At 38.6% G+C, this 53,815-nt stretch overlaps 1 protein-coding gene across 1 annotated transcript; it reads right to left on the bottom strand.

Annotated features, from left to right (window-relative positions):
* Positions 1–28,093: 28,093 nt before the first annotated feature.
* slc6a11b (solute carrier family 6 member 11b) lies at positions 28,094–51,060 on the bottom strand. Its single transcript, XM_016246294.1, has 15 exons — positions 50,849–51,060; positions 49,944–50,182; positions 49,133–49,267; positions 48,827–48,967; positions 48,633–48,714; positions 47,543–47,675; positions 44,147–44,281; positions 38,247–38,350; positions 37,168–37,292; positions 35,849–35,961; positions 32,136–32,273; positions 31,222–31,324; positions 30,642–30,742; positions 30,382–30,552; positions 28,094–29,192 (listed from the first exon to the last, which is right to left on the bottom strand). Exons 2-15 carry the CDS (start codon positions 50,164–50,166, stop codon positions 29,043–29,045), a joined length of 1,854 nt encoding a protein of 617 aa, XP_016101780.1. The 5' UTR covers positions 50,167–50,182; positions 50,849–51,060; the 3' UTR covers positions 28,094–29,042.
* Positions 51,061–53,815: the final 2,755 nt, after the last annotated feature.

Below are 53,815 nucleotides of genomic sequence, written 5' to 3'. Positions count from 1 at the left end.
TAATAGTTTTCTGAGCAGAAAATCAGAATATTAGAATGATTTCTGAAGGATCATGTGACTGGAGTAATGATGCTAAAAATTCAGCTTTGATCACAGGAATAAATAACATTTTAAAATGTATTCAAATATAAAACAGTTATTTAAAATAGTACTAATATTTCAAAATTGTATTGTTTTTGCTGTACTTTGGATCAAATAAATGCAGGCTTGGTGAGCAGAAGAGACTTCTTTAAGAAACATTAAAAATCTTACTGTTCAATAACGGTTGACTGGCAGTGTAAATAAAATACAGTAAAAATGAGTTTGTGGTGTTGTGTTAAATTTCAGTCATTTTGACAGAAAAAGTTGACAAGCTCTCCGATGAGAAACAGCAGGATGGGATTCAGGCTGCACCCTCTTTCCAAAATTCCACCTGATCTGTGACTTTCAGTGCATTTGGTGCCACAAATGTTGACTGTCTGAATGAACCTGCAAGCACAAGAAAAAAAACATTATTTTTCAAAGCAGTGTTTACAGAATTTGCCTCAACTGTCAAACTTGTTGGTGCTGTATGCACTTTGACGTTAATAAAAACGTTATATAGTACATCTGAATGGACCTACAAGGAAGGTACACACTGCAAAAAATTATTGTGATTTTAACAATAAAAGACTGTAAAAATGCTACAGTAAAATGGACAAAAACTACAGTAGTTTTTTTGTTGAAATAACATGTTTCTTCTTAGTTTTTTTCTTATCAGTTGTGTACAGGGTTTAATCTTAAATCTAATGCTGTTAAATTAATGTGTATTGCATTATTTCAGTATCACGTGTGTCACCGTGATGGGGTTTAGTGTTTGTGTGAATGACACTGTGCTTTTATATATAAGTATTGTCCTCCGCAGCGCGTAGAAAAGCCGTTTGTGATGAGCTTTGGTTCATCACGTGGCTTTCTCATCACCACCAGTTTTTGGTGGTTATCAGTGCATTACAATGATTCAAAACAGATATTAGTACTTCAATATGTTGGTTTATTAACATTACATCAGTTAATGAAATATGGTATTTTATTGTGAATTTAAGTTAAGTCTGTAAAACCTAAAATGTTGCTACCATATTTATTACGGTGAAGTTCTGGAAACCACAGCTGCCGGTATTAAATGTCACAGATTTGTTTTTACAGTGCATAATTAGTTGATAATCCATCATATTCAAATTATTAAAGCTCCATTTTTTACAATGCATTCCCAATCAGTAGAGCAAAGTGCTGAAATAATGGGTTTGATTCCAGGGGCAGTTCTACAGTGAGTGGATATCCGGGGTTTAGCCCAGAAACATTAATGCATGTATCAGAATACACGGGATACACTTCAAATAAAATAGGCTATGCTGAAAAGTTACATTGGCTAAGTGGCAAGTATAATTAATTATAATTTGCACTTACAAGTTGCATTAATAATATTACAGTGTTTCCCACAGACTTGCACTCTATTTGTGGTGGCATATATATGCAAACTCATTCTCTGCCAGCAGGAGGCGCTGTGTGAGTGGTAGAGATAGAGGTTTCCCCGGCAACGCTGTACACAAAGCAGAGCTCCGCTCACAAATGCTGCTTTATCAGACATTACATGCAAGAAGAAATTAAAATGACATCCAAAATTTTCTGAAGACAGTCGGTTTCCTTCAGAAATACAGTGATATAAAAACACCCGCACCGGGTTTCGATTTTGAAACGTGCAGTGCTCATGTTTATTCAACATGTGCTAGCATGTTCCTCTCTTTAAAAAGTCAACCTGTTCTGTGAGTTAGTGGAGAACAGCAGCTAAAGGCTAATTTGGCTAATTTAGTGACATTAAAGTTAGTTAAGCTGATGGAAGCTCACCTGTTGCTAGCACCGCTACGACGGCAATCACAAGACTCCAATACACCTCCGATACAGACGACATGACCACAAACTTGAAAATAAAATACAAAAGATGTTCTTAACAGTGGGGTTTCTTCACTCAGTTTCCCTCAGTAGGTTGTTAGCTCGCTGTTTTATATAACGTTACATCTGTCACTGAATTTAGGGACCGTCTCTAAAGTTACATACAACATTGGTTCACACTTTCTGACTTAAATAACATTTGAAGAGAATTACCTTACTTGCGATAAAGAGGCAGAGTAGAGAAGATAACATACTATGCTTCTCTTTGTTCAACTAAGTTAGTTAACTTCGGCTAACTGACATTATTAACTTACCAGTTGATGTTATGTTAACAGTGGTTTGCCTAACGTACTTTACCTCAGTATTTCACATTAATTCACTGTTAAGGTTAAATAACGACTTGCCAGAGGAGCTAACTTGCATTAAAGGGCAGCAGAATGTACAAACGTGTTTCTCGGTTTAACTAAGGTTTATTTAGACTAATATAGGTGACCGTAACTTACTCAGCAGTCGATGTTATCAGCCTTTTGGCGACATTCCGGCCGTCTGTCAGAAAGGTTCCTGAAAAATGACACGATGAATAATGTTAGTTTGCTGTTAACAAGTGAAAACATCTTAAAATATCGCAGTTTTGCATAAAACAGAAATAATATACTAACCGTTTGTCGAGTTAACGGTGCATTTCTCTTTTGTCCTTTTACAGCCACTTCCACCAAACAGTCAAAAAAGAACTCCCTTGCCATTGGTCAGTTTTTCGCGGGCAAGTTCACTACTGTAAATGGATTTACAGTAGTGAAGAAAAACAATAGTGACCGTATATTTTCCCATAATATCCCTTTGCTGTTTACAGTAAAATACTGTATACACATTTTACAGCATCTTACTGTACATATTACTGTAAAATACTGTTCAAATTACAAAAATCGGTTACAGTGCACCACTAATAAGCTACTACTAAATATATTGTAGAAATGTAATTTTCTGTAACGCTGCTTTGCAACGATTTGTATCGTGAAAAGCGCTATACAAATAAAATTGAATTTAATTTAATTGAGTGATGTAATGCTACATTTCTCCAAATCTGTTCCCATAAAGTAACAAACTCATCTGCATCTTGAATGTCTTGAGGGTGAGTAAGGTTTCCACAAATCACCTGAGGTTAAATGCCTCGCTCAAAGGCTCAGTGGTAACAGAGAACTTCATCTCTACTGGGGACTGAACCTACAACCAATGATTAGCAGTGCAAGCTCTAAACCACTCACCCACTACATCCTTATGCATTCTCACATTCTTACTGTTTTCTCTTAATCTATTACTGCATTCAGCCCTCAAGCTAGTAAAACTCTTTTCTCATTTCTTATAGCAACATTTTATTATTATTGTTCCGCTCATATTAAATGTCATTTGGGAATAGTTTCAATTTAATTATAGATTGTGCTTGTTTCTGTGACAGACACATATTTTGTATTCAAGAATATAATGCTAAAATGCCAAACTGGAATTAATAAAACATACTGTGATGGTTTTCCATTTCATTGTTCTCCACCGCTCCACCATGTTTGTTAGGAAAGTCGTGGTGCAATGGTGTTGTGGGTGTTTGTTTTGCATCTGTTTTACGGTCCATCAGGTGAAAATGGTAACAGATGCTTCCCTTAGAAAGCACCACTGATGACAATAAACCAGTCGTTCACTCTGCAGATTCTGTGCGCACTTAGTGTTTTTGTGTACGGAGCACACTAAAACATTTATCTAAAATGACCATAATATGTTCATTATCATCACCATCATCATCATCATCATCATAAAAAGGCCTAGGTGGACTCCTCTGTTAAAATCCCAACACTCTGAATCTATCTTTTTGTCCTATTTCGTTTCCTGGTTGTAAGGGAGCTATTTGCAAGCCTGCCAGGAGAGATTGTCACAACCCATCATGTTAACCTTTCCCTGATGGAGACATGTGATGACTGCAGCCGCCAGCACTTCCAGCTCTCTATGTCCTCCCCTTCTCCATTCCTCTGCCTCCTCCTTCTTTCCCTTTTGGCAAAGTGGCATTGCTTAAATAGCTTTATCAAGTGGTTGTCCTGATATTCAGATGTTAACAAAGAGAAATAATGATGTGAGCATCGGGGAGGGAGTGAATTATGGGGGAATGATGAAGTCAGGTCAGTAAATGTATCACGCTGCTGTGCGGTACACTGCCGCAAATGAGTCTTTGCCACTGAAAGGATTAATTATTGTCATCAATCACCCGTCTGATAACTAGAGTGGAAAATGCCTCTGTTTAGGGAGTTTGGAGGGAAAATCATGGAAACTTTTGCTGTAAAATGTTTCTCATAATAAATGAAGTTGTGTGAACCTCGGTCAATTGTGCAAACCATACAAAATTAATCACGGCTGTGCCTCCAAAGCAAATCAAATGCCTAAAGGCATATTTTGATATCGGGGACAACATATGCGATAGATCAACCGAAAGCGTTCTTGTTTTACTTTGCTTAAAAATACTACATGTAATTTTGCAATACAGGCCAAATATTCAGCGACAGCATGTGTTTTAAATGAATGATGCCATTAGAGCTGGAAATACTAGAAATGATCCAAAGTGCACATCAGAACTGCTCATGAATAAATCTGATACAGATTTAATTATTATTGAAATATTATATCTTAGAGGCAGACAGTAGTGAAGTATTTTACTCTGCTTTAAAACTACATTTTTCAAGTGTCTGTACTTTATCAGTGTTTTTCTTTTCTTCACAACATTCCAAAGCATTATATTATATGCAACACGTTTCATATTAAATATAATTTAATCCTTGATTACATTAGAAATCTAGTACTATATTTTTAAATGTTCTTAAGTATTAAAAGTACAAAAAAACACAACAACTTTTATTTATGAAATGTAGTGCAGTGAAACGAATGACATTATGCTTTGGAATGAATGACAGATACATTTGAGAAAAGCCTATATATATATATATATTTATATATATATATTTTTTTTACTGACACGAAACAGTTCACAAAGGCAACAAAAACAGAATTTGCGTAAAATGTGGCAATTCCACAGAAAGGATGTGATTTTCCACCATGGCCCTCAGATTATTATTAACATCATCTAATGTTTCCTAGAAATACTCCATATGCATTGTAGTTTTTAGCACTTGTTTCATTCAGTTTCATTGCAATTTAATTCTAATTCCATAACTTCCACGAATTCTGAATCCCATTCAAACTGAATCCTCAAGTCATTCTAAATGAAATTCTGAATGATGCACAACCCTGTTCCATACACCCTACTAAATAACATTGGAATGTATAATTATTTATAAACATATTAATGATTATTAATAATTATATCAAATATCACGTCATTTTCAACACATCGTTCTTATGGTGGCCTTGGTACACAATTGTCATCTTATTCTGTTGAGTGTGCAGCTCTCAGGAGAGTTCTGTGATCTGGGGACAAAATAAATGTCCTTCAGAAAGACATTATTGTCTAGGACCTCAGCGGCCTGACGTCCTCAGGCATGGTGGAATGGATCTACGGCGTCTGTGGCAGCTGCTCTGCCTCTGTTACGTCTCAGCCAGCTCTCTCATTTATCTGCAGATGACATGCTGAATTACAGTGAGATCAGAAACCTGACAGCGGTGTCAAATCAAATCTGTCTCAATAATCAATGCAGTGCCCCCCACCTTGACAACATTATTGAGAAATCATGCTCTCTCTCGCTCTGTTCAGCTCAGCGGACTAATTTACCCATGTAGGCATCTTCAAACCCATCTTAACCTGTTCCTTGTCCGGTGCTGTCTTGTGCAGCAGAGATCTTGGGCTGATGGTGGCTCTTTGTGGGTTGCATGGAGAGTTGCCTTCACTGATCCCCATGAAAAGCCCTTGGAGGCTGTCCTCTTGATCTGCCCCGGATGCATGGAAGATCCTCACCGGGGTCATTTCATTACTGAAGCTGTCATCAGCCTGGGCTCCAGGACCAGAGGGTGTGTGCGGTAGCATGCTTGTTTTAGGGCATCTGACTCATGTTCTTTTCAGTTGCATGTTTTGATTGACCATGGCTTACATTTGACTTTAGTGGAGCAGTCTATTACAGAAACATTCTATTACAGAAATGGAGCATTCTGTTATAGAAATGTATTTTGTTTTATTTCTCTTGTTCATTTCTGTTGTTAAATGGATCATTCCTACTAAGCAGGACGTTTTCAGTCCCACCTCATGTCTTGATGTATTAGATAAAATGTTAAACTGAAATGTCCTCAGGTGCTTTACCAGTCATTTTAAAAAGTGGTTTATTAAGAAACATTCCAAATATTTCTTAATTCTTGATTTGATTTCTTCAGCTTTTATCTGATTTGAATGCTTTTTTTTTGTTTCTTTAATAAACTGTTTGGTAATTTGTAGGTTTTTCTTGTGTCCTCAACATAACTTTAAGTAAAATGAATGTTTTTCAAATACAGTTCTTTTTACAGTTAAGTTCATCTTGAATCTTCAGTGATAGTCAGGATTTGATGAAACAGGTTACAGCAACACACACGTGTCAAAGGGGACAATTAACATCCAAAGGAAATCACTCCCTTAGTTAGACTGAAAGAGAAAATTGATAGACCCTTTTCCCTGCAATTAAGCCATAAATAAGTTACCAAGTAATGCAAAGTGTGCCATTCATGTTTTCATATATAATGTAGTCTCATTAAATGTCTCTATGATGTCTTGATGATGGATTTGTTTATCAGCAAGTGATGTAATTCTAAATTTCTCCAAAACTCCTCTCTTTGATGGCCTGAGGCTGAGTCAATTTTCCTTTTTGGATGAAATAATCCTTTAAGCATTTTGCAAAGTATTGATAAAATAAAATAAAAAAACATTTGAAAAATTTAGGCATTTGAAGACATCATGTCCAAAAAGTAGGTAGCAACATTATGATGCTTTCTAAGATTACCTGCTTTGCCCAAAATCTAGGGCTGCATTGCATGTTTTATTTTATGGATGAGGCAATCGCAGAATGCGTCACAAAGAGCTTGATAAAGAAGAAAAATGATGATGATTATGTCAAGACAAATTAGAAATTAATTTTTCATTCAATACCTATATAAAAACAGTTCAGCCTATACATATTTGTGCAAATATTGGGTACTTTGTATTTTAAACTGATGCAATCACAGTGTCAGCTTAGCAACATGCTTTTTTGACACAGAGTTTGTTGTCTGAACAATCCAAATCAGTCATTTATGAGGTTCTATACGGGTTTTGATGCTGCCTTAGAAGGGAATAGTGTATGTACAGTAGTCACTCTAAAAAAATGTTGGGTTAAATACAACCCAGCGCTGGGTAAAATATGGACAAACCCAGCGATTGGGATGTTTTGACCCAGCGGTTGGGTTACTGCCCAGAAGGTTGGGTTAAACATTTAACCCAATTGTTGGTTGAAAACAACCCAATCACTGGGTTTGTCCATATTTTACCCAGCACTGTGTTGTATTTAACCCAGCATTTTTTAGAATGCAGTAGACGGCAAGGCAGCTAGACTAGGGCTGTGGTCTTTGCAGTCATCCACTGTAAAGCTTCTTTCAAATAATATGCATTGTGATGAGTGCTATGGTAAACTTAAATTCCTGAAGGCTTAGTCTTTGGACTGTTCTGTCGAGTGTACCTCGCCTCACCACACACCCCGTGCTTCCAGCCACAGTCTGTCTCCCATATCATCTGCCCTCCCCCAGTCCTGCTTGTTACACAAGGCTGACCGACCAAGATGATTCACGAGAAGCAGGCTTTTTCGATTAAATCATCTGCCAAGATGCATTTGAACAAAACCATTGTCTTCGCTTCAAGTGCATTCAGCTGGCCTGCAATTGTTTGGCTTTTATTCTTTTGAAGAGTTGCAATTGCAGATGGAGAACAGGCATGTGTTTATGCAGAAATATCATTTATCTAAAGTCTAAAATCTCTAAGATCAAAGTATTGTCAAGAGACTGAATTTGCAGTCCATGCCAGAGGGCATATAGAGGAACAAAAAATATATACATTGACCTGGTTGGGATATGACGGACATGGTTGCTTTATGGACTCTCTGTTAAAGCACAGGTTTGGAGTCTAAATATGTGACTTACAGTGCAGTGAATGTCAAATTGGGGTTTGTTAATACAAGAGACAGCTCACACCTTCAAATAATCCAAAGTTAATCAAACAGCCCTCTTGCCAAACTTAATAACATGCCACAGGCTTTTCTGAGACGCTTTCAGAGAGCGTTTAACTGTGGTGGGGTTGCGTTTGTTACATTATCCTCTTAGTCTAGTGGGATGGAATCTGCAAGAGATTAATAACATTTCACACTTGAGTAGGAGAGGGTGTCAGCCGAGGAAAGAGGCACTTGGAGATTAGAATATACACACAACATATACCATGAGGATTTGGATAAACAAATACAGACCAGTTTAATACTAGATTGACTTGCTTTAAGGGATGAAACTAGGGGCCGGCAGAGATGAGCAAGCGTTCACAATATAACAAACATGTAAAGAATCGATACATTTGACACGTTTTTGTCTAATGAGAGCCAGATGTCATGCTGAAATTTTTACATTACATAACAGAGCATCATCTTATAGGTCACTATCCAAATATGGTAACAATGACAGTCTTAATGTAAATTGTACATATTTTTTATTTAAATAAAATGTAAATTGTTTATCGTTTTATTTTAAGAAGGACTGCTTTAAAGTGCAAATCAAATGTGATCATCGGCATGACATTGTTTAAAATGCATGTGAAAGATTTTAATTGAAGCGTCTTGAAATTATATCGATGCCATCTTTACAAAATACATAAATAAATTTTACTGAAATTCTGCCACTGCTGGTGTTGCAGCCCTTTCTTGATTTGTCAGATTTTCAGATAGTCAGACAGTATTTTATGAGTAGGAGATACTTTTAACATCAGAAGTTGGAAGGGTAAATAATATTATTTTTCATGCTTTTCCTTCAGTGTTTACCTCCTGCTGCACTGTTTGCGGTACTATATATACATGACTGACTGACAAGAGCATAGTAGCATGCTACAACAAGCAGAACATCTCAGCAATCATGTAGCACGGCACTAAAAACTAGATTTTTTAAAAATTCATTGTTCATGTTATTGTTTAAAAAGCAGGACTGTCATGATCCATTAAGTGGTGGATAAGACATGTAGCCTAATAAACCTCTGTCTTGTATTTGTTTTAGATATTTCCACCTGACGGCTGCTGTCGTTTCAATAAAAGCATACAGGACTGCAAACGTCTCGGTATAAATCTCTATACCCCTCAGTGCCTCTGAAAGCGTATCTGTCACCAGAGCACTCTTCCTGTGCTCAGTGTTGTGTGTTCATCGCCATTTGATGGATTTTGCTGTGAAATGGTGTGAGATAACAGACAAGAGACCAGAAATCCATTTCTTGAGGCAGCCAGCTATTGCATTTCCACAACAAAGATGCCACCATTTTCATGACACCTTTATGGATAAGACACAGAAGGGTGCTTAAACATAAAGATTTTAACACGGCTCACCCCTGTATTGTTTCATCATAAAAGAGGCTTGTGCACTGGATGCACTTGGGTATGAACAGCCTTGATGTGGAGCAGCAACACTGTCACGTGTCAAAACACAATGACGACTGTATGATGGCTTTTGCATCCGCATTTGTGAATGGAATGGAAAGTAATTGAGTTCGTATGAGAGACATTTCTCAGACTGTGGTAATTTACACAAGTCACGTCTCATCCCTGGAATAGCAAGGCAGCTGGAGATATTCTCACATGCTACAGGACATCATTTAGAGCATTAATGTGTGCATGTGGCACTGTCAACACCACCCAGTTCAGAGTAATCAAATGTTTTTCATTCTACATCTAATGCTCATTCTTAGGAAATTCTGATTAGTGGTCAACAAAAATGGGCTTTTATCCTCAGATGTAAATGTGGTTTGAACAGCACCTATAGAAATGAATCATTTTGCACAAAGATTAAAAACCACATTACTCAATCCTGTCACAGTATGTTTGGAATTTACAAAAAAAGCCTGATGAACTCTGATAGCATCAATCAATTTTGGTGTGCCTTAATAATAAATTAATTGCATAAGTGAAAATATAAATATTAACAACCCATGACATTTCTCTTTTTAAACATTTAGTCTCAAATATCATTGCACATCAGTCAATATTTTCATTTGCTAACAATCATTTTTATTCAACTAACCTAAAGAAAAAACCTTCCCATAACATTTGAATTATTGAGGTTGATGAGGCATAATGAATAAAGATTGTAAGAGATACTATTTTTTTTTTTACCAAAAAGATATAACCCCCTTTATATATATTACTGTATGCTGTCAGAAAGATAAAACCATTATTTTTAAAAGCGTGAATGTCACAGCATAACAGAGTTGAGACAGATGTGAGGAACAAAAACAAATAAAAAGGGTATTTTTGCACAAAAAGCATAAAACATTTAAACTAAAAAAAGAAAAAGATGTCTTTTTTTACACAACATGTCCTGTTAATTATATCAGTAGTCGATCACAAAGACGTGCACATATGTGTTTTCTGAACATAAGTCATATAGCGAAACACACATGAGTGTGAGCATCAGAGGAGGAAGAACACGACTTTAATAGCATTCACAGAAAATCACTGTGCACATCAGAGAGTGAACTTCCTCATTCCATCTTTTTCATTCCATTTTATCGGAGCTATTCGGGCTTATGTAGCAAATCCCGCTAATCATTAGTGCATAATTCCCTGCTTTGCGTCTGAAGGCACGTGTCTAGTGTGCGTATCTCCCCTCAGCCCTTATCACTTATGACAGCGCGGCCTACAGAGACACAGAGAGGACGGCATTATCATAGGAGGCGGCCGCTGATGTGTCTATCGGACCGAAAATGTGACGCTGCAGACAGAGGTCCACATTCATTTTTTTCCAGATTGGATGTGAAGCAGAACTCGTCATAGGTCAGGAGTAAATCAAAAAGAATTACACAGCTGCCAAAGCCCATTACTTCAGCAGAGCAGAGGTAAATCTACTCGAAATTCAGCACGCAAACACGCACAAACACATACAGTAAACTAAAAAGGTGATAAGGACTGACATTTATGATTTTTGCGTGTGCATATGTGTGTTTTTCAGCCCTCGTCAACAGATACAACAATCTGAATGTCTCTCATTGGGATTTAAAGGTGCTGAGGTCAGAGTGTGTGACCTGTGCTGTGTTATTATTTGCATGATAAGATCCTGAGAGCAGAAACAGAGAGGATTTTCTTTAAATCAGCACAATAAGCCTTCATTCCCCACAGCAAAACCAGTCTAAATTGGATTCCTTTGTTCTTTGTTTTCAAGTATCCTTCCATCCAGCGATTGGGATGTTTTGACCCAGCGGTTGGGTTACTGCCCAGAAGGTTGGGTTAAACATTTAACCCAATTGTTGGTTGAAAACAACCCAATCACTGGGTTTGTCCATATTTTACCCAGCACTGTGTTGTATTTAACCCAGCATTTTTTAGAATGCAGTAGACGGCAAGGCAGCTAGACTAGGGCTGTGGTCTTTGCAGTCATCCACTGTAAAGCTTCTTTCAAATAATATGCATTGTGATGAGTGCTATGGTAAACTTAAATTCCTGAAGGCTTAGTCTTTGGACTGTTCTGTCGAGTGTACCTCGCCTCACCACACACCCCGTGCTTCCAGCCACAGTCTGTCTCCCATATCATCTGCCCTCCCCCAGTCCTGCTTGTTACACAAGGCTGACCGACCAAGATGATTCACGAGAAGCAGGCTTTTTCGATTAAATCATCTGCCAAGATGCATTTGAACAAAACCATTGTCTTCGCTTCAAGTGCATTCAGCTGGCCTGCGGCTTTTATGCTTTTATTCTTTTGAAGAGTTGCAATTGCAGATGGAGAACAGGCATGTGTTTATGCAGAAATATCATTTTCTAAAAGTCTAAAATCTCTAAGATCAAAGTATTGTCAAGAGACTGAATTTGCAGTCCATGCCAGAGGGCATATAGAGGAACAAAAAATATATACATTGACCTGGTTGGGATATGACGGACATGGTTGCTTTATGGACTCTCTGTTAAAGCACAGGTTTGGAGTCTAAATATGTGACTTACAGTGCAGTGAATGTCAAATTGGGGTTTGTTAATACAAGAGACAGCTCACACCTTCAAATAATCCAAAGTTAATCAAACAGCCCTCTTGCCAAACTTAATAACATGCCACAGGCTTTTCTGAGACGCTTTCAGAGAGCGTTTAACTGTGGTGGGGTTGAGTTTGTTACATTATCCTCTTAGTCTAGTGGGATGGAATCTGCAAGAGATTAATAACATTTCACACTTGAGTAGGAGAGGGTGTCAGCCGAGGAAAGAGGCACTTGGAGATTAGAATATACACACAACATATACCATGAGGATTTGGATAAACAAATACAGACCAGTTTAATACTAGATTGACTTGCTTTAAGGGATGAAACTAGGGGCCGGCAGAGATGAGCAAGCGTTCACAATATAACAAACATGTAAAGAATCGATACATTTGACACGTTTTTGTCTAATGAGAGCCAGATGTCATGCTGAAATTTTTACATTACATAACAGAGCATCATCTTATAGGTCACTATCCAAATATGGTAACAATGACAGTCTTAATGTAAATTGTACATATTTTTTATTTAAATAAAATATAAATTGTTTATCGTTTTATTTTAAGAAGGACTGCTTTAAAGTGCAAATCAAATGTGATCATTACAATGACAGTCTTAATGTAAATTGTACATATTTTTTATTTAAATAAAATGTAAATTGTTTATCGTTTTATTTTAAGAAGGACTGCTTTAAAGTGCAAATCAAATGTGATCATCGGCATGACATTGTTTAAAATGCATGTGAAAGATTTTAATTGAAGCGTCTTGAAATTATATCGATGCCATCTTTACAAAATACATAAATAAATTTTACTGAAATTCTGCCACTGCTGGTGTTGCAGCCCTTTCTTGATTTGTCAGATTTTCAGATAGTCAGACAGTATTTTATGAGTAGGAGATACTTTTAACATCAGAAGTTGGAAGGGTAAATAATATTATTTTTCATGCTTTTCCTTCAGTGTTTACCTCCTGCTGCACTGTTTGCGGTACTATATATACATGACTGACTGACAAGAGCATAGTAGCATGCTACAACAAGCAGAACATCTCAGCAATCATGTAGCACGGCACTAAAAACTAGATTTTTTTAAATTCATTGTTCATGTTATTGTTTAAAAAGCAGGACTGTCATGATCCATTAAGTGGTGGATAAGACATGTAGCCTAATAAACCTCTGTCTTGTATTTGTTTTAGATATTTCCACCTGACGGCTGCTGTCGTTTCAATAAAAGCATACAGGACTGCAAACGTCTCGGTATAAATCTCTATACCCCTCAGTGCCTCTGAAAGCGTATCTGTCACCAGAGCACTCTTCCTGTGCTCAGTGTTGTGTGTTCATCGCCATTTGATGGATTTTGCTGTGAAATGGTGTGAGATAACAGACAAGAGACCAGAAATCCATTTCTTGAGGCAGCCAGCTATTGCATTTCCACAACAAAGATGCCACCATTTTCATGACACCTTTATGGATAAGACACAGAAGGGTGCTTAAACATAAAGATTTTAACACGGCTCACCCCTGTATTGTTTCATCATAAAAGAGGCTTGTGCACTGGATGCACTTGGGTATGAACAGCCTTGATGTGGAGCAGCAACACTGTCACGTGTCAAAACACAATGACGACTGTATGATGGCTTTTGCATCCGCATTTGTGAATGGAATGGAAAGTAATTGAGTTCGTATGAGAGACATTTCTCAGACTGTGGTAATTTACACAAGTCACGTCTCATCCCTGGAATAGCAAGGCAGCTGGAGATATTCTCACATGCTACAGGACATCATTTAGAGCATTAATGTGTGCATGTGGCACTGTCAACACCACCCAGTTCAGAGTAATCAAATGTTTTTCATTCTACATCTAATGCTCATTCTTAGGAAATTCTGATTAGTGGTCAACAAAAATGGGCTTTTATCCTCAGATGTAAATGTGGTTTGAACAGCACCTATAGAAATGAATCATTTTGCACAAAGATTAAAAACCACATTACTCAATCCTGTCACAGTATGTTTGGAATTTACAAAAAAAGCCTGATGAACTCTGAAGATAACAGACAAGAGACCAGAAATCCATTTCTTGAGGCAGCCAGCTATTGCATTTCCACAACAAAGATGCCACCATTTTCATGACACCTTTATGGATAAGACACAGAAGGGTGCTTAAACATAAAGATTTTAACACGGCTCACCCCTGTATTGTTTCATCATAAAAGAGGCTTGTGCACTGGATGCACTTGGATATGAACAGCCTTGATGTGGAGCAGCAACACTGTCACGTGTCAAAACACAATGACGACTGTATGATGGCTTTTGCATCCGCATTTGTGAATGGAATGGAAAGTAATTGAGTTCGTATGAGAGACATTTCTCAGACTGTGGTAATTTACACAAGTCACGTCTCATCCCTGGAATAGCAAGGCAGCTGGAGATATTCTCACATGCTACAGGACATCATTTAGAGCATTAATGTGTGCATGTGGCACTGTCAACACCACCCAGTTCAGAGTAATCAAATGTTTTTCATTCTACATCTAATGCTCATTCTTAGGAAATTCTGATTAGTGGTCAACAAAAATGGGCTTTTATCCTCAGATGTAAATGTGGTTTGAACAGCACCTATAGAAATGAATCATTTTGCACAAAGATTAAAAACCACATTACTCAATCCTGTCACAGTATGTTTGGAATTTACAAAAAAAGCCTGATGAACTCTGATAGCATCAATCAATTTTGGTGTGCCTTAATAATAAATTAATTGCACATTATTATCTTCATAAGTGAAAATATAAATATTAACAACCCATGACATTTCTCTTTTTAAACATTTAGTCTCAAATATCATTGCACATCAGTCAATATTTTCATTTGCTAACAATCATTTTTATTCAACTAACCTAAAGAAAAAACCTTCCCATAACATTTGAATTATTGAGGTTGTTGAGGCATAATGAATAAAGATTGTAAGAGATACTATTACTCAATCCTGTCACAGTATGTTTGGAATTTACAAAAAAAGCCTGATGAACTCTGATAGCATCAATCAATTTTGGTGTGCCTTAATAATAAATTAATTGCATAAGTGAAAATATAAATATTAACAACCCATGACATTTCTCTTTTTAAACATTTAGTCTCAAATATCATTGCACATCAGTCAATATTTTCATTTGCTAACAATCATTTTTATTCAACTAACCTAAAGAAAAAACCTTCCCATAACATTTGAATTATTGAGGTTGATGAGGCATAATGAATAAAGATTGTAAGAGATACTATAACCAGTCTAAATTGGATTCCTTTGTTCTTTGTTTTCAAGTATCCTTCCATCCTCAACCACTCATAAACTGTTTATTACCTCAAGGTGAATCAATTTTAACAAAAGAAAAATCAATATGCTCCCCCATACAATCTAAGAAAAATCTTTTTAAGGGCTATTAATGGATCAAGTCCTAAATGAGGGTAATATCCATATTTGCAATCAATAATACATTTTGCCATCAGGTTATGGATTGTTTAGGAGCATGAACAAGCCTGAAAAAAGATGATGACGATGATGATGATGGTGGTGACCATTTTTTATTTATTTATTTTTGTATTGATGATAATGATAGTGGCAATCCATGTTCAAGATCAATTCCATCAGTGGCTGACATTATATCACAAAGGTATTAGGTGAAAATATCACAGGCTGACCTGTTTATTACCTGTCTGAGCTCAGTGAAGAAGATGTTACACTGTTTCTTCAGCATAATGATGGCGTGATTGGGTAAACTCCTAATTTGCTGCTTATTAATAGTATGGTAGTAGTTACGTTTAAGATTTGGGAAGGATTAAGGGATCTAGAATATGGTCATGTAGAATAATGCATTAATATGTGATTTTAGAAACACTAATGAACAGCCAATATGCCAGTAATTGCTAATAAGCAACTAGTTAATAGTGAGAATTGGTCCCTAAACTAAAGTGTTACTCATGTTCATGTTAATTCACAGTGCATTAATGTTAACAGATCCAACTTTAGATTTAAAAAAAATTATTAGTACATGTTTATATTAATATGAACTAAGATTAATAAATGCTGTAGACATATTGCTCATTGTTAGTTCATGTTAACTAATAGCATTGTATTGTAAAGTGTTACCAAAATCTCAAAGCTGAAGTTAGAGCTGGTATGAACAAAAGCACTCATGATGTACATGAAATATCAAAATGACATATGTTGTGATTTATGTAGTTCACAAATGTAAGAATGACTTGATAAATATAAAAATCAGTTCTTTGAAAAATCTGTCTTGAAGTAACTGACTAACCCTCCATAAGAGAGCTGAATTTACACAGCCACTATAACATCTCATTTGTGACCCTGGACCACAAAACCAGTCATAAGGGTCCATTTTTCGAAATTGAGATTTATACATCACCTGAAAGCTGAATAATTAAGCTTTCCAGGTTTGTTAGGATCTGACAATATTTGGCCGAGATACAACTATTTGAAAATCTGGAATCTGAGGGTTAAAAAAAAAATCTAAATATTGAGAAAATCATCTTTAAAGTTGTTCAAATGAAGTTCTTAGCAATGCATATGACTAATCAGAAATTAGGTTTTGATATATTTACGGCAGGAAATTTAGAAAATATCTTAATGGAACATGATCTTTACTTAATATCCTAATGATTTTTGGCATAAAAGAGAAATGTATAATTGTGACCCATACAATGTATTGTTGGCTATTGCTACAAATATCCCCCAGCGACTTAACACTGCTTTTGTGCTCCAGGCTCACATTTTACTGATGCTCCTCACTGTACTTCAGAATGCTTCTACTTTTTAATTATGTCTATCAAAAGCCACCTCCTTGTGCAGTCCTTTGAAGTCTTTTGCTTTCATTCACTTAAAAATAGACCTTCAATAGGAATGGCTAGCAGCCTCAAACCAGAGATTTCTAAGGAAAACTGCAGTGTCCCTCGGGCTGCTCTGCCTATGACCCATGAAGCGGCCCTTCTCTCAGGAGGCGGAGGGAGGTTAGGGGCCTGTAGACATTTCACCCGCCTCTTCAGAAGCACTGCGGGCAACAAGACGCCAGATGACCGATACGTCTCCATCCTGTTATTCTTCTGACCCACGGATCCATAATTCACCTGATCGTGTAATAACTTCTGCGGATTGGCTGTCAATGGACTGCGCTGGACCGCTCAATATGACACAATAAATAAATAACTATACGTATTGAGCAGCATTTGAATGTTCATCATTCTCGCTGGAACAATCGGTCATTCTTCTGCCAGCCAATCTTTGCCTTCAGGACCACATTTTAAATCTCAAGCACATGCACGACGTTTCAGTGTTTTTTCCATTATGTGGTAAATTGTCTTTTTCCCCGTTTTCCCCCACACATTGTTCAGTTACTATAGAAACCAGAGGCGGTGAATTCACTGCAAACTGAGGGCTGATAGACACCCGTGTGAGGACAATCAACCAACCTCAAGTGTCTCAAAATTGTTGATTATGCCAAATAAATTTTGTGCATACTGTACATGTTCTCATTTTAGCAGAAAATGACACTTTTTTTGTCTAAAGACAATGATACCTTTTCTGTCTTTCGTTTTTCTTAACCTTTATGGCCGTGAGTTGGAGCACAGCTAGGAAAGATTATAAATAGCTCTGGATCCTAAATTTGGTAAGCCCCGTCTCCAAATTCAAGTTTGCTTTCTTGTTCATCAGCAATTCATTACCTGACACACTCCATGCCCTGGAGTTACTATAGCAACACTGCACGGACAGTAATGTCCTTCAATTGCATGGCTTTGAAATCCAGGAATAATTTCAGAGTTTCAGATATGTAGAGGTGTTAAGGGAGGCTTTAATGTGAAATAAAATACTTAGGATGTTACTGGAGAAAATAGTATTGCGTTTATGCCTTTGATGTTGCCACTGCAGGCTTGAAGAGATTGTCGCCCCAAAAAATAGCTTTTTAATAACAACATTTCTTGTGTTTGCTGCCCTCTGCTGCCTGATTCTCTGCAGCCTACTGTTTGGAGAATGGAGTCGCAATGAAATGGAATCATTGCATTTGGAACACAAATCCAGTAGTTTAACCATCATGGCTACACACACACCTTAATATTCAGACTAATGCTCAATCGATGTGTGCTTGGTCCGCTCAGTCTTGAGCATTTGGGTAAATCTTGAGCTTTCATTCTGCTTTGTATCAAGTTAAAAAAAAAATCAGTAAAATATCGAATGGCTAGTTTTGCAGAGGTCTTTTCGTCATTAAAATATCACGCTAATTTGGGTTTCCGAGTGGAAAATTAAATCTGAACAATCTTGAAATGTTTATCAGCGACTGTCAGCAAATGTAACAATCAACATCTTCATTATCATAGTTTCTGAAAGATAATAATAATGGTTGGATGATAATCATAGGAATAATAGCCAGTCATCTTTCTGTAAGATATTGCTGCCCAACAAAAAAAGACTGAATCTTATTTTCTCAGTTTGCTGACGTAAGCCCTCCCTTCCTCTCTGTCTTTCTCTCTCTCTATTTCTTTCTCTCTGGACGAGTTGGCCCCATTTCTGAGGTGAGCAGAGACGTTACTGTCAAACCTGCACAGAGGCTTTGGTTTGCCAGCAGACATTAGCGTATGAATGAATCAAACACTGTTAACTCGTGTAATTAATTCAGCTTCAGCATCCTTACAAACTACAGATAATTTCACCCTCCTGAGAATTTAGGTCAAGTCCGGGAATATAAAAAAAAAAGACATATGGATGTATTTGCGATATGGAATATAAAAATTATAGAAATATGGAATATAAAAGCAATATAAAAAGAGAGATCAGAGCAGGGTGAGAGTCATGTTGCCCTGGACAGAAATGACATTTATGATTTAGTGTTACTTTTCCAACAACATAAAAAAAAACACTATTTAATGCAATGATTGACCAAATAGAATTACATAAGCCAAACTGAATTTCAAATGTAATACATTTTCTGTTATGGGTCTGAGGTGGAACAACTGAATGCTATCAGGTGATCATTGACTAACATCAGCATGCATAGGAAATAAGAAGGAAAAGACAGATTTGTTTTGGTTTTGTGACTGAAGCAGGGTGACTCTACATGTCACCCTCATGTTTTTGCAAGTCTTGCTGAGAGCAGGCAGCACAGAATCTTTTCTCACAGTAACAAAAACAGCTGGGACGCAGTGCAATGGGATGGCACAGAAAGCAGGTTTCACATTTTTCAAAGATGAATTTCTTGACACGATAGCTTTAAAATACAACATTCATGGCTTGAGATGCTGAAAAACAGCAAGAGGCAACGCAGTGGCCAAAGACATCTGTCTGCATGTGTGCATAGACCAACATTATCACAGATAAAACACATTCTGTGTGAACGACCCATCAGAATGCATCTTTAATACCAGGAAGTGTTTGTCTATTTCATGTTTTACTCATCTTATTGAATAATGTCTTTGAATTATCTTAATTTGAGGACTTTTCTCAGCAAATATTGATATATGTCATTTATCTTATTAGATATACAGCGTCATGTAATCAATTTGATGAATTTGAACATCGGTTTTAGTCTAATTATTATTATTTGTAATTTATTTCTCTTAATTCTGGAAAACACTTACTCCATTACATTTTCCCTTTTCTGTATGTTTCTGTCTATTCTCTGATTGCCCTGTTCTCCATGAACTTTGCTGAGCTCAGGGCTGTCACACTCTAAAGCGATGTAAGAGGCACTGGGACAGACTCGTCCCGCTGACCCTCTGCCTGCTTATCATCTCTGCTGGATGTCATTTGCATTCCATTAGAGCTCACTCATTCTCCCTTTCTCTGGCTCTTTCTGCAGCCAAAGCCTCATCACTTGCATTATGCAGCAGACTCATTTCATACGCCTCTGCATACGCCAGCCGCTCCAAATACGCAGTGCCAAATCAAGCACATGTTTCCGGAGGAAAAAAGGGAGGAAATGCTCTGATTAGCGATTATGTATGATTAGAGCCCGGATGTGTGGATTTTGATGCTTTCCACTAAAATGTAGACAGAGCACTCTTCCTGCACACAGGCGAAACATTTAAACCAAGAAACACATAAAATATTTGCAAAAGCAGAAAAATATGCTTAGTTAGTCTGGTTAAAATATCGGTATGTTTCATACATTTTAAAGGAATAGTTCACCCAATAATCTTAATTCTGTTATCGTCATAACTGACCCTTATGTCTTTCCAAATAAGCCTTTTATAATCATAAAGGCTAGTCCAAATGACTCATGTGCTATATTCCATGTCCAAGATATGACGATATGAAGATATGATCAGCATCATGTGAAAAACAGACTTAAATTTAAACAGTTATTAGGATGCAAGTTACCAAATAATTGTCTTTTCACAGCATCAATCAATTGGTGAAACAGCATGACAATAAATTATCTGGCAACCCTTTGTTTTAATGTGTCCTTGTTACACGTTACATGGACTTACTATTACAATAGCAATAAATGATGCATAATTACATTCAAGTAACACTAAACCAAACCCTAATCCTAACCCTAACCATGTAGTAAGTACATGTAGTTAATAAATATTACTCAGTACTTAAATGTATAGTTACACTGTAACAAGTACACCTTTAAAGAAGTGTAACCAATTATCTGATTTATGCCTGGTACACACTGACTCATCTAATGGAATAAGAAAAAAAGAACTTTCTGTGATGAAAGTATGCATCTTTCAGTTCGACACACACAAACCAATTCGCCTCTTCCCACAAACTGAATAATGTTGGGTTACACATTATTTTAAGGTGTCCTTGTTGCAGTGTAATTACAGATTTGAGTACTGAGTAAATGTAATTAACTATATGTACTTACTACATGGTTAGGGTTAGGATTGGGGTTTGTCTTAGGGTTACTTGCATGTAATTATGCATAATTAATTGTTATTATAATAGTAAGTACATGTAATATTTGTAACAAGAACACCTTAAAATAAAGTGTTACCGAATGTTGACTGTGCACAACAGGACCTTCAGGAAAAACGATTCAGATACGTCAAATCCAGAACTGAGTCGAAAAAAGTTGAATAAAACGCATCCCTCTTAATAATGAACCTTTCTCTAACAGTAAAATAATTTCCTGAGAGAGACTCTCAGGTCTGAAGAAACTGCATCCCTGACAACTTTAGTTCTGTCAGGACTATTTATGTCCAGGATAATTAGCATACAGTTGGTCTGGTTATGGTCTATATGGCCATACTGATTTGGTTGGTATGGTTCTGTTCTGGGTAAGAACTCCTCACCCATCCATGCAAGAGAAGGGGTTAATTATATATGTAATACATACTGTATGTGACCCTGGACCCCAGAACCAGCCATAAGGGTCATTTTTTCATCTAAAAACTGAATAAATAATCTTTCTATTGATGAATGATTTGTTAGGATAAGATAATATTTGGCCGAGATACAACTATTTGAAAACCTGGAATCTGAGGGTGAAAAAAAAGTCTTTAAAGTTGTCTAAATGAAGTCCTTAGCAATGCATATTACTAATCAAAAAATAAGTTTTGATATATTTACTGTAGGAAATTGACTAAATATTTTCATGGAACATGATATTTACTTAATATCCTAATGATTTTTGGAATTAAAAAAAAGTATAATATAATATAATTTTGACCCATACAATGTATTTTTGGCTATTGCTACAAATATACCAGTGCTACCTATGACTGGTTTTGTGGTCCAGGGTCACATTTATGGAAGCAATTTCAGAGGCCAAATTATGACTGTCAAGAGAAGGAGCTGGGGATTGAGGAAGGGAAATTAGTTTCTGATCAACACAATGAAAGCAGCTGAAGGATAACTGAAAAGATAACTTAAAAAATAATTATGTAAAAGATGTCATATTCCTATAGGTAGACATGGATCATCTGAGCACCAGCTGATATGAGCTTGACTAATGTGGCCTGCCAGAACTGATGCTATACACTTGATGGTAATTATAGAGTACACCCCATGTTCAGAGTTGTCTAAATCCAGACATCTGCTAAGTTGTTCTTTCAGTACCCAACTGTTTGGACCCCTTGATGTGGACCTCCTGGTGAATGTCGATGAGGTTGGAAAAAAGCCTTGATCATCTTTAACAAAACAAGGTCTGTGAGAGGGCTGTGACTGTGGTGTAGTATGCTGCCAGAAATGTTGCTTCTATGTCACATAGCAATGTCGAGCCTGAACTACTTCCATCCTAAAATAAAATGTATGCTATACCTGTGTCAAGTGGCCTTGGCCAGCTTTTCTCTTTTTCAACAGTTTCGGAGCATTAGGCCCAAATAGGTGCCCAAGGTTTTCTTACAGTCCTCCAGCAGTTGTGTTTGGGCAAACCATACTTGGTTGCAGGCTACAAGAAACTTAGTGGTAAGGTTACCCAATTCATGGGTCACATGGCCTATTGCCAGAGTAACCCTGTGCTGGAACTGCGAATGAAGAGATTAATGTTTGCTGGGTTCAACGTACTGGTGATACCAAGAAGTAGTTGACAGATCATATTTTCTGTATGAGTTATGTAGATGACAGAAAAGTATACCTGTTTCAGCAGAAAATCCAAGCAACTGCATTGCACAATAGGGCATCATTCATTACACCACAGAGGTTTGCCAGGGGACACCAGCAAAGCTGCAATGGGCTCTATTTCCAGAGCACAACTGAACCCAATGGAATCAAACCTCTTCAGCCATGGAAGCCAGTGTACAAACAATCTTTGATTGCTGCTTAGGTAAACCAAAACCTATTAAGGCACTTCTGCTACAAAAAAAAATCATAGTGTCGTGGCAGCTGAGGGCTGACTGAAGAAAAAATGGGCTGGGCTTTTCAAGCCCCAGACAAGTCATTACTATTTGAAGCACAGCCAGAATATTGTTTGAGAACTGGTCCTGTCCTGACAACTGAACTGACCCCCATTCGAGTCGTCCGTTGCTAAAATGGCAGTGTAAACATCCTATGGAGAGATGCCTACAGTAAAATCCACTGCTTCCCCATGACCACAGCAGTACCTGAAGAAAGCACATCCAAGTCAAAATCATGTGAAAAACAGCTGGAGTCAAATGTCTCCTCCCAATTGCCCGATTCAGTTCTCAACTTCCTGTTCTCATCCTCCTGTGTTATGTTTTACCGGTGTGGCAAATGTCAAAGTTTTCAAAGGTGTTTGGCTGCCAATTCTTTATTGCAGCCAAACACATTCCAGGGTCCAAGAATAAAACAGCTGACTCCCTGACTCGTTTTTTGTTTCAGAAATTCTAAACATTGGCAACTGAAGTTGACTTAATTCCAACCCGGGTTTCTTCAGGGTTCTAGCAGTAATATCGTTCCATAAATCATGCCCTTAAATCTCTCCATAATGGATCACTTGACTCCATAATGCATGTGACATCCAAGAGAACCCTTTAAACTTATTGGACCACTTGGAAATGCTTTAAACTCTTTCACTAGTTCTACAAATTATTTGTAGGTATTTATCCATGACCTCTGTCTCTCTATTAGGATGGTAGGGGTGATTTAGTTCACTTTTATGTCAGTCACTGCTACTCCATATGGGAACTCTGTCTAGGAGTGACCACTTCTGCAGCCGGAATAAGATCTCTGCAATTTATTGGTAGCTACAGCTTAAATCTCACTTCTCTAGGTGAATGACTCTAGAGTTGCTCTAGGGCAGTGGTTTCCATTTCTGGTCCTCGAGTACCCCCAACTCTGCACATTTTTTATGTCTCTTTAATAAAACACACCTAATTTAACTCATCAGCTCATTAGTACGGAGTTTGAAACCTAAAATGGTTGGGTAAGATGAGAGAGACATTCAATTGTGTGCTGTTGGAGGAACTCCAGGACCAGGTTTGGGAACAGCTGTTCTAGGGTCTCGTTACTCTGCAAGCTGAACTTGATTTCTTTCTTGTAATCTCTGTGCTGTATCTTTTTGAGGCTGGATTTGAAGCATGAATATTTATATGTGTAAATTTCTACCCCCCATAAAATGTTTCTGTGTTTTGAGTCTAGATTCACAGGAGTGGCATACTAGAGTATTTTCTTTCGGTATGTCCTCCTTGCACATGCATGGAGGAGACACTAGATCTGATAAGACTGATCAATGTCTGTGTTAACATCATATAACATTTTTCAGACAAAGTGTCAAGAAAAAAAATATTTTCAATAAATAACTTGTGATGAATGTAGTTTAAGTCAATGTAGATTTGAAAATGCATTCCAAGCCGATCACGCCCCCACCCTGTCAATCATTAGATCAAGGTGAGGCTTGCATTGCGTTGTCTGGGGTATTTTGAGAATTGGCGGCAAATATAGAACATGGAGGAGACGGATTTCTCCAAGAATTGTATTTTTATTTCCATTTTATATTTTATTCCTCTATTATTTCCCATGGCAACTAATCGTCCCGCCTGCCTCTCACTGTTTATTATTGCAAGTAAACAAAGAGACATTGCAAACCTACACTTATTTACCTATTTGCCACCTTACCTCATATGTTATCCCTCTCTTCTAATCCATAATGAAGCACACAGCACCTAAGCATTGTGCCTGTCCCAAGATCACTCACTGATTACGTTCCTATTGATTGTCTGAGACAATGCAAATGCATACAATAGTGCCATGCTATAAGAAAGTGCAGAACCAAGCCACTCTGCGAGCCCAGTCCCAGAGTGCCCGTAATTTAGGTTCCTAAAAACATGAGCCAATTATGAGACCCAAGCCACCAGGCTGGAGTCTACATAGCAATACCTTCTCCACGTATACAAGGTGATTAGGTAAATTAGGTAGACAAAATCTGTGCCTGAAGGGCAAGGATGTCCAAGTTATAAAACCTGGTGAAGGTAGACAGTGAAGACCAGCTAGCAGCCGTACAGATATCATCAAAAGAAACTCCTCTGGACCAAGCCCAGTAGGAGGCCATTCCTTTGGTGGAGTGGGCCTTCACTCCAATAGGACAAATAATTTGGCCAACTGAAGTAACTCAAAGGGAGGGCCTCGTATGGCCCTAAGGACTATGGATAAGTCCCATGTCCACAAGGAATGAGGACGAAGCAAATTCAGTCTCCGAACTCTACTCATGAACTTAATGACAAGATCGTTTTTTCCAATTGACTGGTCAGCCATGAGAATGTAATTCGCCATGATGGTTGCCACATATACTTTGAGCATGGAAGGGTTACAGCCCCCTTATCCAGCAGTTCTTGCAGAAATGTTAGCATGGCTGACACATCACAAGAGGACAGATGTGTCTTTAATCTAGATTTAATTGTAATCATGTACTGCAGTTATAGCTGATCAAATGCACATTATTATTATTCTTTAGTTTGGGTTAAACAAATCAATTTTGCTTGGTTGGAACAGCAGCTACGCTAATTATGTCTCTATTTGTTTCTCTGTTTCTGCTGGGATTGACATCCAGTGGTAACTAGGATTTACACAAGTTTCAGTCTGGATCCAGAACACCTGAGAAGAGATGATGCCAACCCCTCAGATGACCTCAGATGATGCCACCACTGAAACAACATACAGAACTACCACATTTTGCTATAAGTTTGATTGCATCAAATAATAATTGCTGTTAATAGTGTTCATCGTCTGTTTGATTACGTCTTTAATTGATTTTCCGTACATTTCTGCCATATGTACATAAACTGACAGTCACCACTGATAAGTAAACTAAATAGTGTAGAAACTCAATTTGCTGTAAAGTTGCTTTGCAATGATTTGTATCATGAAAAGCACTGTACAAATAAACTTGAATTGAATTGAATTGAAAGAGGACAGGTCCTTGTTCCATGCTGCCCACCAGTCAGAAAAGAATGACCACTTAAGGGTGTAGAGACATCTTGTAGATGGGGCTCTAGCCTCCAAAATGGTGATAGTCACTCTCGCAGAGAGTTGAAAAGACTCCCGTTTAGGGGTTAAACATGAAGGCTCCACATCTTGGGCTGGGGATGCCAGATCATGCTTCTCACTTGAGGGAGAAGGTCCTTCCTCAATTGAATTGGCCAAGGAGCTGCTGATAGCAGCTGGATTAAATCGGGGAACCGTGTCTGATTCCTCTAAAGAGTGGCTACCAAGAGGAATAAGCACCTGACTTCCCTGACCCATCTGATGACCTGAGGGAGCAGGGGAATCAGAGAAGGTATACAGGTGAGCGCTGGGCTATTTGTGGGCCAGAGCATCTCAATTCTTCAAGAAATATGTTGGGCAGTGTAAGTTGTTTTCCGTCTCTGCCCTCCCAAAGACAGACCAAATCATTTGAACCACTTGACCACCGTCATGTTGTCTGAATCGACCAGGGCACGGTGCCCTTTTATGGCTGGCAGGAAGGTTTTTAAGGCTAGAAAAATCGTTATCATCACCAATCTGCCATTGTGCAGTGCTCCCCTACCTTGGAGGCATCTGTCATGACCACCTTCCTTCTGGGGGTCAATACCAGTGGGACCTCTGTCTGAAATAGGCAAGGGGCCTTCCAAGGTACCACAGCTCTGAAGTAGCTGTGTGTCACCTTGAGGCGAATAAGTCCCTGGTGCCAAGCGTGGGAGAGTAATGGGCTTTGAGCCAAAATTGGAGGGGCTGCATGTGAAACAGGCCCAATGGAATCGCTCATGAATCATGAGGCTGAACATCCTCTGGAAAACTCTGAGGGGATGAGATGTCCCCATCTGAATAATGCCACTAGTTGCTGAATTGTCAGTGAGCGCTCTGGCATAAACCAGGCTCACATCTGCAGACGAGGGGTGCTGACCCCCAGGTGTGAAATACACTGGCGAATCGAGGCACTGCATGGGAGAATGAGGCAAGTGGGACCTGTGCTGGTGTGAGTTCACTCGAGCTTGATAAATCAGTCCCGTTGCCCCACTGTATCTTCCTCCGAGGCTCCTGAGAGGGGAGAAATGGGAGAGCAGACGGGGGAGGACAACCTTCGTGAAAGAAGGTGATCCATGAGTGAAGCAGGGTAAGACTCATGCTCTCGCAGTGAGAGCAGTCTGTCCCAGTGAGTGCAGTCTCAGTGTGGGTGCTGCCCAGGCAAGCGATGCACTCACTGTGCCTGTCTTCGGTGTGCAGGGGTTAATTGCACGATCCAGTCTAGTGTTAGAGTTCTTTTTTTTAAGTAAACAAGCTGTTAGAAAATGAGTAGAGAGTGCAACTTTCCTAAAACACTACACTTTCCTAAAATCTGTACACTTACATTTCTACAGAAGTCACATTGTTTACTTTTAAAAGTAGCTAAAATGACTGAGACAACCAAACAGATATGTTCGTTTTTAACTTTTATTTTTAAAAATGAGTAAGCACACAATTCATATGTCCTGTGAATACCAAAATCTGTGTAAACAGCACATATAACAATTCCATCATATACCTAGAACTTGATTGTTGAATGACATATCAAAAGTCCTCAGAGAAACAGTTTTTTTTCATCAAGAAATAGTACACAAAACAACTAAAGAAATGTAAAAATATACATATAGCTGAAAAGTTAACAAGCTATTAAAACAAGTTTACTTGCACAAACTGATTATGTCACGATGGAACAGACCAGACCAAAGATTGCATGCATGTGCACAGGGCTCACAGTGCATCCTGAGTATACTACGAACAAAAAGTGCTCTTAACTGTGATAGTACATTACAGATCCAGCACTGTTTGATCAAAGTACTTATGGCTGTTGAATTGCAAGGGTCATTAGAACACATTTGTACTGCTTCCTAATGGCTTAATGGATATCAATATCTGGGCTACAATCACTTAAAATAGACATGAAAGAAGAACTATTTTGACGCACTTTCTCTTAGGGAATGAGCTAGCATCTGATTAGTGGCCTTTTATATTTTGCATGGTATCAATCGTATTACATCTAATCTATTTATTACTGCATCTATACCATTAAAGGAACAGTTGACCAAATGTCCTCTACTTTGTAGTGGTCATAACACACACACCCTCAGGTCTAGTCTTTGTGTCCGTGTTAAATAACGGTGCATCAGTACATGATTAATGACTCTGACATGCCTTTTTTGTAATCTGAATGTGAACGCAGACTTATCTCTGAATTTACTGAATCAAATAAATTTTACGGTGCAGCTATGAAAAGAACTGTTTAAAATGTGCACTTTTGTGTTCCACTGCATTGCTTTAATGTTGTCCTCACATTCAAACCAAAAGCTTCATCTACACATCTTTCACCATCAGACTGCCCTTTAACATTGTTACACAAAAAATCACACTATTAAGACAGAATCTTTATGAATGTTAATGAGAGGTTCGTGACGAGTGTGTTAGGATGACTCTCTGAACCACCAGCCTGAAATAATAATACAATTTTAAAAAAATGATAAACTGTGTTTGGTCTGTCACCTTCAATTAAACTCAGTTTAATTGGTGTGAAATGACCAAGAATTCGAGCCACGTAAGACGCCGTGGCAAATGGGCTTGCTACGTCATGCTCGCCCCGCGAGTCAATGCTAGCTGAAGGACAGCGAATCACAGCATATCTGTCAACACTGAGCCTCCTCTACAAACATACAGCCAACGTTTGGAGTGGTCATAAACATCTTCTATCCATTAGAATAGTACTCTACAGTAATCTGCACAGAGCCAAGAGCCAATGTGTAAAAACATTTCACAGCACATTGGCTTATCTTGGCTTCATTCTACAAGTACAGTACAGAAATGACTAATGTGACAAAGAGTGAGGCAATACGACATTTTTATCTAGATTTAGATACACTCTGATACAAAACTCAGTTTTTAATCATGACGTTAAATTGTGATGTGTTACCTGCTTGTGCAAAAAAGCAACACTACAAATGTGATAATAGATCTCTCTTTAAAAATAATGGCAAACATATTTTTTTCTTCACTTTTCTGTCTGTTGTGACGGTGATGTCTGTGTCCTGGGTTTAGAAATGTGTCTCCTTCTCTGTGATGGTGGAGATCTTGCCATCCGCCCTCATTTTGGCATCAGCGTCATTGATAGCGCAGGGACCCCTGGAGCTGAGGCGTCCCCTCATTATCAGGTCAGAGCTGGGTGTGGTCAGCTTTTTGATCCTCTGCAATTACATTCGAATGATAATAAACAGTGTGAGTGCGTTTGAGGAACGTTACAAAGCACACAGAAGCTTACAGTACAGAAGCTTACATCTGTGAGAATAATATTTTACTATATAAGCAAGGGTTGAAGGTTCATACGTTCCCATTAGCCCATGCTCTGACGCTTTTTTGAGAGAAAGTGTATTTCTAGGTCTTTGCCATCACAGCTTGGGGCAGTCAGTAGAGAAGGGTTTGAGGGCTCGTGCTGCCGTGCTTCCGCCATTTCATTTTGCCATACCATTTTTCTGCTACTCCAGATGGAACAATCACATGACATTTACGGCTCAGGTGATTGGCTCAAGACAATCTGTGGTCCCACATGCAAAGATGCTGGACTCATGTGCCAGCTGAGCAGCTGCCATTGAAAAGAACTGGAATGCTTATCCAGGTATCAGACCAACTTGATTATTATTCTGTACTTTTGTTCACTGAAAAAAGAGTAGTTTCTAGAGAATACATATACAATTGTTTCTTTTTTTGGATAAATCACTTGTTCCTCCTGGTTTTAAGAATATGACAAACACTTTCCAATGGAGTAAAAAAATTAACTTAAGGTATATTGCTCTGCAAACAAGTCTTATCTTCTTGCTTGCTTTAAAGGTATTTAGATTGTTGGTGGAAATCAATGCAGAATGAGTGATTGAGACAACCTCATCACATGCTTTCTGAAGCAGACACAATCAATAAGACATGGCACAATGGGGTCAGGTCAGGGCAGCGCCCGCGTCACTCCCGCTGCACCACAACAACTTTCATCTTTGAAATCATGTCATTGCACCTCAAGAAATATGATGTTTTTTCTCTCAAGTACATGATGAAAAATGCACTTTCTAGCTTCTATCTAAAATCGTTGGCAGCAGCATGAGAGGTTCAGTCGGGTGAATCAAGGACAGTGAAGGAGGTAGGAAATGATGACTCATGCCTTCAGTGATGTTTATCGGGTACAAAGAGCAATGCAGAAATCTGAATATATGCTAAAAGACTGAATGAATCCAAGAAGGCATGCTCATAACTGACAGTATAGCTTGACTGGAAGCTAATAATAAAAAATTAAAGAAACATTATGTAAAATTAAGAAAACACATATTCATATTGTGCTCTACTATCTACACAATGTCCATGCTCACAGTAAAAAAAAAAGGTCTTTACCTCACGGAAAGTTCCTTCCGTCTTCCAGATCTGAAATAACATTCCCAGAGGGATGCAGACCATAGAGGACATGGCCATCATCCAGCCAATGCCATAACCCCAGTCTGGATATGTGTACACATTATTATACTTCAGCGGTTTGTACTTGATCAAGAAGAACAGAAAGATGCCCTGAAAAGACAATCATACGGCCAATAATTAACATTTATCACTCACAGCCTGTAAACATCTTGACTCTCTGTACATCCAATTCAACTCACAGCACAGATGCCTGGTGTGAAGTACTTCCAACACCATTTGATGAAGAAGATGGGCTTGTATCCAATCATGTCCTCAATGTTCGAATAAAACCTGTCGCTACCTGAGGATAAAGATTACACTTTTCACTTAAAACGTCACATTTTATGTATTTACATACTACAAAAATAACACTTGTATTTAAAGGACACTGGAATTCACTGTATCTCTGCTGCAAACATGTTTCAATGATTCATTACATGCACTGTCTGGCTCTTGCCAGCAGATGGCATAATGGTTATAAAAATGTGATGATACTGTGAACAGCCTCACCATCGACACGAATAATTCAGACAGAAAAGCATCTACTGGCATGGCACAATGTGTTACAAGACCCAATTCAACAGTAAGTTAATGGGCTTATTATCGCAGGCTATCACTTCTTCAGGTGATTAAATGCTCTCATTGTATTTAAATGTTTAACATTTGGCTGTTAAAGGGTAAAAACTGCATTAGAGTGAGGATGTCGATACTACAGATGCTTAGTAATAAAGATGTTAAGTGACGAACATTGTTACACACCAAAACAAAGCGATCTCTTACCATAGATCCAGCCAATGCAGATGGACTCAAAGATGGCCACAAACAACAGACACATGCCACTGGCTGCATACGAGTCAAAGAGCTGGAACACGTACATGCCACCCTAACAGAGCAGAGTCACGCACAGTCAGAGGAATACAGGACAAACACACAAGATGACAGAGTATGTAGCCGTGGCATGAGACATAAACAATATCAGGATGCTCACACACGCTCAATGCATTTTATGGATCTAGGAGAACACTACTGGCATACGGAAAATGGCAAAGCTTTAAGAGCATCCTCATCTCCCTCTCATCCTAGTAACAGAGAATGTCTGACATTCCACACCGGAGAGGCTTCGTTCCACAGTCGGATGGCTTTATTCATGAAACGCAGAGTGAAAGTGTTCACCTGACTGCACATTACTGGCGGAGAGCTTCCTCCTGTCTCAGCCTGAATGCAGGCCTATTTTTACCCTCACTCCAGCCATAAATGCAAAACAGGAAACCACAGTAACATGCCAGGTGCTGACAGCAATATGCCAAGACACCATAGTTACAGGGAAAAATTCACTACAAAGCATGCTTTTTTTACACGTTAAAAACTGTTTACCAGCATCGAGAGGCATGCGTTCCAGGTGAACATTAACTAAATTAATCCAAGCATGTCCATAAGGACAAACCAACATGATCATGTAAACAGCAAATATACTTCTCCTTGACAAATAAGACACCTGGATTTTTCATTGTCGTGTATTATGCTTTTTTTGTGAGATTAATTATTGTGTCGACACGTGCTTACAACAGATCCACCTGGAGAAGAATGGGATGGAAAACTGTGTCGCACTAAACATCAGCACTGAGAAACATAAATCAAGGGTGATAATAATAACACTGGAAGGAACACGTTTGTACACAACAATATGACTTTACCTCTGTCAACATTATTAGACCCACGAAGAACGAAGCCACAGACATTCCCAGGATGAGAAGCTCCCGCCGATAACCCACACGGAAGGTTTTGGGATACATGTCCACGATTGCAGTCACAAGACTCTCCACACACACAAACTACAAAAAGAGGAACGTGACACAGGGTTATCACCGTTACCTACAACTAAAACCATACAAATTATTTGAAATAGAAAAACAATAACTGAAAAAAATATATGCATGTACTGTATACAGTATATATTAGTGCTTTTGAAAACTTTTTTTCTCTCTCCAGAGGTTGACCCAACTCCAAGGTAAGGCTATAGCCTAAGTAATGTTAGTGTAATCTGTTAACAACGCACATCATAAACCCGTCTTTTTTTAGGCAAGTACCAGATAATGGGTGTCATGTCATGGAATGTTTTTATATGATGGAAACTGTATTTAACGTGATCAAAATTCAATAAAACATTCTAAGTCAGGACTATTAATTGTAATAATTTCATTTCCATGGTTATTCAAGCAACTAATAAATTATATAGAGAAAGCAAGCAAAGAACACCGTATCAGCTGAGCTTTTTGAAACTCTGAATTAGTTAAACCAGTGCTGTTACAAAATGTTTCGAAGCGCTCCAATAAGATCGTGTATCGCGAATCATTTGATTCAGATCGGGACTTCGGAGCGAGTTCGCGGGATGTTTTTTTAACATGAATTAAAAATAATTCAGCAGAGTGTCATCAACGGAGTGTCTTTAAAAGCTCTGTCTTGTGCAGAACTACTTCCTTCCACCACGGATTCAAATCTAAAGTTGACGGTTAAACAGCTATGCCCAAGCCTCTGTTACTTATTCCAAAACGCCACTTTAGAACTAGTAACGAAGGAACGTTAAGTTGCTTAATTGAAAGCAAGTATTACTGCATTAAAAGTTCACTGTATTATGAATAGTAGAGTATTATAAGAGAGAGAGATGGACTGAGTGTGATTACCTGCATCTGATACAGCATTCATTCTTCAGCTCAATCTCATATTCACAATAAAACATTAGTTTGAATGTCTGCTGAGGAAAGCGATATCTTTGTCGTACTGTCCTTTTGGGGTGATTTCCAATGACAGCGATGCTCAGTGCATTTGTTGGCTGCGTCTTACAAGGTGTTGTTGAAAGTAAAAATAACTTGTTTACAACCCTGTTTCAGTCTCATCATAAAAGTTGCTAGGCAATTCAGTCAAAAGTACAAAGGCAGCACTCTAATATACAGCACTGAAGTTACATAAAATATAACGTGAAGAGATTTTGCCCTCAGCCAAAACTATTTGCTCTGGAACAAATAATAGATTTTACTAGAGACCAAAGACTGCCTGCGAGATTTACCTAAAACAAATTATATATCATGTTTAACCACTATAGAGACATCAGAGTCAGCGACAAATTCCAGAAGAACTGGAATATTAAAGTCTAAACAACTGCATTCTCTTAAAACTACATTCTGTGACACAAAAACATTATTATTTATAAAATTATAGTGGATTTGGGTGTCCGCCATGATACTCGCTAAATACCGCGAGCCGAGTGATACAAACGGTGCAACAGTTGGAGTTCTGTTCTCACTAGAATATCAAACTGTTGGAAAAAGATTCGAGGACCAGAGAGAACTGCTGTATTTGTGTTGTAATACATGATGCAGTAAAATGTCAAAAACACATTTTATTACTAAAAATGTAATTAAAATGAAAATGAAAGCAGAAAATAAAAATAATATTGTATTCAAAATATTAACCACACCAATAATATACAGTGGGTACGGAAAGTATTCAGACCCCCTTAAATTTTTCACTCTTTGTTATATTGCAGCCATTTGCTAAAATCATTTAAGTTAATTTTTTTCCTCATTAATGTACACACAGCACCCCATATTGACAGAAAAACACAGAATTGTTGACATTTTTGCAGATTTATTAAAGAAAAACTGAAATATCACATGGTCCTAAGTATTCAGACCCTTTGCTGTGACACTCATATATTTAACTCAGGTGCTGTCCATTTCTTCTGATCATCCTTGAGATGGTTCTACACCTTCATTTGAGTCCAGCTGTGTTTGATTATACTGATTGGACTTGATTAGGAAAGCCACACACCTGTCTATATAAGACCTTACATCTCACAGTGCATGTCAGAGCAAATGAGAATTATGAGGTCAAAGGAACTGCCTGAAGAGCTCAGAGACATAATTGTGGCAAGGCACAGATCTGGCCATGGTTACAAAAAAATTTCTGCTGCACTTAAGGTTCGTAAGAGCACAGTGGCCTCCGTTCCTTAAATGGAAGACGTTTGGGATGACCAGAACCCTTCCTACGGCTGGCCGTCCGGCCAAACTGAGCTATCGGGGGAGAAGAGCCTTGGTGAGAGAGGTAAAGAAGAACCCAAAGATCACTGTGGCTGAGCTCCAGAGCTGCAGTCGGGGGATGGGAGAAAGTTGTAGAAAGTCAATCATCACTGCAGCCCTCCACCAGTCGGGGTTTTATGGCAGAGTGGCCCGACGGAAGTCTCTCCTCAGTGCAAGACACATGAAAGCCCGCATGGAGTTGTGAGATGGTGAGAAATAAGATTCTCTGGTCTGATGAGTCCAAGATAGAACTTTTTGGCCTTAATTCTAAGCGGTTTGTGTGGAGAAAACCTGGCACTGCTCATCACCTGTCCAATACAGTCCCAACAGTCAACAGCGGCCAAGTACAGGGATATCCTGGACGAAAACCTTCTCCAGAGTGCTCAGGACCTCAGACTGGGCCGAAGGTTTACCTTCCAACAAGACAATGACCCTAAGCACACAGCTAAAATAACGAAGGAGTGGCTTCACAACAACTCTGTGACTGTTCTTGAATGGCCCAGCCAGAGCCCTGACTTAAACCCAATTGAGCATCTCTGGAGAGACCTAAAAATGGCTGTCCACCAACGTTTACCATCCAACCTGACAGAACTGGAGAGGATCTGCAAGGAGGAATGGCAGAGGATCCCCAAATCCAGGTGTGAAAAACTTGTTGCATCTTTCCCAAAAAGACTCATGGCTGTATTAGATCAAAAGGGTGCTTCTACTAAATACTGAGCAAAGGGTCTGAATACTTAGGACCATGTGATATTTCAGTTTTTCTTTTTTAATAAATCTGCAAAAATGTCAACAATTCTGTGTTTTTCTGTCAATATGGGGTGCTGTGCGTACATTAATGAGGGAAAAAATGTACTTAAATGATTTTAGCAAATGGCTGCAATATAACAAAGAGTGAAAAATTTAAAGGGGTCTGAATACTTTCCGTACCCATTGTATATCAGTGATACTAAAATAACACTCAAGTGTCTCGAGTGCCACAGAATCTTTTTTCTCACTTAACTTTTCATGTTTTCTTATTTAAAAAAAAAAGATTTGTTTCATATATAATAAAGTGACATTCATTAAGTGTCCAAATTTGTGAGGCCTCTATAAACAACCACCACAGCAGTTTTATTGCAACATTACAGAAAAACACTAATTCATGTTTGAAATAAGATATGACATGCTGTAAATATTAAAGGAAAACATAACCCCAAAATGTTTTGTGTGTGTGTTTGTATTTGACAGAAAAATGAGTGTACATGTACACTACAGGCTGAGTAGATAATGGCATATTCATGGTTGAATTATTAATTTGAAGAACTTGTTTACAAAATGTGTGCATTTGTCACCTGACTGTCAAGCCCAAGGAAGATGAGCATCATGAAGAACAGGCAGGCCCACAATGGAGACCACGGCATCATGGTCACAGCTTTAGGATATGCTATGAATGCTAGACCAGGACCTGAAATACATTTCACAATACAATAGCTAACACTTTGTGTTTTAACATTTTTAGAAAGACAGAAGACAAAGTTAGTCCTGGGGCTTACTGTTCACAGAAGCAGTGTGCGAATTCCAGCCCAAAGCACTGAACGAGAGTGAAGTAAGAAGGAACTAGTGCAACATTTCATATTCCACTACTGTTTTGTAGTGGCATGCAAACTAACTGTGATTCAACTAACTGAACGTGACAGGACAAAAAATGTTTTGTGTTTTTGACCTGGGTTAAAGCATACAGATATATATTATATATGAATGTATGTATGTTTATTGGTCCCCCGCAATGTTCAAGACATGGTTAAGGCCTTGTGTTCTGGAGTGTGTTTTCCAAAAGCATCATTAACTAACTATGGCCGCAAGTTCCATTGAACTACTTGTAATGAAGGAACATGCAACCATGGTTGCTTTTGGGAAACACACTCCTGGTTGGGTTCTATGAGAGCATGCATTAGATTGGCAAATTCAGCAGTCTCAGTGACAGTCCTGGTGAAATAGTCTAACCACGCCATGTGGCTTGGCTCTGGTTGTACTGTACAGAGACACCTGTCCAAAAGCAGCAAGCCAAGAGCAGAGATCACTCTGCCATATCACTAGAGCAATATACTAGAATATCAGTTTAGAACTACTGTTCATCAGATAATATTGGCTGCAGAAAAATGCCAAGAGTGGAGCTTTAGTAAAAGCTCTTTAAATAATGGTTATGGATCACTTATTGAAAGTGTAGTGACTGAACATTTGTTTTCCTATATTGTTTTTCTACATTGTACAGGAACAGGTTTGAGAACCAATGCTCTAAGCAACTGAATTCTCAGACATCTTTAACTTAATAATAAAGTCTAAAACCCTTCAAAGTGTATTTCAGTCACTTTTACCGTCATCCTTGCTCTACTGTAGTAAATAAGTAATGTTGAATTGTTGAATAAGTCATACAATAAAAAGCTTTTCTGAGAAGTGCTTTAAATTGCACGAGTCCAGACACACCACACTCAGACATCTCACTGTAGGCTACTGTATCTCAAATAAAAAACTCTCACTCTCACGCACACATATTACTTTTCTATAGAAATGAGCTAAAGTAATTAGAATTACTATAGAGTGACCCAATTTGCAAATTTATAAACTGTTCCCAAAGAAAGGTTTCAACAGATATAGCACAATTCACACTCACCTGACTCTGCCACTGCCTCTATTGGCACATTCTGTTCATATGCCATGAAGCCCAAGACAGAGAAGATGGCAAATCCTGCCACAAAACTCGTGCCACTGTTCAGGCAGCACAGTATGATGCAGTCCCTGTAAAGACAACGCACAGCACTTCACATCCACTGCACCAATACATATGTGTTCACCCCTCTTTTGACTTTCAGCACTGAATCACAGTGGACTTCATTTTTTGCCATTGATCAACAGAAACATACTTTTTATGTCAAAGTGATCTAAAATAATAATAAAAGTAAAAGAAAAAAATCTAAATATTTGATTCTATAAGTATTCATCCTTAATATATATCAGGGTAATAAATATCCTTAATATTTTTTTTGTAATATACAAAATAAAATCTGTATTTTACATATATTTTTTAATTAATTGTTATATAAACACATCTCTGGAAAATAGAATGTCCACCATCTGGTAAGTCAGTCTTCTGTCACTTGCACCATGAAAAAAAACAGAACACAAAAAAGACAGAGGATGGAGACGAGAAGGAAAAAAAATAATAATTGAAAGACACTGGCAAGGGAAACCACCAGAAAACCAATGAAGGAGTTGGTGGCAGAGACTGGAGAGACAGTTGCCAGCTTTATGAGAAAGTGGCAAAATGAAGCCAACATTAAATATGTCATATCTCAGCAACAACATGCCGGAGGGAATGTGGGAAGGTTTCTATGGTCTGATGAGAGCTAAATCAATGATCTCTGTCCAAATTATGGATGGACAATTAAACGTTTGTCCACTCACAATCTCCATATGACCTGACTGGGTTTGAGCAGAGAGTGGAGAATCACTGCAGTGATGAGAGCAAAGCTGAGAGATGCAAAGGTGCAAACCATGCTGCCAATGGTGCTTCTGCTAAATACACACTTGAAAAGGAAGAATGCTTATAGTAGTAGCTGTATACATTTATTTCACTTCGACATGAAAGAACATTTTCTGTTGACTAAACTAGTTATATGTTGTACAAGATAAACACAGTAAAAGTTCCAGGAGGTTGTATATCCACTTGTTATCACTTGACTGGACTCTCACCTGTAGCAGTTGTTGTTGTAGCTGTTGTAGCTGCCGAGAGCCGTAAGACAGCCCAGACATATAGCATATGAGAAGAAGATCTGAGTGCCTGCATCCACCCACACCTGCAACAATCACTAATTAATAACCCAACCATAACTGCTGTCATTCATTATACTGATGCTGCCATGCGACTGTAAGACACGTGCTCTAGTTGTCATTTATTCTGAGTGGGAAGATGTGGTCAAATATTAATTGTCAGTTCATTAATCATCAATTCTCAGTTCTTTCTGACACTTACCACCCATAATTTTACTTTTTGTATTTTTAATTTTAACCCTTTCAACTGGAGCAGAGACGTTATTACAGTGCATGCCATTCTAAAGTTCCATGATCTTCTTTCTTTATTGAAAGACAAAAGAAACAATCACTCTTGAACATAAAAAAATAAATATTGCTTGTATTTGTCCATATAATGGCAGTGAATCACTACAGAATCAGAAGTCATTACATTAATGTCAGACGGTAGGACAATCAAGACAGGTGCCCGCAAGAAAACTTGTCTGGAGTTTTGCATTACAAGCCATACATGTTCAGTGACTGCGAGCTGCATTACACGCTGAAAAGTCTCTAGATGTAAGCAGTTTAAGCAGCACATGCCCACATAAAAGCAGCGGCGCAACCGGTGTTTATCATAGCAAAGCCTGCATGTAGGAATTCCATGAGCGGTGGCCGGGAGCTTATGGAGATTAGAAGAAATCTAGCATTAATTCTGATCATGGCTTGTCTTGAAAAACAAAGACAATTTGACATTTGTCGTAGGAGAATTCACACTGCAGGACTTTGCGCCAAATCTTCTGACACTGCCAGAATTTCATCAGAGGTAAAATTTGATTGCAGCGGTTATTAATCGGCTGTAGATGAACATGTAAAACTAATGATTGAAGACAACAGATTTTAGCCTAGGATCAGAGGAATCTTAGGATTTGCTAAATTTGTCTCAGATGGCCAAATCGTGGCCAAAATCGTACAGTGTGTGCATGGCTTAACATGCTGTTGACCCTTCACGTGCTGCAAAAACAGCACCAACCTGCCAAGGCATGGACTCTACAAGACCCCTGAAGGTGTGCTGGGGTATCTGGCACCAAGACATCAGCAGCAGATCCTTCAAGTCATGTAGGTTGTGAGGTGGAGCTGCCGTGGATCAAACTGGTCCACCACATCCCATACATGACCAATCAGATTGAGATCTAGGGAATTTGAAGCCCAAGATATTCTGCCGAAAGAGGCGACTTCCACCAGGGAACACCAATGTCATGAAGGATGTATGCGGTCTGGAACATTGTTTAGGTACTGTAGGTAGCACGTATGTCCACATGAATGACCGAGCATTGCCCAGACTCCCTCCATCAGCTTGTCATCGTCCCAAAGTGCATCCTGGTGGACTCATCATTGGACTAGGCGACCTTCTTCTTACTGCTTTCAACAGTGGACAGAAGTCATCAAAGGCTTGTCTGCAGCTACACAACCCCATACGCAGCAGAGTGCGATGATGCACTGCGTGTTGCGACACTTTTCTATCATGGCCAACAATAACATTTCGTGTGACTTGTGCCACACTAGTGGTTTTGTCCGTCCTTGGACCACTGTTGGTAAATTTACAACACTGATGATACAAGTGACATAATTTGGCCCTTTTCAAAATCATTTAGAACTTTACTCCTGCCTATTTTGACGTATCGCATCAGAAACGAGTGATGGAAATGTCAATTGAAAAACTAATCCCTTTATTTGCAAAAAAGTTTTTACGATCGCTTGAGGTGGTTTTTGTCTTGTGCAAAAAAAGGGTTAATGCGAATAATGGGAGATGGAAACGCATTTGCCGAATAAATTCCTCCATTTCCATCATAAAAGTCATGTGACTTTGCACAATGGGATGGCATAACTTGACTAACCAGTGAACCAATCTTGTAGCACAGCTTCTAAAATGTTGTTATGGTCATTCTGAAATGCCAGAGCAAAGTCTGTCGTCAAAGTATTTCTGTATAACTGCCTTCCAGAACTGTTACACAACTGCGTTCCCGTACAGCAAGCATCCACGAAAGCAATTCAGATCGCTCTGAGGCACAAGTCATTTACTATATATGAAAATTATTATATTCAGTGGCTTCTCCCACTTTTATATGTGATATTTAGCGCCAGTTCATCAGGAAGTGATGATTTTGTTCTCGTTCGTCGAATGGAAATGGTGCTTATTCGCAAATGTTTTATGCAACATTCTAATTTTGCGCACAAGTTAAATTCACTTTGGATGGAAACCCAGCTATTAACTTTTGAGAACAGCCACTTTCTTGGAAAACTGACCCTGGGTGAAGGATTCTCTCACCTGCAACTGGCTAAAATGATCTCGAAGAGCTTGAACGCTCTGAATAGAGTCATTCTGCCCCATAGAGGCTATGTGTAAAAATGTGGCCATAGGGGATCCATGTGAGTAGGTGGAAAAAAAAGCTAGCACCTCTTTAAAATGCTCTCACATAACCATTGAGCCACTAATCTCCTTTACTGGGAAAACAATGGACAACTCACAGTATTTGCTTCCTCCAGTGGGTAACCAGGGTAACCCCTCTGACCTCACAAACACAGAGCAACTTCCCTCCAAGAACATCCATTCTATGGGGACGGTCATTTACGTCTTTTCTGTTTAACATTCGGCCGGTGCAAATGCTCTGGTTTGGCTTTACTCGGACACGGCGCTATTCTTTAAAGCTACTTATTGATGTTGTGGCTAATTTGGAGGTTTGTTTTGTCTTGTTTTAGCCAGGAAGTGCATCCTAAAGAAACATTTTCACTGCAAACTCGTCTTTGGTCATCAGTTAAAATGTGTGTTTATGATTTCAAAATCATCCAAAAAACATGTTGTTCAATGCGATTCTAACACTACACTGTTGTAAGTGAGGGAAAATTCAATGTGAAATGCAATTCATATAATACAGCTAACCACTTAATCATAGTTATTAGTTAATGAATATAAAAAAAATATATATATTTTTTTTTAAGTCAAAGGCTGTGCGTCCAACACTATGGCATTTTGGAGCAAATCCATCTCTCACTTAGAATCAAGCCAAATCACTCAGATGCCAAAATGGTCATGCTGAGTGCAATCTTACATACTGTTGGGTCTATGAAGTTCATGGCAATATTAGTCAACTTCAATGTTTGATTTTTTTAAGTGTCAATGGTTTCAGTGGTTTCAGTGGTTGTTTTAAACACTTTTGGTACAGTGTTTAATTGTAAAGTGATGTCAAATATAAAATGTAAGATTTGAAGCTCACATTTTCTTGCAGTTAACTTCATTACATAATACATAATTGTATTTGTAGAATGTTAGAAAACAATCTTGTAATATAGCTTAAAGTCTTAAGTCTTAAAAAGTCTTTAAAATGATGCTGTATGTTTCTGATGACTACATTTCATGAAGTCCACCACATTACCACAGAAAACACCAAACACTAGAAGTTGATTTTGTCCAAATTGGACATACTTTTATAGTTTTCCGTTCTACGAACATACAGTTTTAAACAGCAAAGGAAACTCTCTGGCACAGAAAACTGAATTGCGTGGTGAGATTTTAAAGGAAGATGGTGAATAGAGAATGTGAACAGACCTCTTATTGTGTGGCATGAAAGCTAATTAAACATTGGTGTCGGAAGCGCCCCCATCGCCAAACACCACCCTTTATCACCCTTTCTCTTTCTCGCGTTTCCATTATGTCGCTCGCTCTCACAGGCTATCGATGCTACTTCACAAACATTCCATCAGTCCTGCTTTCTGTTCACTGGGATGATGGAGCTGTGGAGCATGACACACTGATCTCCACGTCTGAGGTTTAGCCATGTGTGGACATCCTGTAATCCCACCAAATGACCTGAGAGCTCCCTGCTTCCTGGACGACTTGGCACTGCTTCCTTGTTTTCCATTTGGAAAACAAACTTTTTTTTATGTCATTCTAAATCCCTTTTAGGTGGAGAACACTTGTTTAGTTTTGAGTAATTATTTATTTTTACATTTTCCATGATAACAAGTTTTTGGCCTTTAGAAGGTTTAAGTTGCATATGTTGTGGTTATCTCTGATTTCTTTGTAAGTTTGGTCTATGTAAAACTGCATCTACATGACAGCTTAATAAGTCGGTTTTCTCAGTCTAACAACTTCAGATATTCACTCAGGAGATCAAATCTTAAATTAATTTAGGTATTTATTTATTCTGAATAACAGATCTCCACTTGCAAATCGAGCTCGAGCTGATGCTATTTTTGATGCAATGTGCATTCAAGTGATTTTAGCCAATCATTTTATTTTTAATGTAGTTGTTTATTAGCTCTAATGCAGCAAAATGAAAAGCAGTTTGAGAAATGAAAAATGGTCCAGATTGGGAGCACCGGGAGATAATTCAAAATCTCAGCTTTCAAAATATGTCAGTTGTATAGCGAAATACAAACAATAGGTATATTACAATACTGTGTTTTTTTCACACTCTTTAATTTGCCGTGAAAGATCGCTGTATTTGCTTCGGTTTAAGCGGCATGTGAGTCAATCATCTTTCTGATTACAATAATGAGACTTTATTTTCATGATACTATTTTTTCATGCCTTCTGATGGTCCTTCACTTTTATATCTTGCTATAAACTTGAAATAAAGAGGAAAAACACCTTTATCATTTGTATTTCATGATAGAACTGACAGAATTTCTGTATTTCTCAGAATATCAAAAGCAACAAAGCACAAAATTATTGCGATTACTGGGTGACTGGCACGCTACAAATAATGAATGAAAGATGTTAAATATTATGTCCAATCATTTACTCGAGTATTATACCATGAATAAAACAGCTTGTGAATAGTCACTTAACGTTATACAGCCTACCTGAGAAAAGACAACAATATAACCTATGTTAACGAGTTGGAGTCCACTTAGTTAAACACATAGTTTGTGTTTCGCTATAAAACTGATTTTGAAAGCTGAGACTTTGTTTTATAGGCTATTAAAAGTAACAAAAGCACAAAGCTTATTGCTATTGGGTGGCTGGCACACTACAAATAACGAATGCAATGGAAGACATGAAATATTATTTCCAAGCATACTGTCGTGTATGACACATGCTATGGTTTCTACTAATAATCCCACATTTATTTGTAGCGTATTTAAAAAGGGTTAAATAAGAGAGCTACAGCACCCCCCAAAGCAGTGTCGATTGGGTGTGTGACCTGATGTTAAGATAAAAAGTTGTTCCTGTTCAGTCTGTTATTAAATATCATATTCTTGATATTAAGTTGTTTCCGCGAGTCCTTAATATGGGCTCTTCCTCATCCCAGTAAGATGATGCAGCCGCTTGGACGCAACAATATTCAAATAAATTCCGGTGGCCTGGCAACTTCTCCTGGTGCTCTTAATCCGGGCCATTTGCATGCGCATTATAGGCTATACTCTCAAAATATTATAACTTTAATTTCTACGATTTAAATTATCGAAACATTTCGACTTTATTCTCATAGTATTTCGACTTTATTCTCGGAATTTCGACTTTATTCTCGAAATATTACGACTTTAATCTCGTAATCTTAGATTTTTAAATTGTTTTAACGTGGCACTAATTCGCCGTCGTAGTTCTGGGAAGTTTAATGAGCGAGTACGAAATTCCGTGAAAAGTGCATATTACTTTATGTCAGAAACAAATGCATGTGTACAGCTACTTTAATACAACAGTAGTATATTTACGACAGCAACTTCCACTCACTTAACTGTAGGGGGCTCCAAAGTCACAAAAAATACTGTACATACAGTTGATTTACTGTAGCTATAAAAGAACAGCTGGGTGTTAAATCCTTAAGAAGTACAGTGACACTGGATAAAATTGTTCGTACCTGAGGGTCTGACAGACGAGAGATGTCAGGATACAGGTAGAACTTAATTCCATTAGCAGCTCCTGGCAGCGTTATTCCTCGAAGAAGAAGGATCAACAGCATGAAATAAGGAAAGGTTGCAGTGACATACACCACCTGCAGAGGGAAAAACAAGGCTTAGTTTCCATGGAAATTAATAAAGGTTCAAGTAGTTGCAGCCACATGCTCACATTCTCCTGCATATAAACATTTAGATCAAATCTGGATCTATCCAAACCAACTGGTGCAAGAAATCGCTGTACATTTACACCAAGAAAAATGAAAGTAAAAGGAACGGTTAAACTAAAAATCTTTATTATTTATTCTTTCGTATCATTTTAAACCTGTATGACATTTTTTAAATGTAGGATAGAAAATGAATTTTGAAGAATCATCATGCAGCTCCTTTCCGTATAACAGTTTATAGTGAATGCATCTGTCAAGCTGCAAAAAATAAAACAAAATAAAATAACCATAAACACCATTAAGAACGGTTATAGTACTCTTTATGACTCATACGCTTTTTTTCCCCTGAATATGGTAGCTTACTGTATGTGGTACAAATTAGCAAATTAGATATAAATACAGGGGTCCTTGTAATGTTTAATAAAGATCTGGTTAAAACGACAGAAACTACTTCCATTTAATCACAACTTTATATTAATGTTACATTCAAATGCTCAAGCACATGCTCACACCGTGGCATGCATATAATTGCTACACAAAATAAAAACAATATAGCTAGATCTAAATTTGGAGGATAATTTGTATCATTGTTATATATCACCAGCTCTAAAACTTTCTCTGTGGTAAAGCACTAAGGCACTACAGACATAACAGTTACAGTATGACTTTCTATAAAGCTGCTTTGAAACCATGTGTATCGTGCATCCCCAGAATCTTAAGTTTTGAACCATTGCTTTAAAATGTTAATAGGATGAACTGTCCGCGATCTGAAGACCGAACAAATTCTTTTTGGGCTATGTCATGGGCTATGATGTGCAAATCAGCTGTTTAGCTGTGCAACTAGTATACCTTTCAGAGAAAGGGCTGGAGCAAATGAATGAGTGAGCGAATGAAGCAGCGCACTTAACGTGAAGGGGTTACGGAGTGCTGCCAGAGGGGGCAGGTACTCTCCCAAAGCCTTAATTGGGGGGCCGATTGAAAGAGTTACTGTCAGGGGGAGGAAGGGATGCAGGTCCGAGCCAGAGGTTTTGATGGAGAAAACACTCAAGCGTGCAACACAGCACATCAAAAAGACACAAATAGAATAGCCAGCCCACCATCATGTTGTGAATTGTCAACATGATGTTCACAGTCTTGAATTATTACCAAGTCTCAACCAAACCAGTGTAAGAGCTTTGTCTCCCAAGACAACATAGAGGCTCGAATCCTCAGCGCAATCACGCCAACAGCGTTAGAACATCACGGCATGATTCTTCTCCATTATACATTCAAGTTCCAGGTCCTAAGATGCTTTTGCAAAAGCCATTCATGGTCCACAGAAATGAGTTCAACATTTTGAAGCTCTTTTAGTCCCGTGAACAAAACCACCCTTGGGGGCGGCACTAGGTTCTTGTTCCTCTGGCACCCAGTCAAGACCATGCAAGAACAAGATAGGGTTCGGACACAAAAGCTTCTACCCTGTTTCCCTCTAGAAGGAGCCCAACTGGGTTGTGTTGGCAGTGTGGGAAAATGTGTGGCACAGAAACATACAATTGCCGACGGTTTTAACCTGACCTGGGTAATTTACTGTACTAAATGACAACAAACACTCCTTCGCGTCGGTTAACAAATCGCCACTTCGAAGTGAAGTCTTTTAAAAATGCTTCTTTAGCAAAATCAATCATTCTCTCTTTCGTTTGCACCAAAATGCTTTGAACTGCGATGCGAGATCACTGCACACCTTTGTTAATGTTGCTTAACCACGTAATCCAGTGGAGTGAAACAAACCAACCGTGTTAAGCGGAGATCTGTAAGAGTGAGTGCTTTGACAAAGGAGATCCTTTAATCCAAACGCACCTCGCAGTATGAGCAAGGCAAAGCTCGTCCAGCTCGCTAATTCACAGCTTTTTCAATTAGTCTCCTAAAATGATTACATATCCATATCCAAAAAAACTATGGCCACTGCAATAAGCGAATCCCCTGCTAGGCTTTCAAAGGCATGCGTGTGGTTTTTCTCAATGAATGGGGCAATGTTTAAACTCGCCGTGAGACTTTGACACACACTGACTTTCTCCCAACTCTCCCTGGTCAAACATTTAAGCTCAACATTCACAGGTCAGCCCCATGCCATAAATCTACCGCTGGCTTATGGGAGAATCGCAAACAGCCACAAAAGACCTGCGGTGAACAGCTTAGCAAATGTCCTGAATGCTGCAATCTGTATAGCGGTCAAAGGAAAGGAAGAAAGCAGTTTGCTATCCGCCAGACATAATTCTTTACAGAAGGGAAGAGGCGAGCGGAGGAACTCTGCATGCTCCTCATGAACGCTCCACTTTCCCGTTGTGAATACAGAAATCAATCTTGGACAGGCTGCTAAAGCCTCGCCATGAAGGAGCATTCTTTCCCCTTGCTTCACGGCCAAACAAAAGACACTTCAGGAGATATAGGCCTTGCTGCAGAGCTTTTCTCCTGGACCTGTACAATGTGAACCCATTTATTTTTCCCCACACATCCCGCTTCCTTTCTTTGCACTTTCTTTCTGGCTCATTGAGTCCGTTAGACTTTCTTAAAGGGTGCTGGAAGAATAGAATCCAGAGGAAGGCTAGTGACTGAGTTGCAGAGATTGGCAGAGGGACACAGGATGCAATGGATTGTGGGTACAAGGCGAAGGTAGAGGAAGGCCAGAGCTGCATTTTGCGCTCCAGACACAGGAATAATGCAAACTGTTTGTTTTCCAAAGGCACTTTTTCCCAGTAGGTTGGTTTGAGTTTACCAATAAACCATTTGGTTATTGTGAGGATGCACCTACGTTTCCGTTCACTTTCTGGAAAGCTGCCAAATTCTGTTCAATGGCCTTTCTGGTGCCTGTCTGTCTGATATGCGAGTCGGTAGATTTGACAGCTGACATTCACTCAACTTATGTCAAGTCTCAAAGTGCTATTGTCCCCTCAAAGACTGGATCCACATTGTAGCTGCACAATGCCGCATACTGTATGAGCGCTCCACCTGTCAGAGTTGCGCTGATGACATCATTTGCAAGGATGGAATGCACGTCTCACTCACTAAATTGATTTTGTGCTGAACATTAGGGCACTAAGTTCCCCCATTCATGCAAGTCTTTCATTGAGACATCGCCAACTCGGCTTCTCACTCTTTGGTTAACATCTACACACATTCACCACCATTTCTGGTCACTGGACCTTTTGTTTTTACCTTTCCAGTTGATTTGGGGCCTTTCCAAATGCAGAAATAACATATGACCCAGGCTAAAGCAAGACAGATAGCAAGTTCCCAGCGAAGGCTGCCAACTTCTTCAATTCCAGAGGATATTCTGAGAACACGGCGTCTAGAAGGGAAAACATTCTGAAATGAATAACCTTCCCAGCAGTCGTGTAACACATGAACGCAAGTCAAGTGGGCAATTACGTTATGCAAGTTTAGCTCTCAATTTGAGTACATTATGTGAACCCCATGATACTTTATGATGCACGCAGTGTACAATGGCTGTGAAACAATGATACGGTTACATTGATTTCCATCAACATTCCAAGCGCTTCTGACTTCCAGGAGAGTCAGCTCCACATGGCCAACTATTCATCCTAACTTTAAGGTGGTCTGAAGTTTTGTTTAACATTGACTGGTTGTGACGCAATAAATTGTGAGATTGTGAGCGAAAGCCACAATTCTCTTTCTTGTAATGCCATTTATCATCTTTGACATGTTCTTGGGTGACATCCACTGCCTAAGCCATGCCCCCTTTGAACAAACCTTCACCATTCAACCTCAGAACTGACAGCTTCTGTGCCTCTCAGTACTAGAGGCCCACATGCTCAGTGTGCGAGGCTGAAGCCAGCAACACGCGAGAACTGTCTGACCGCTAGGACTTGACTTGCTTCCTCTGTATTTGGCCTTGAATATGAAACTGTGTGGAAAAACAGGCCAACTGTGGCCAAATTTGTGTCCATACCATTCCTAGCTGTGCAAGTGCCCTTTTGATGCTTGTACAACAGCAATGCAAAAAGAATGACAAATTATCAGTGAAAAAGGTTATGGATTTCCATGGATAATAAGCAGTGGTAGATTGCTCTGCACATGAACTGTGCCAAAAGTTGCCTGGAAAGTCAGTGCGTTACTGTGCATATTAATTGTTGTTGTTGTTGTGAATTGCTGGAGATCCCAGAGTTGCTGGGTGAATTCATAGACTTATCTCTTTGGGACTTTGCCCTAAACAGCTGTCAAATACTGATGTTCCTAGGAATATGTGAAATATGTAATGCTAATAAACAGTCAGAATCATACTCACTCCCAAAACTCCATGACTGGTGATGTGGCATATGGGTTGGTGAAGTTGGCAATGCTTTCATTGTTAAAATCCACACAGTTCTCTGGAAAGTTAAAACAGTTCTGTTACACCAATTTTGTCCATTTTTCATGCATGCATTAAATTGTTTCACTTAGTTCTAGGTAATGCTTTCTTTAATCTTCAAATGAACCAACCCGTGTTCCAGTAGTGACCACACGATGCCCAGGGCAGCTCTGTTGTAAAGCAATTGAACAGGTAGAAAATGGCCCAAGCTAATATAACCACATAATAAACATTCAGGTGGGCCTCGATGACTTGTGTCGCATAGCCAATGCCTATAAGAGAACACATAACCAATACTTAAAGACATGAAACCATGCAGTTTTGCATCCCTTTTATTCTCATTCACTGCTGATGTATGTTCAGTTCAACAAGCAGGAATTTAATCATGAGGGGAAAAAATATGGTTTTAAAATGAACTAGAGTGACCTAAGCCTTACCTTCAAAGAGCGGGCAGACTTTTCGCCAACATGTGATGCCTCCTTCACTAGTGAACTGACCTAGCGCTGTTTCCAGGAAGAAGACTGGGATTCCACAGCAGATGAAGAAGATAACATAAGGCACAAAGAAAGCACCTAAAAGAAACATATAAAGTTATACCTCTCAAGCAAATGTATTGAATTCATGCATTGATTAACAGCCAACTAGCCTAACCCAGTTAACCAAAATAAATAATAGATGTGTGACCAGTACTCATAAAACCTGTTTTTTTTTTTTGCGCTATAAGAGTGTCAATAAATATGACAATACATATTTCAGAAGTTCCATTAGTTGCTGGATGTTTCCCAGATAGTGTGGTTTTATTAGTGCTAATGTCTCTCTCTATAAATTCTCTTGTACTGCTCTTGCAATGTTGGAAGTTGCCTTTTCTGACTTTAGTAATATATCACAAGGCCACAACTAAAATTCATGCGACCCAGGATATATATATATATACAGTATATTTTTATGGCTGTGCGCCTTCATAGCTGCCCATTCAAAAAACAATTCCATCAACAACCAAAAATGATCATGACATTACCATGTTTTTGTCATGTGTACTTATAGTTAATTTAACACCACAGAAGTTGACCCAAAGTGTTGTCAAGCGAAACCTAGAAGCACATCTAAAAGCATGGGTGGAAAAACAAAATAGCTGGTGCATAAATTAAATAGGATGCCTGTTCACATCTGTCAAGAAGGGGGGAAAACAGCTCCATCAGGAGTAGGTGAAGTGTGTCAGGGAATGAGAATAAATGAATAATCTCTCACCTCCGCCGTTCTTGTAACACAGATATGGGAACCTCCAAACGTTGCCAAGGCCGATAATCTCTCCAGCCACTGACAGCATAAACTCAATCTTATTATTCCACTGACCCCTCTCATTCACCACCTTCTTATCTTTGCTGCGCACTGCGCTCGCGCTCGCCGCCTCGGGGTCCATCGAATCGTCCGCTTTTCCATTTATTATGGGAATCGTCTTTTCGGCTGTCATGACGACGTCCTACAGCCTGAAACATAAGGATTACACCTGCAGCTGAAGCACGTGTCAGCACTGGAAGTGAGAGCATTTTATTGCAAATGTCGGGCACATGCGTTAGGGCCGTTTGGAATGCGCCATATGGAACAGAACACAGGGCACAAGACGCGATGCCACACATGTCGTATCATCGTTAAAGGCGGTGTTCTCTTCTGTCATTGCGACGCATTTACTCGGTTCAAGACGCAGTGTCAAATTAAAATAAGTTTAAGTTTGAAAGCTCGTCTGGAGACCCACGCGTCCTGATCCATTCTGCTGCGCTACATCTCGTTATGGGTGCAACAGCGCGTTCTGTGCGAACAGCTGCTTAACTCGTTCTTAATGACTCGTTAAATGTACGCTAATTGAAATGCGATTGTAATTAAAGCGTTCCGGTTTGTCGCATCACGTCTCGAATATAATACAAGCGTTCCAGTGTCTTGCGTCGCGTCTAACGGGAGCGTTACGTTCTGTGTTTTGGCTATTGAACGCGGAGCGTTGCTGGTTTGAATAAGAACAGCACTATTCAGCAGCAGTACAGTATCACCAAAAGTAATTGTGCGCATTCAGGTAAACAAAGTGTGTCGACTTACATCGTTTCATCCCTCACTCATGAGCACCCACTCCGCTCTTAGTGGCTGAGCCGATCCTCACTTACCGGTACAGGGGTGCAGTGAACCTCCTCAGATCACCCAGTAACCACCTGCTTTAGGGGATGCTTCAGTCTGAACCCGTTTGATAGAAAAAAAGACAAAAGAAGAAAGGTGCAAATCCCTGATGGATGTCACAGTGCTGTGACTGTGGCAGTGAGCAGCTCACTACTGCTGTGATCAGAGCTCAGATCTGATCTCCACCGCCTCTCACTGGACAAGAGCCATGTGTCCACCAGCAGTTCCTCTAGAGCTCACACCTCCTCAAAACACCACCCTGCTTACCGTTTATACCAACTGTGTGTTTGTAAACAAGTTACATGTATTTATTTATCTACTGCTATTTGTGCTGGGCAGTTGGTTGTAATATTTCTATGGGAGTAGTGGTATTGGTTGTTTAATTCTTTATTGCTATTTTCTGTCAGTGTTGCACTGAATCTTGATTTCATGATATGAGTTACAGTAATATAATTTATTGGTTGCATAAGTATCATTAATTCATTTCATTATGGTTTGTTTTAATCTTTATATTTGTCTCAGGATGTAAGTGAGATCTTTGACTCATTATTCTCAGTCCCACCTCTACAGCATTATTCTATTACCCACTGCTTAACTTGACATCTAAATGAAGGTTTCGATTCAAGTGACTTGTAGATTATCAGCACTGATGTAATCACCCATGAAAGAATCAGTAAGGGGTCTTTGGCATATTAGTTGTACTGCTGTCATTTTGAATATTAACTCTCTGTGTTAGTGTTTTCATACAAATATTGTGGCAGTTTTCTTCTGTTGGGTTTAGAATTGCACTCAGACTTTGAACTTTGGCTTAAATTGCTAGTAATTGTACTGAATTTTGTGTTTTGTGTGACAAGGCCTCTGTTTCTCTGCTGTGGCATTGTCTGGTAGATCTCAAGAGCAACTAGCCTCAAGCGGGAACTGCTACAAAGGCTTTCTCCATGCAGCCTAATGAGTCTCATGGAATGTTTTCACTTTATTCATTCATTTATTTTTTTTTATTTTTTATTTTTTTTCACACTCACTTGCTTGGTCTCTCAACAGGAAGAATTGCTTGGATGGCGGGAGCGCTCAGCTCCCCTAGTGTTCTGAGTAGCATGGAAAAGAGTGACCTACTCACTATACACCCCTCAATTAAGGGTCAGTTGTCATTTTAACTTGAATGAAGCAGGACGCTGCATAGAGAGAGGCCACCAAAGATGCTGGAAAAAACTCCCTTGAGACTCAATTAGCTGATATTTGCATTTTTTGTAACATAATAGGAAACCTACATTTAAAAAAAGTATATATAGACCAGGCCAATACCTGGGTACTGTGTTTCTTCCTCAGACCAGTTGACAAATACATATATTCTTACTGTGAAAGTGAAAAGATAAAATTAGACCACGAGAATTGGCACAGAAGGTCCCAAGTGGCATGTTATAGTGGCCTGTAATTTCTGGGGTAATTATTTAATATTTCTATGATATTAGCTTTACATTTCAGAATAGAAGGGATTCTGCTTTGTCTGTCATTGGTTATTCAATTATTCTATCCAAACACAATTTTAAATTGAATAGTTGATTTAGTATTTTCATTAATGACATTTAAAAACACAAAAATATTTAATTTAATGTTTATTTATTTTGTATTTTATTTATTTAATGAATTATCCTTTATTTACTTTATATACAAATTGTAATGTTTTAATTGTTTGCCTTTACTGTTATAATTGAGCTGTTGAAATTAATGGAGCAACCTTCTTTTGTGTTCAACTGAAGAAAGAAACTCTCGCTTGGAACAACTCCATGGTGAGTAAATTATGACAGATTTTTTTGTTGGGGGGGCTATCCCTTTAACACTTATATTGCAAAATGTGTAGCTTGTTTTTATTTTATTTTGTTTTGCTTTGTTTGTTTTTATTTTTTCATTCACATTCCCTTGTTCACATATGCAGTACAATAATGATAGCATTTTAAGCTATTAATTTGACATACATACATATAGTTATGTGGTGTAGAAACTACCTGCTTTGGTTAAAGCAACTGTAATTAAAGCAACTGTATGTAGTTTTGTGACTTTGGAGCCCCCTACAGTTAAGTGAGTGGAATCCGCTGTCGTAATACAGTAATACTAAGTAGCTGTACATGTGCATTTGTTGCTGCTGTAAAACAGCTTTCCACAGGATTTCGTACCCGCTCACCAAAGTCACACAATCCCAGAACAGAGTTTGTGAGAGAAACAGTAGCCATTCGCCTGATTATAAGCACGTGTACTAGCAGAATGATTTACATACAGTTGGTTTAACTAGCTAACTAGCACAGACACAGTGTTAACAGTGTAGTTAGCCTTGCCAGCAGGAACTGGTTTCTCCGTTTCTCTCTCTACCACGCTAACATTTAATGAAGCATTTTTGCTCCTGGCCACAGTCACCCTTGACATAGTGGGTGTAAAATGAAAAATATATTAGGAAATCATTTTATTTTAATTGAATTGCTAAATGAGGGACTAATGAAATTAAAGACACTGCTACTGTAACTGAATTGCAACAGTGATCTGCAAAAACACAATATTGTATAAATATAACTGAATTGACTTGGCATGCTTTCTTATTCAATTAAATTAAATTCAATTCAATTCAATGCAAGTTTATTTGTATAGCGCTTTTCACGATACAAATCGTTGCAAAGCAACTTTACAGCAAATTAAGTTTCTACAATATTTAGTGGTAGCTTATCAGTGGTGACTGTCAGTTAGTGTACATATGGCAGAAATGTACGGAAAAATCAATTAAAGACATAATCAAACAGATGATGAACACTGTTAACAGCAATTATTATATGATGCAATCAAACTTATAGCAAAATTTGGTAATTCTGTATGTTGTTTTAGGGTTAGCATCATCTGAGGTCATCTGAGGAGTTGGCATCATCTCTTCTCAGGTGTTCTGGATCCAGACTGAAGCTTGTGTAAATCCTAGT

This window comes from Sinocyclocheilus grahami, unplaced genomic scaffold (genome assembly GCF_001515645.1).
Source record: "Sinocyclocheilus grahami isolate Dianchi unplaced genomic scaffold, SAMN03320097.WGS_v1.1 scaffold792.1, whole genome shotgun sequence".
Taxonomy (NCBI): Eukaryota; Metazoa; Chordata; class Actinopteri; order Cypriniformes; family Cyprinidae; genus Sinocyclocheilus; species Sinocyclocheilus grahami.
The sequence above is the reverse complement of the archived record's forward strand: the minus strand, read 5'-3'. Positions and strand labels throughout refer to the sequence as shown.

Coding starts and splice junctions, on each gene's coding strand:
- slc6a11b (XM_016246294.1), bottom strand. CDS start 50,166: ATGACAGCCGAAAAGACGATTCCCATAATAAATGGAAAAGCGGACGAT. Junction 37,293..38,246: donor TACAACAACAACTGCTACAG/GTGAGAGTCCAG, acceptor TTGTCTTTACAG/GGACTGCATCATACTGTGCT. Junction 32,274..35,848: donor TCCTTGGGCTTGACAGTCAG/GTGACAAATGCA, acceptor CTCTTTTTGTAG/TTTGTGTGTGTGGAGAGTCT.